We start from the raw sequence: 72,089 nt of genomic DNA on the forward strand, positions 1-72,089 counted from the left end.
CCTCTCGAAGACTCATCGTCGAACTCTTCTCTGCCCTCCACGAACATCTTGTGCCACCGAAAGATCATGTTTCTGGACATGGCTGACTCCCCGTAAGCCTGGTTAATCATACCGACAGTTTCGGTAGACGATTTCCCAAGCTTTACCGCAAATTTGATGGAATAACGCTGCTTCGGCATCGCGTCCCGTGACGTGGGTCGAGCGTGGAGGTTCGCGTTAACAGAGCTCCTCACTACACCACAGCTCAGAGCCGACTGCCTTTTTCAGCGTCGCTTGCCAACATACCCCCCTCCAATCGCAGCCCGTCAGAGCGGTGCTGGGCGCGCCTGGAGCGGCGCGCCCAGCCCAGGAGTCAGTACACTTATTTTCCGGACGAACCCTGTAAGCACGACGCCATCCTACCCCCATGAAACGTATAAGACTGAGATATAAAGCATGCCCAATATTTCGGCCCATCACCATCTTTCGCAGCACCAACAACAACACTCCGTACAGCATCCGGCACGCACCACACCCAACATGAGGTATCTTTGGCGGTGCGTAAATGCCCCGAGTTTTATGTAGGCCAACGTACAGCATCCCTATAATTAAGTATCAATGACCACCGATTCTTATTCAAGGACACCCACACCCTCTCCCACCTTCCCTTCCCCACCCACGCTCACGTGCCGAGTAAAAAATTCAATTACTCCTTCACCATGTCCATAATCTACTCCCCACTTGACCCGAGGAAATAATATTCCAGTTGACGCGGTTTTTTTTTCAAATTTCAATAAGCTTTCGACAAATTGTCTCAATCAAGTCTACCATCACTCATTCGAGCGCAATGCCCCGCAAGGTACCTCAAGAGCGGGCTTTTCCAGCGCATCAACCACTTACGCCACCAACTCTTCACAAAACCCAATGAATAAGCGAGTTTTGAATGCGTGCGTTCAACTCGCTGCACGCTAGGCATCTCAGGGAAAAAGTGTAGTTCCCTTCCTTGAGACGTCTGCAGTGTTCCAGGAAGTATCTGAAAACCCCCTCAGCTTGGAAAAAAAACCGGGACGCTCTGAAGCGTCGCCCGCATTTGAACCCAAGCTATCCGGTCAGTAGGCGAATATAACGAGGCCACCAGTTGCAGTCTAAAGACTATGGAAATCACTAGCAGTGTTAAAGCATTTGACATCGCATATAATCTAAAATAATACGCATCAATCACTAAAGCAATCGCCGCAATATGAGTTCTCCGAAAATTATGTTTCATTATTACTGACAAAATGACGGCCAGATATTTTAATTAAAGGATAATGAAACTAAACTTGAAAATAGTGTATTATACACAACGTAACATTGGTGTACACCAATACAATTCAAACGGTAGGTTCCATAATTTTGATCAAATCCATGTTTAAAAAATACTTTTTCATTAGGAACCCAGCCACCGCAACCAAGCAACGTTGATAGGGGAGATGTACAGGGTCGCACCCAAAAGTGGTAGGACTGATTTTTTTACAAGAATTTTATTGACGATATACTTACATCGACTTAATAATCTTCAAAGTATGCTCCTTGAGCTGCTACACACTTAGTATAACGTTGATCCCATTCCCCGTTCGCCCGCTGGAAATTTTCTTTGGGGATGCCGTTGATGACCCTCGTCGAAGCCTCTTGAACGGCCTTTATCGAGTCAAAACGTCGTCCCTTGAGCTGACTTTTCATCAGAAGGAAGAAGAATCCGGTGGTGCCAGATCGGGAGAATAAGGCTTGTGCGGCAACGTGGCAACGCCGTATTTGGCCAGGAGCTGTCTGACGACGAGCGCACCATGGCACCATCTTGGCGCACACCTTGCGCATGGCCAAATCCTGTGAAATAATGCGTTGGACGATGGATGCAGACAGACCCAACTGGTCTGCAATTTCTTCACTGGTTAAGCGTCGGTCTGTGTTCAGCAGTGTCCTCACTCTGTCCACATTCGTGTCGGTTCTTGCCGTCGACGGCCGTCCGGAGCGATGGTCGTCTTCAACGAGCTCCCTACCCTCTTTAAACAACTTGTGCCACTCAAATACTGTGGAACGGCTTAAGGCCTTGTCCCCATAAGCCTGCTTGATCATATCGAGGGTCTCAGTCGCCTTCTTCCCGAGTTTCGCACAAAACTTCACGGAAGAACGTTGCTCTAAATTCAGATTCATTTTGTTTTTCGACGCGGACAAAAAACTTGCTTCACTAAAAACGGTGTCCTCACTCAACGACAGCCCGCAGGTGACTGAGATTGGTGTCGGTCTGTTGCTAAGAGCCCCCTCCACCTTACCCTGCCAGCCAGACCCCCCTCCACCGCTCCGTTCGCGCCAGAGAAAATCAGTTCTACCACTTTTGGGTGCGACCCTGTATATTCAAACCTCAGGGTAAAATATCTTAATTGATAACGCGTCACCGGAAAATTTAGATTGGCTTACGCAGCGCAATTCAATAGCACATTTACCAGCAGACGCCTTTACCGCTATTCCTTGAACTGAAAGTGAAGAATCTCTCCGTATATTTCGTCTTTTAAGACTCTCACAAACTAAATTATCCCACAAAATTATTGAGAATATTATTGCAATGCCTTGCACTTTCTATATAATCACAATTAATTCATAAGCACACAAAATTGGGTCCGTAAGAGTAAACCGATCCGTAAGAAGGTTGAACAAGTTGCACAAGATGGATTTACAAACTGGGAACATGTGCAATTAATGAAAAAGTAGTAAGTTGGGTTCGTAATTTTCTTTTCTGTGAATCCAAAAAAATAATGAGAGATGGGTTTAGTTCCCGTCGAGTGAAAATTGCCTCTGACATGCTGCAAGGAAGCGCGATTGGTCCCCTCATTTGCATGAAAGGCATTCATTTTAAAGAATCAGCATAGTCTGTTCGTCGATGATAATTTATCCGCGTGGGTATAACTAATCGGGCTGTAAGGCATGAGCGATCTCACCGATATTTGTGCTTAGTTTCTAGAATAGGGTCTCCGATTAAATTTGAAAAAATGAGATGTGATGAATTTCTGGGAAAATATATCTCTAATAAAATACTAGTACACCCTTAAGATCAACAGACTTGGAGGTTAAGAGATAAGAATAGTAGAACAAGACAAACGTCTGGGATTATCTCTACCATTGAACAAGGGAAAGTTCGCAAGTTGAGGAAGAATATGTGGGGTTGCGCAAAGGAAATTAGAATCTATCGAACGAATGGTGGGGAAATATTCGAAAGGAAAAGCTAAAAACATGTCATTAAATGAAGAACACGATGTATTTTTCCACTGTTCTTTATTTTGGTACTACTATTTTCAATGCTGAGGTGTCATCATCAGGTACAAATTAGTCAAGTTGGAGTTCAAGTACAAAGTGCAATGTGTTCTTCATTTAATGACCATGAACTTCCAACAAGTTAAGCCAGATACCATCGAATACTAAAATTATGTGTAAGTCTGATTTATTTAGGCCACCGCTTGAAGGAACGTCGGGTGCTTGGGGCCCTTCGCAAAAGGACCTAATTACGTAATTAAAAAGAATACAAATGAAAGCTCTATTTGATAAAGCAGCATTGAAAGGACGAACAAATAGCATTGCATTGTAATTGAATAGCCTAGATTGGGGGCTACGTACTAAGAGGACGAAGATTTCATGCACGACTTAACTTTTAGAAAAATAAACTGAATGTACTAAACGCTGACACAGGAGGAATAATCCTAGCGCCCCATTACTAGGATTGGCTAGAAATAGGGAAAATTTATTGTCTGCCGGACCTATCGATCAATGAAAGGAATTATTTTTTCTCGCATACATCGAGGACATAACAATGGAAATCATACGAAAAAGTGAACATCCTGAATGCTATTAATCAACACTCACCTAACGCCCGATGCAAAACGACCTAGTGAAATAATAATATGGCTGATTGATATGCCGATTTTCATCAACTACATTGGTACGCCTCATTCAAAATTAATCGACTCTGTCGTCAAGGAAATGAACGTCTTAGCCGCAGATAGTGCACCCTTGTCGGACGCAGTTGGTTTCTAAAGGCGATCCGGCACCGAAGAAGACGAAGACGGTGAAACCAGGCGACAAGTTGATGATGGCCACGGTATTTTTGGATGCACGTAGAACCACCTGCATCGCGATCACTTGCAAAAGGACAAATGATAAATGGAGAGTGTTCATATTATGCGACGTTATTGCACTGTTTGGGCAAAGAAATCAAGAAAAAACATCCTCATTTGGCAAAGATATAATTCCCATGATCATGACAATACACGGGCGCACACCTTCGACGGCGAAAATTATGGAATTAATTCCAAAATCCACCTTATTTTCCCGGATTGTCCCCCAGGGACTTTTTTCATTTCAAAACTTCAAAAAAATATCTCGGCGGAAAACGATTCACGTCGAACGAGGAGGTCATCGCCAACAAAGATGCCTATTTTGAGAACCTTTCGAAATCCTGCTTTTTGAACGGCTTAAAAAAGTTGGAGAAACGGTGGGACAGAGTATCGACATACTGGGAGATTATATTGAAAATGTAAAACAAATTCTATCCAATATAAGTTTTTTTTTCTATTTATTCCTAGGGACTTCTTGAACGACCCACTTATATACCCTGCTCCAGTCTTTTAAAGTTGTATTGAATTTCATGCCGATTCATAGGCATCAAAACAAGATACGCAGAATAAATCGCGGAATATAATTACTAGTATGTTATTATTTCACAGTAATCTGAAATCACCTTGACAGATATAGTTACGATCCGCCACTCTCGGCCTCAGAAATAATTGTCAGCTCTCACCTTTCTCCCGATGCGCCATCACGACAAGCTTCCCTCCCCACTCTAAATCTCCCAGCGCTCCATTTGCACTTGGAATGTCATCACTGCAAAACAATCATAAATATGAACGCTTCCAATGAACACATTTGGTTTGATTCCTCAAAAATTTTACCCAAACATGTCAAACGAGTGAACTTCTTCTTGGAAGTGTTTGCTTCCTTGCTTTTACAGCCATTTGCAAATTTTTACGAACTTAAATCCCAGTACGTTATTCGCATAAGTTTACCCACCGATTACCGAAGGATTGAATCATCATTCTTACAAAGCATAGGCAATCTTCGAAGTTAAGCTTTGAGCGTAATTCACTTAAAATGAATGATCTTAAGAAATTAAGAATTTGAATCGCCTATACGAACGTAAATAGTGAATTTTACGTACATTTTCATTTCAATACCTACCTTTCGTTTCCTAGGAATAGTTGATAGTAGCATTGGTCGCGGGCATGAAATCTCTTCCGTTTACATATTTGGACTAACCTAGTTTCGTTTTGCTCCATTTAAAAAGAAAACATTTCCTGCCAAACTATATTCTATGACGCCTATGTCAAAAGCCCTCGGACACGATGCTTACTATTTCAGTTCCTGAAATCAGGATGTTCAACAATGGATGCAAACTCGGTCCTAAAGTCTCGGATGAATACTTTCACACGATCCAACTCCCCTTTTCACTTTTGATTTTGGCGCACGCGCAAACACTTTGGATTTCGTCGACGACAGCGCTAACGTTCGTTTGAATTAAAACAAGCAATAATCATCTTCATGCCAAACTCCATCCTTAATTTTGACAAGGAAGCAGATTTTGTAGCAGAACTAACGTTGATTGCCGAATTATTACAATTCGATGACCAAAGAGAGAAACTCAGACAAAGAATTTGATTGTTCTGTTGGATCAAAGGAAAAATGTATTCCTACAAGAATAATGTTGATTTCGACGTAAGAATCGGTTGTTTCTGGAAACCACCCTACTCATCTGTGATTGGTAGTTGGACGCGAGAGTATAAAATAAGTACCGTACGCATTTCTGTTTTCATAACTGTAAATAAAATTCAACTCATTTATCGAATGTAATTCCCAATTTAAAACTATACGATGCTAATTATCTCGATTACAGTGCTTAAATAAGCATTGCCTAAGAAAAAATGTATTCCTACAAGATTAATGTTGAATTCGACGTCCTCCTAGTATACAATGCCATACTTTCGTAAACGATGACTTCGAAGCATAACACAACGGACTCGAGGAAAGGAGGAGTATCAGACCCCATTCAGAAAGCTCCGAAATCGGCCCTGCATTCGAGGGACACACGCAAGTCGGTGGCAAATGATAATTGATTAAGAGAACGCACCTCCTCTTTGGAATGATACTACCGGTGCTCCTCGCGGGCTCTTCCGGGCATTCGGAGTCAGCAGCGCACGGCCTCGGCTGCGGGCGTTGCCGGGAAGGGGACAAGTGCCCGGCGAGGACCTCGAAGCGGCGGAGGCTGGATCCTTGGCTGGCCATCCCTGTCCTCGCGTGCCTGCGGCGGTCCGATTGTCACACCACCGAAACACCGCCGACACTCCTCTGCGAATGACAGGGCAACCGCCGCTGATGAGGCCGAGGAGGGTTGGAGAAGAGGCGATGCGAACACAAGGAGAGAAGAATGAATCAAGTCCGAAAGAATGGGGAGCTTTCCAATTCACGGGAATGCGTAAAACGCGAAGGGACGGGTGGAGGGAGCTGTTTGTTTGCAAAGTGCATACCGCCGACGACAATCCAACGGGTCAAAGGAAGAAGAAAAATGAATCCTTAAGTATTTGCCTTTTTTCCTCGTGGAGGTTTCTACAAATAAGCTCGTCCACGCCCTCCCCCCTCCAATCCCTAGGCTCTTTCCCTCTCCTCGCCGTGGGCGACGATTTCTTTCTAGAAAGTTTAAAAAAAAATGTTCGACCTCTCTCTCCCTCTAATCCTCGGCGGACACATTTTCGTGTGCATCGAAAAGATTTAACCGCCAATTAACGTCTCCGCGACAAAAAGAGGATCAAACACTCGGGGAACTCGAACGGTCACGAGGCCAAGGCGAAATGGCGTGTGCCTTGGTCTGCGGATGGGTTATCGCGCGTAAACACTGCGCAGACGCACTCCCACCCGCGGTGAGGCAACTAACGTGAATTGCGATGCGCGCACCGATCCTCGTCCCATTAAACTTCCGCGCCGCGGAAGAAAGGGTGACGAAGGTGGAGCGACAAGAAGTGTCCCGGTAAAATGCGTCCCGGGGCAATGTCAAGCCAATCCGCGATGTGCAACAGTCATTGAGATCGACATCGAAATGTTTTTAATGTCATATTCGCTGTGTCAACGACAAACGAGACGTGCTTCTTTCGAATGCATTGTAACGAAAGAAGAAAATGCAAATTTGATCAATGATCATTTTTTCACTTGAAAAGCGCGCTCTGTAATTACAAAACCTACGCCATACTATTATCTTGCACCGCGCCTGTCAATAACAACGGAGTACTGTTGTTTACATTACTGGCATACACAAACTGGCGAACGGTTTACGAAATACTGCTGGATTTCCTCAAAGGAAATATACATAAAAACCTTCAAATTCATGTGGCCTATAATTTTCATGGTTAATATGAAATTTCCGTTTTGAATGTAAAAAAATAACAGAAAAGAGAAAATTTAGCCTTTTACTCTGTATTTTTAAAACTATTGCAATGATTACACTGTCTCAATGCATTCATGAAGGTATTATTTTGTAAAATGTATGAATAAAGGTAAAATCACCACGTATACGTAATGTGATGTGAATATAGTCGTATTATGTCATGCACTTTCTGGTAAAGGAAAACCAATTAAACTTAGCTATGCCGCCTACGAGGAAAATATTTCAGATCCTCGTAATGGAAGGAACCTTGGAGGGAAAGATAAATAGGGAGACAAAGAGAATTAAGAGACAAAGCTGAATGGAAGGTGTTAATTTCCTTACACCCCAGACACGCCAAACCACGTGAATTCATGCGCCAGACGCCCACACCGGAGTCCGGTTCCGACCCCTCACACCCGAGATGGCAAGCGGCCGCTTCACCCACTGCGCACACGAGTCTGGCCGGTGAATTTTAAAGGAATCACCGGGAAATTAATGGTAATTCAGACGCAAAGCAATCCGAGAATGTGCGTGTTTCACGCTCTTGGGCATCATCGTTCTATGGATCCGGTTAACTTCATCAATGACATTTTGATGCCTTGGATTATTCTTCGAGTGTTAACCGCCGGCGTATGAGTATTGCTATCGAATATTTCTGTTTTTTCCTCCACGGAAGACATCGAGTCGAAAATATGAAAGGTTGAAGATACTATATTAGCGGAAAAAATAATGAGGTTTTGCCTAGAAAATTTCACAGGATTGATAGTATAGTGATAATATTGAAGGATTCCCATTCTGTTTTCTTTTGGTCGTTAACACAGCACCATGTGTACCTACTGGCTATGCTCGACAAGTTCAGCATATTTTCTCCTAATTTCATTTCTCTCTTCGCATATTTCCTTATACTTCATTGGATGAAATAAGCAAAATGCTTTAGCTTTGTATAAGTAGCCAAGGTTTCAAGTATACTTTCTCCCAAATAAGTTAACGCCTATTTCACATGATCTGAGGTGCTGACGTGTATTAAACCCGGCGCTACATGTTAATGCGCCAAGTTATGATTTTCTTTCGGATAAAATAATCTAATCAGGCGTTAATATTATTCTAGCTGCATTCGAGGTACCACTTGCCAATACTCAAGACTGCAAGGGAGAATCCCAGAGGTTGATTGATCGGTCAATTCCCTTAAAATTGTACGTTATCGACTCTCATTAGATAATACACGCTGGAAATACGCGGGAGTAAGTCTCTTTTAAATGAATTTGGATTTGGGAGGAAAATCGAAATAACGATAGAAATGAAGGCACTCCTAATTATAAAATTATGCTAGTTCTAGGGCATTAAGTAGGTAGTCCGAAATAATCACCGAATTACCGGTTACGTAAGCGCCATTTTTCCGCTGTTGCAATTTATTAACGGTAGCGTCGCTATCGCTACTCTTTTTATTTTCCCACTGTAAGGTGCTATGCCTATTGCTACCAATAAACAGCATCCCGCTACCGGCAGCAGCGCACCACATATAGCGCTCGCTGTCCCAACCACAGTTATCAGTAACGACCAATAAGAAAAAAAAAGTCAACGCACTTGGGGCCAACGTTAAGGCGCTAGAATTTGACCGTGTCCCTGATAGGAGCACGCGAATGAAGTGGGATCAGACCAGCATGAATGCCACCATGGCAACAGTCCGTATTATATCCCGGAGGTCGTGACGGGCGCAGCAGCAAATCTCCCGGACTACCTCGATCTCTCGGGTTCTCAGCATCTTCCTCCCACTTCTCTCTTAGTCATGAATTCAATCGCCCGATAAATGATCATAGGAAATGTTATTTTCCGACTTCTTAAAAATAGGGCGGACTCCCACTCGAGCGTTTGATGACGTTCACGTTAGCGTCCAGTATTGTCGAGAGTTTTCGCCGCATTGTTGAACGGTAACTTGAACATCTCGAACCTCTCGAGTCCAGTGCGGGGATGTGGGTGCTTTTTCTTGTTAGCGGTCAGGTTGAAAGGAGTGCGAAAAGCCATTCAGTAGATTTTAGACTCGTACAAACGTCCAAAAAAGATAAACCAACAACAGTTTCCTCCGAAACAAAACAAGTGCCATCCAGGACTAAAGACCGAGAGAATATGGAATTGTCATGGGTTTCCCTCCGACAGAGATGAATCTGGGAGTTTTTCGGGGGTCACTGCCAGTGGATGCGTCATATTAGGGCAATGCCTAAAGTTTTTCGACCACTTCTTTTTAAATGAAAAAAATGACCTTTTGGAAAGAGGGCAAAGGGGAGAGAGAGTAACGGATGAATCATCACGGGAGAAACCCGCATCGCGTGCCGCCATTCCACATGTCGCCACGCTGGGGAGAGTGGAGGAAGTCCTTTCCGGGCATGATGCGAGATGACGGGCGACCATCTCCCCAAGTCTAAAGGCAATGCCTCCCGTTTGCTCCACGAGGGAGTCTGCCGGAACCGGAGAATGAACCTGGTGTGCTCAAGCAATTCTTCTTTTCTCATTGCAGTACGTAGTCCTTAGAAACTAGGCGTTCATTCGAACGCCCATTCTTAATTAAATTAAAAGAGGTCGAGGGAAATTTAATCTGAAACAGTAGATATAAATGGGTCACACACTGGTGTGCATACTATTGCGAGAAATTCACTTTGAAAAAATCATTCGCTTAGACCGGGGTTTCGAACCCGGGTCACTCAATTTCCGGCCGAATACTTTGGCTATTAAGCCATGTAGGTGCTTCGTTTAAATAACTCTCTCGGCCAGGAATCAATGGATCCGCGTTCGAATCCCGGTCTAAGCAAATGTTTTTGCAATGCGAAGTTTACCAACTAAAAGTCGCGCGAACGTCTTAGGGAGAATGCTTTGTGAATCAATATGTAATCTTTGCAAGAGCTTTTCCATGGCATGACAAGAGCATAACACCCCACCACTAAAAAAATCTGGTCACAGAGCATGAACTGGGCGATTAAATTGCTATTATTTATGCTATTAATTTCTCATCAAGCAATATGTAATTATTTCACTCCTGGCCTCGATCTTTATCTTGGCATATTTCTTTGAATTTATTACTTTTTCTTTCCTGAAATAATCTTTATCATCGACTATCCTAGGTATATATTCAAGTAATTTCAGCAGGCACGGTAGATACAGGGACGCCACGAATGAAGAAGCTAAGTCAAACTACCGAAGCGAACAGATCTCACCTCATTGGTTCCGATTGGCGAGAGAAGTCACTAAGGATATTTGCGATTTCCGTCCAATACAATTTACGTACATATTTGGGGTGGGAGGTGAATTTCCTTTTCACAAAAAATTGGCACTCAAGAAATCGTCCCGCATAAATTTCAGATAGGGTGATCCAAATACATCCCATTCACCCAGGACCATCCAGTCAGTCACCCATCGCTCTACGCACTATGCCAACACGTTACCTAGGAGATTCGCAAACGTGATATTTATTTTTAATACATTACGGTTAAAATAATTTCCTAGAAATGTCACCAACATTTTCAAAAAAGTGATTTTTATTCTATACGCAGGATATTTGCACACCATAAATAATCAAACTTGTAGCAGTTTAAAGAACAAATTTTTCTTATCGTGACATTTCACTTCAATTTAACCGCAGAATAATACCTTTGGCACATTATTGCACTTTAAAAATTGGTCTACAACTCGGGGGTACATTTCTCTGAAGTATTACTCGTTAAATGAATATTAATTAAAGCAGTTATGTATAGTCTTAGCGATACCTTGACTAACCACCAAAGCGCTTGACCTCATTTAGCGACTCTTTTTGTGTTCGTGAGCCATTAGATTTCGGTTGTGAAATATATTTCTCACCAGAAATACGAAATTTCCAATCATTGAAATCGAATAGATTTCTGGAAAAATTAAAATTACGGGCGCCAAAGGCACTTCTGAGTAATCGCTCGCATGAATCAAAATTCATTCAGAATTCTCAATTCGTATTTGCTTAATTCTATCCCATCAACGCCACGTACTTAGTAGGATTTACCTCCTTAGCCCAAATAAATCCATCAACAACTTCTTGACATTACGGATGACCTTCACTGCAAAAGAATATGCCTCAGCTTTGGGTATAAACTTCGGGATACCGCTATGTGACTTCAGGAAACATTTCCGACCCACCTGAAATATTTTGAACTGCCAATGGCTAGCAACACTTTACTTTGGCCTTTATAAAAGCGAAGCAATATTCCATAGAATCGCCTCCACCATCCATCCGCTGGACCCGATGAAGTCGGCTGAGCCGGGACCCATCCGCCATTCTGGCCGGAGATTTCAATGCAGCAGACGCAGAAAAACGAGCTCGCTCGTCACCAATTCATTTAGTCAAGCCGCTCCGATACAAGTTTCAAGGTTGCTCGATTGAGGGCGCGAACGCAAAAATTGAAGTTGGCTCTTCCAATGTAACCGCAGCCTCCGGCGGCGCGAGCACTGTTACGCGGTCGGGCCAAGAGATCGGTCACCTAGGCGTGTTGTTTCTATGCCATGTGTTGCAATTGCCCTAGTGACCCCTAAAATTACCTTTCACGCAACTGAACTTTCACTTCAACTTGATTGACGCGGTTAATACTACCTTTAATTCTCAAACTATACATTCAAACTTGTGGTGAATGTAACCGGTGTTGCCCAAACTTTTATTACTGCTGATCAACACTTACATTGCTTTATTATACGTAATCTCGAAGGGTCGGATAAAATCTTAAGTAACTTTTCTTTTAAATTAATTCACCACTTTTGGTGAATCCACAAAACGGAGCTATTAATGCAGACATTGCCAAGACTTCCCTTCCGTGAGGCAGTGTAAGATTTCATCTCCTTAAGCTAGAATGCCACACGAGCTTCCGACATTACATCCTTTCCCTAAGAATGCTATTGAAGCTTCTGGCGCCGAGATCATGCCCGCTGGCCGGAGTTCGAGATCACTATTGCGTCATTTATGGTATTTTACTTCAGTAAAATGAAACATATTTGAACTCGCGTGAAGCATTCAATGTTTTAGATACTTGGAATATTTCAGTGCCAAGCACTTGATTGCAGTTCGAGATCACTATTGCGTCATTTATGGTATTTTACTTCAGTAAAATGAAACATATTTGAACTCGCGTGAAGCATTCAATGTTTTAGATACTTGGAATATTTCAGTGCCAAGCACTTGATTGCATTTTGAAGTTGTCCCAGCGAAAACGCCAAGCGTTTCCAGAATTGATCGGCATTATACAATTCTGAGCGACCACTGCACGCGAACAATGGGCATTCGATATTCGTAATTTAATTTATCGTCTCTAGAATTTTTTGGCAAAATTTTTATTATTTTGGTTTAGTAAAACAATTAATTAAGTACAGCTGCGAAAGCAGGAAAAATATTTCAGTTGAGGGCATTTTTTTAGAAAGATGACGCCATAAATTAGGGTGGAGGGGGTCCGATTTTAACACGTCTAGGTATTCGTGACGTCACTTTAACAATAAATCCCGGATTTAAAAAAAAACAGGATTTACAACCGATTACTCGCCGAAGTTTACATCTACGTAACTTATTTATAACATTTTGTCTGCTCAAAATTACATGTAGCCACATTGAAAAGAAAAATTGTTTCGTAAATATAAATGCATGCAATTTGAGAAAATACATGCGGAGTTTGAAGGTTTTCTGCAGTCATTAAAAAACTTTATCGGCTCAAATTTTCAAACCCTTGGCAGTTGATGGCACCGGCCTAACCCTTGGTACGTCTGATTCCCAACACTTAGAGTTCAAATTACGGGTCTCCCGAAAAGTCGTGAACGTGACGTGTAAAAGTCTCTCGTTTGTACCCCGTGAAAATCAGGCAAGTGATCAAGCAAGAGCAGGCAAGTGATAACTGCGGAGTCATATTTATTGCTCACGGAATATCTTCGTGGGTAACTCAATTGGCAATATTATATAAGCCCGCATCTTTGATAAACGGGGCCGCTAGCGGTCCTTCCTACATTATCCTTGTTTCTATAAGTCTTGGTATTCTTTTTATAGTGCTCCATAATTACGCAATGATAAAGCATTTCTTTTGATACAATTGTCCAGCAGCAACCAACTTCCGATTTGTCTCTTTGTTCAAAACACTTACTGAAGTTTCGCAGCAGTCGGAAACAACGAAATGAATGGATACTTTTATTTTTCCTAAATTTCCATTTCCTTGGAGGGACAAATTATACATATGCTGGGTGAGCGAAAATTTTTTGATTATGTCCCACAGCCATTACCGCTTATTTTCATTTCAGTAAGTGCGACATTTTTGGGAAGATATCGATGTCCACAGCCCTTCCAGGACTTCGCAAAATTGGAAAAAGAGTAACCAAAATGGCTCACAGGCGTTCCTTTATGCACAATTAAACCTACATCTCATCGCCAAACTATGAGGAAAGACATTCTGAATTTGGAGGGGAGGTTCTCTGAAAATTCTCTCATAAGGTGATTAATAGCAATCCTTTCCCCAAATACATAGCACGACTTTATATATAATTTCATCAGAGATAATCGATCTCGTATTTGTATACAAGAACATAAAGACCACCAAAGGAAACGATTTCAGGCCAGGTACAACGGCTTAAGATATTTTTTCAACTTCTTATTGATGAAGTTCCTCGCTCCTTGCTAGTAAATTGGTTGACTCTTCATTTAGACCACCATGATATTCAGAGGCCCGGTCCTGTAGTATCCGTCGCGAGTGGGGTTGTAATTCATTTGTTCTGCACACCCAGTCGTTCGTTGAAATACTGAGAATAACAGGAATCACTTGGACTTTCCATATGCAACTCATTGGCTACAACCAATGGCTTTCATCACGTCACATCGCTTATCAGATGCAGGGATGATGCCGCGATAAAACGGATCGACGAATGACTTGCATGTGGAAAGTCTAGTAGCTCCTTTAGTGGAATAATTCGACAGTGGCCCCTCTTTGACTGTTTGTCTCATTCGTTGAAATATCATCTCCAACATGAAAGACAATCTCTATCCAATCATTTCGAGAGGCACTTAATTATCTATAAAAAAATACCAAATTTCAATCTGATCCGGTTTCTATAGCTGAATCCCACTCAAAAACATGTATATATCTGTTATGAAAAGCCTTCCCGAATCAGTTTATTTTTAATAGAAAAGTTGATTCTCAAACCTCTCAAATGAAGACAACTTATCTTTTTCATAACAAACACAGATCTAAGTAGATAACCTACAATGCGATTATACCGAGCTAAGTTTGGATTAATAGAGAGCAATGGACCAATGGTATCGTAAACTACAAAATGAGCATTTCTACGTTCGGTTTATGATCAGCGGGTCTCAGGTTCGAATCCGGGTGTTGCCTGTTAACAAGCACAGCTTAACTAAAGCGGAGGGCTTTAGAGGAAACACATCTAACTGAAAAACTACAGGTGACACGTGGGGAGGATTTACCTCGCCCGAATGTGTGGATTTCTCACGTCGTGCAGGGAGAGTACCGCACAGTACACCTCCGAGGCGAGGTTTAGTCTCAACAATCAAATAAACCCTACCATTTCAGTCTGCAGTCGATGTTTAATCATTCATTGGATTTAAAACAATCATTCTACTGAAATAACCTCGCACCATTATAGTAAGTATTCCGAGAGAAATCAATTTATAAAAATAAAGTAGAATTGAAACTCGCGAAACCTTGCTCCAACCAGCCCAAGGAGCTTGGAGAACAGCCATTGGAAAAATATGAGTGTACGGCAAACTTAAAGGACGTTTACGAAACTCGCCTTCAACAAATGTAGAGGAGCCATTTACTGAATATAAAATTCGCAGGCCATTTTATCTAAATTTAAGTAAGTGCTTTAGCAGATCTTATTGCCGTCATAAGTATTATCTGAATGAGTAAAATGCTACGGGTGGTCGATAATTTCGCAGCCTTGATAAGCAGGACCGGGATTCGGTGAGGACAATGTGCACACAATAGCATGTGGCCGTTGGAAATGGGTCGAAAAAATTTCGGGGCTACTCACAGGAAACGGTGAGTTTCCTTTGACCAAAGGAGACTACCTCTTGGGACGAAGGCGGCGGCAGGCCGTGTTCGTAGAATGGCAGTTCTGGTGCAGAAGCAGAGACGGTAATGTTTCGGAGAAAATATGTATACCACGCGCACTAGAGCTGCGGGAGGAGACAAGGAAAGGGGCAACGAATGTGCGAGGAAAGGAGGTTTGGGGTAGGAGAGGCAACCAAGAAAAAGAAGAAAACGAGAGGAAAAAGAAGGGAATATTGAGGGCGTATAAACCGTAATCGGCGCAATACAGATGGAGAGTATCCCGAGTCATACCATACCATAGATAGGCCAATACACCTGTGGTGATGGTATTGGAAGTGAATGGACTGCGCCGATATTAGCGGAAATTAGAAATAATGTATTCGAGATGAAGAGGGGAAACTGGGAGAAGGGAAACATGGTTGGGCTGACAAGGAAAATAAATAGAAGGCTGTCTTGCGTGGATTCGTAGCAAATTACCTTATCCGTCGAATTCGAAAATGACTGAGAAGATGACCGGTGAACAAATCACTGGCCAATTGCGATGGAAAATAAGATATCTGAACTCGTTACCAAAGTATCATGAGGCACGAAAGGGATGTCCTAAGACTATTAGTATTGATGCGATGAAATATGTTTCATACCAAATATACTTATGAATTACAATCAAGTAGGTCTTCGTTGAAATCATGAAACATAGTCGTAAATTAAACCATTAAATTTATATTCAAACAGTTTTACATATGAGTGTCAAAATATCAACCATATTAAATCGTTTTTAGACCACTGGAAATGACTACTCTGTTAACCACAAACCCCTCGCACACATTCTTTGGAAAAAAAAGGAAACAAGGATAGAATAGTTTTGGGGCCACTTTAACAAAATAGTAATAGGTATATACGTGAGTCCTTTAATTTGTATTTAGAAAATATAGAAAACCATGTTATTTTTATTTTCAACATAACCTCCTTTTAGTTCGATACAATTTTCCAAGCGTTTCTGCATTTTTTTAAACGCCGTCCAAAAATCAGGCTTTCCGAAGGTCGTCAAAAAGGCGATATTGGGGTAGTATTGTCGATAACCTCTTCGTTCTCCGCGAATCGTTTTCCGCCGAGCTATATAGTATTATCAAGTTTGGATATAAAAAGTCACCGGAGGCCCAAATAAAAAATTTGCCCATGATAATAATCTTTTTCTATTTTGTCATAAGGGCTTACTTAACGACCCACTTATGCCTCAGTCAGTCATTCACGACCAATCTATTCCTATTTTGTTACAGTCACCCTAAAACTCCTTTTTTTCCTCTTTTTCAAATAATGCGGCCATCGCCAATTTCGAATGGCTTCCAAAAAGTTGAATTTTCAACAGGTACAATAATGACATAAGATCAGCAAGCTTAGACATAGAAAGATAATATGAAGTAGATGAGGTTAGCTTACGTCCAGACATACTTGATGGCAAGACAGAAAGGGCGTAAAGGTGATTGAAATCAAATAAGGCAGTGTGGTTACACATCATTCCAACAAAACTACTTAAAGGGGTAGGAGAGTGTGGGAGGAAGAGTTTTAACGATTAATTCCATGCAGTTATGAGAAATGAATCAGTCTTGGAAATTTCGTCAGATCAGAACAAGTTTGATCTTAGGATCACCAATAGGATGATGGAAAGCAGGGAAAATGATTACTTAGGAGAAGATAAGTTCAGGTTCAGAAAGGGGAGAGGCACAGACTATACCACTGCAGTACTGAGGTCACTAATAGAGAAGAGCATTGTATACAATCCGGAAGTATTTGCATTTTTTTCACATTTCAAGAAGATATACATGCATGATAAAGTTAATTGAATAGAATTAATGAATGTAATGCAGAAGTTTACAGCCGTAGAATTATTGCACGGGCAGCGTTAAAAAGAGGGGTACAACTGGTGCGTCCATAAACACCTGCGCTTTTCAATATGGAGGAAATGGTTAGATAGATAGTTAGATAGAGGTCTTTATTTGGGCAAAATTGAGACCTAATGGTCCCTTCTTCCATTTAACCCATTGCTAAGAAGGAATGGAAAGAACTGGAGATAGGAATGAAAGTCGGTGGGGAATTCATTTACTCAGTTAAGTTTGCGATTGACCAAGCTTTAGTTTCCCAGTCAGTAAAGGGGTTGCAAGCATTGCTGAGTGCATTAGAAAGTCAAGGCAAGATGAGAATTAAGCTATGTGGTTTTCAAGGAAGTGACAAGTAGTAGTATTGGGGTTTTTAGGGTGCATCGACAGCTATGGTCATTTTGCACCACTGTTAAAACGTTTAGAACCTCAGTTCAATTTTTATAAATATACAAATAAATACATAAATATTTCAAACCAAAAGCATTAAAAATGAAGAGAGTCCAACTAAAGTTGCCTCATTAGGTCAGTTTTCCTTAAAAATGTTAAAACTCTATTTAAAGAGTTGGGGTCATCCTCTAATATGTTACTCAAATCTACCCTTATTTTAAACCTTTCTCTGGCCCTTTGGTATTTGCTGCATTCAGTCAGGATATGTTTTACCATCAGGGGCCAGTCGCAATCATTGAAGTGAGCCTGTTCTTTTGCCACCATGAAGAGGTACGCGTTCATGAGGGTAGAGTGCCCTATCCTCAAGGGCGTGATCATGACCTCTTTCCTCCGAATTTCACAGATTGAAGAGGGCCATGCAGAAACGACTGATTTTATGGCCCTAAGTTGGTCTGAAACCAGTGGAAGGAAGCTTGGCGGTCCTTGCATAATAACAAACTTAGGAAGAGACAAGCTAAGTGAAATATTAAAATATAAGAGCAAAAACTACAACTCATTAACTTTAGCAAAAGAATATTCAAAACATAAGCAGAAGTCAAATAAGTAAAGAGGAGAGATATGGATCACAAAACAGATGGCAGGATCTGGCAAACAATAGGGAAACAATCCTGGTGAGATGCTGGAGAGAGAGTGGGCAATAGTCGGGGATTTCCCTCCCAAAGATGGGATTCACACACTTAGTGTGCAGTGTTCTTTACAGCAAAAAGGGGCAACTACAACTTGATGCAAAATCACCAGTGGCATGCTCACAAATGGAAAATCAATTATACTTACAAACTATCAAAGTCACCGTTTCCAAAAAGTAAAGACCAAATAATAAATGAGAAAACATATGTTCTGCAAACCATATGATAGATGATATATGCATAGATGTTCAGAAAACACTAGCGTAGATGAAGTGGAAGTCTGCCCTATGAAGCACATTAGAGTCAAGTTCAAAGGGAACCGAGAAAAATTTCTCAAATGGAGTAGGAATAAAAAAATCCCGGGGGTAACGAAACCTTAATAAACTTAAACTAGTAAAATCTGCTGTCCTGTATTTCAACTCAATGCATACAAAATTCCACCCACCATTATCTTCTTGCATCTATAAGTAATTAGCCCTTCGTAGCATGGTTCCACACCAATTCAGCCTCAACAATTCCCCCTGGTCTCTATCGCCTCGTGGCATAATGCCACCCTGCAATACAACATCCACTTGACTTTTTGTTCCCAGATATTGCCAGCTCATTGAAATTACAGTCAAAGCAACTTCAGCCACATCTGTATCTGATGGCATGCTAATAATCAACATTATATTATTCATTCATATCAGCTATGAGCAGAAAAACATGGGTGTACCGTAACATAATTCAGTTATAAAATGTGCTAAATTATGATTAAAACTTCATATTTTCCAGATAATATTTAAGTGGATGTGAATAATAATGAATTGGCAGTTTAATAAAATGAAAGCGAGGTAAAAGCATACACTGCAATTTATCTGCACTGAATAAGCTCATTTAAATAACACTCCAAGGCATATGGGGGGGTTGGGGAACCTACAATTCATGTTTAAATATGAACTAACACATAATTATATATTTGCATATATACATTTATACAATGATCTTTACGTATATGCATTCCTATCTATATCATAATTGCTGTCTTAAGAAATGTTTTTTGCAATATATATTGACCATTGTGTTGTAGAATTAATAAAAAGGCATTCTCTACACAAACTAACCAAAATAGAAATATACTTTAATCCTAATACATGTAGTTATATCAATGAAAAACTTAAAATTGGTAGTCAGGAGCTTAAATGAATTATTTAATAGTGCAAAAAATTGTAGTAACTAATATGATCCATGCAAAATAAATTTATAATTAAAAAAACAAAGAAACATCCAACAAATACCCCCAACTTCCTGCTCTTTACAGGTCAATTTTTTTAAACAAAGAGATAAACCCTATCCTTTATTGTAGATCAAAAGTGCTTATAATCTCCCAGTGACCACAAAGATGATGGAGATGGCCTTTTATGTCCAACTTGATTAGATATTGGGAAATAGATTAAATTAATTGGGAAAAGTTATACTGCATATGGCAGGTTTAATTTGGGTACCCTCTGATGGAGTGAACCCGGTCACTCACAAGGTTATGACTCAACAAAAGACCCTCTTATTGGCCTTCCAGCTTTTTAACTGACACATGTCACCAGGGTAACAATAGAATTGCCACATCAAAATTAATCCATTCCGTGGTAATAGCATTCATTTTCTCATTATTCAAATTGTTTAACAAAGAGACTTTCCTCTCACCTGTATCAATGAGAATAGTGTATAGTGCAGCCATACCCATTATACAGCAAAAGCCACTGATGCATTTTCTCTTGTTTGTTCACTATTCACTGCCAATTATATGCCTGTTTGCTCGTTGAAACAATTACCACCTTTCTTAGTTAATTTTTCAAATACAACACCATTTGGGATGGAGAAAGTGGCCATGGTTTATTTTTCTGCTCATTCAAATGAAGCATTTGTTTATTCAAGTAGGTTGATCTAGGAGGGTATCATTCACAAATAGATTTATGCTAAACACATAAGACAAAGCATAGGACTATTATTCATATCTTTGTTCAAACGATTTGATTGCATTCCCATTATAATTATTTCTATTACTTCCTTGATCCGGATATTAAATAGTGACAACCAGAAGCCACTCAACCTACAACCACACTGCACATTTTATGCTGATTTAATCATTTGTTTAAACAAATAGGTTTATTAGTTTCTATTCCAACATCTAGTTCACAGAGTAGCTCGTGTTTCTATTTTTCTGGCAACCAACACGAATGCACTTGCCTCAAATACAAATGATACATTCAGTCATTTTCATTCAAATGAAATATTTGCGTACTACTTTAATGGGCTAAATATTATTTTAAAATAAAATACAACAAATCTTCAATGCTGAATTACCAAAACAATCTTTGTGCAATTACAGTATCCATTTTCTACTAATTCAAGTGACTCATTTGTTTAAACAATCAGGTTTGTTTGTCATGGCTTCAATGGGTACAGGACGTATTTGACTCATGTTCTGGGGCATTCATTATTAATTAATTACCTCTGTTCTTCAGCAAACCCTCAATTTCCTTGCTTGATTCAAAATGCAACTTCTACACAATTGTTATTTATTCTCATCTCACATTCCTTAGGATTTCAAATCTAACCCCGCCTATGTTCTCCTCTTCCATAATCTAATGATAACCTCCCTTGAATGTTATCAAATAATTAGTTCAAACAATATGTTTCTTCACTTCTAAAACAGTATACAATGAACGTCACAGAGCAAATGTTCCATTAGATCAATCATGAACTCAACTGATGTCAATAAATTTGGGACAGTTACATAACTACCTACCTCTATTTCCTTTTCTTGTTTTAACAGTTTTTACTCTGAAATACTATTACTAACATTTGCTTAAATATTGCTGTAAACATAACTATGTGAATTTAAAACACGTTTCATTACTCGGTGGGTATATACTACGGTACTATCCTTGTTTTCTCCGAAAGGTGCCAGGCCAGAAAGATATGTAGCTGCAACATTGTGTAACGTTGCAGGGCAGACCAAAGTGGTTGGATCAGGATGCTACAGATGTGATAACTGTTATCATTTTGCAAATTATCCTTATTGCACATATCAAATGTACGCTGGTAAACTTGCTTGGCTCAAACACACCCTAATTAGATACATTTACCAAAGCATTTTCACTACTGAATTTCACTCTCACTAAACATCACACGGGGTCTATTTCAGGTCTAAGGGAAAAATTGATGTGCAGGCATTGAGAGGGGAGGCAAATCAACAGAGCCCATCCTGGTGGAACCAACTCTATCTACACACCACCGGACAACAGTTAACAGCAGAAGTTCTTCAAGCAGACCAGTTCCCCAAGACCTGTTCGGATGCAAGAAAAGTCAAAGCAAAAAATTTGCTATTTTGGTCCTTGGGGGAGAACGGAAGGGGAACAATAGATTTCACTGAATTCCAAATAAGCATTCAATAATTTCTACTGTAATAAAACATTTATTTTTCTGAAGGGCATTGGTGAGTTTTGCCTAATAATAGTAATGTGATCCATGAACTACATACTGACCCGATGACTAAAATTTAATCAGCACCCAGTACCATAGGAGTAAGATTAAGAGGTAAGATAGAGAGAGAGGTACAAACACACATTCTCAGTGTGTTTACTGCAAAGACAAGCTGCTCCTATCATATCAAATCAATGGCCAACAAAGTGATTGCCTTCTCACAAGAGCTCCTCTGCCACTGCTCCAGAAAATCCAATTCTATGGTGGTACATCGATGCAGCAGATCTTTCTAAGTTGGCTCTCACACATTTATTCTCAAGAGATTTCGATCATCATTTATTTAGAAGGCAACTTTTACTTGAACAACTTTTGAGCTCTTGACAATAGTTTGGCAGCACACCCTCCTCTATGTAGAAACAATAGTTAAGCGGTAAAGCCACCAGAAGGGTTAGTATTGAGGTGGCCATGCTTCCCAAATGTGTGCATTGCCTATCATTCAAGGAATTAGTCTCTGATTCCCATCGACTTATGTTGACTGATGAACCAAAGAAAATTCACAGTGAAAATTCATTAAACTTAATGGAATGAACTGATAGCCAACCTCAAATTTAAAGCCAGCCTTCCTGAAAAGTATATCCCTTTCATCCTCATCATTTTCCACTGATTCAAGGAAAAAAATCTGATGTGCCAGTGCAAGACTTTTTCCATATGATTTTCATTTCCCAGAGAAAGGGACAATGTTACTAATTGATGGCAACTGATTGCATGACTCAGATACTCTTAAATGTGTTGTTTTTAAAAAAGCCATTGTTTTCTTCCAGGGCAGAATGGATCCAGCAGTTGCCATTCTAAGAAGAATGAACTGGTGCCAATGAAAGGATTTTTATGGTGATCACCTTGATGGGGGCCGAGAAAACATTCAAAATCCAAATTGAAGTATTTCATCTGAGATTACGATATTGACCATAATAAGACAATCCAATTTTTTCCATATAATGATTCTTTTCACACCATTTATTATTTCTACACGATTTGTGCATATAATGAGAACAAAATAGCACTTGATGAATATTCTTATAATTAGTAGTAGTCATAATTATTAGGGGAGGAGAATGATGGCTGAGGTCATCAGTGCCATTAGGTATAGGGAGTAGAACGTCTATGTGATATTTACCATATTTAATAACTTTATGGATATGTATTACTATTACATTGCTATCTGTGTTTTGGTAGGCGATTTGGTTGGGGCAGGATTTTCAATGAATGGGCAAAGGAAGGATTTTCTCTCATTCTAATTGGTTGATTGCACAACTGGTAAAATTTGAAAAAAAGGGAATATCTACTCTGACAAAAGATAGAACAAATAAAATTTGGTAATAATCATGTTAATAGTTTTATAGTTATTGTTCTGACGAAAACCTATCACATTCATACAGACACATGAATACACTGACAAACATCATTCAAAGAATCATCAAAACATATTCATGGGATGTCAAACATTTATTTTCTTTGAAATCCTGAAGTTGGATTTTTTCATGAAAACAATACTTTGTCCTGTACTACAGAGACATAATGGAGAAAGTAAAAATGCTTCTTCCTACACTGATTTTGATGTTATAGTAACCCAAAACTACTCCTAACTTGAATGTGTTTACCGTTTGTTGCATTTTTCTTTGCTTTTCTCCTTACTTGTATGATTATCTAGGTGGTTACCCACTATGGGAATTCCTCTCAAAAACTAAATCCTTCACCGCCTTGAAAATTTCCAGGCCTGATCATAGTCTAAAAATGCTTAACAAGAGTGGAATAAACAATTTGGGTATTTACTGCAAGTTCCTTACAACTAATTTTCATCACTGGCATTCATTCAATGCTGGGCACATTCTCAATTTAGATTAGACACCATGGCAGGCTCAGATTTGAGAATATTCATAATAAATTACAAGAGATATACTATAATTTCAGCATTCTTTTCATTTCTAATGTACAATAAGTTTCAGAGTTCAAAACATTATCAAAATTTGTAGATCAAACATTATCATTTATTACAGTTTTTTCAGTAATAAACTGCCTTTGTCCGGTGCTTAAAATTTCAATTAAAATAATGGCAAAAATGGATTTTCAAATATAATGCTAGAATATTAGTAATAGGATTTATATTTAAAAAGTAAACTTTGCATTTCATTGACATTGTACCTCTCTAAAAGTCAATATGGAAGTAATACACTAGATTATGTCTCTCGATCAGAATTACACAAAAAACACAAATGGGTTACTCAAAAAGATACGGCTTTCAATTTTCCACTGCATATTGCATTAGTTTTTTAATTATTATACATATGTGAATTATAGAATCACAATGTGTTACCATCTAAAACTACGAGACTATTCCTTTAAAAACTACTGCTTCACAAATTATCATTTTCTACAATGGGAAATGTTAAATTTATTTTACAATTATTATGAAATGGTCCCTGAAGCGCCCTACATTCCACGAATCATCCGATTTTATCCAGTCAAGGCAATTCCCCTTAATTGAAACAGAATTACCAGTTGCTGGTCATTGGAAGAAGCACTCCAGCATAACAGAAGTGCTTATATGTCCCAAATCTCATATCACACGATACAACATTGAATACACTACAATAAGTAAACAAAATGATGGTATGGCCTTTCTTTTCTAATGATGCTAGGTAAGTTGCTTATGAAAAAATATATAACACATTAATGATTAATAAAGAGCAGAAATGATGAGTGGGTTTAGAGCAAATGTTTGTTAAATATGCTGATTTTACATATCTCAGTAATTTTTTGCACATAAAGTTCTTCACTAATCAGTGGACACCTCTGGCAATCAATAATATTTCGTACAACCCGCAATTTCTGCCAAAGACAGGTCTCACCAAATATCACAAATTACTTTATGCCATCATTATATTTTTTTTAAATGTTGATGGAAAAACCGCAACCATTAACAAATGTTATACCAGCAAAGAAAGTAGTCTAGCTTTATTGGTTTATGAGGCAAAACAAAGCTCCAAATATTTCACAGAGTGTTACACTTAAAACTTCTCACAAGTAACAAATCAGAGTTACCTTCTCAACTAAAAAAAAAAATACCACTATTTCTTGAATCTGTCATAAAATCTATATAATTAAAGAAGATCGCCCAAGAAAAAGAGCACATACCATTTTTACGCCAACTGAAATTCCAGATCATTTTAAATTATTTTTTGCAGAGAACACAGTCTCTGTAATTAAACTAATTTTAACTGCATACTTTTGGAACATCAACAAAGTATTAAAAATATTTACTGAATTGGTAAAATCAAAAAAAAAAACTACTAATCACATTTTGTGAATTAATGAAAAAGCTAATCAACTACTGATTAATGTACAAATATAAATTTCATAGTCTGGGAATTGATGTTGCCAACCCACTATTGGTGAAAACAATTTTTTTTTTAAATGTCAATTAACAATAACCAGGTAAATATTTTCTGGTAATACTATGCTGACAATATGTCGTCCAAAAGTTTACATATATAGGAGGAGTAAATTCTTAAAAAAAAAATAACAGCTCGCAATGGTGAATGATAGTACTCAGTTATATTCTACAACTTTTAACAGAAATTAGCTGGCTCAATGATTAATTAGAAACTACATATAGCAATTTTTCGAGTGGCAAAAACTTTCAGCTAAGACAAAGACATTGGCTATAGGTCTAAAGCTATACAAATGGCAAGAGCCATTCTTTCCTCATAAAAATACAGTGGGGGATCACACTTTAATATACCAAAAATATGGAAAAAGTTTCCCATAAACACATTTCAGGCAGTGCATGTCATAATTTCATGAATTAAGAGCATTTTGGCAGTGCCTAGTAATAGCAGCTACACAATATTCACTCCCAACATGAATTATCACTAACTTAAAGGCAGGTTCATACACATCACACCGTAGCATACATTTCTGGCAAGAAAAGTAGCATTTAAAGAAAAGATGCAATCAATTATAAACAAATTGCATATTTAATTGGCACAAGGGAATTAAAATGGAACATTTTACACTTTAATCCTGTATTATCACCCTTAAACCTTCTCAATTCGTTATTCACATTTTTTAAACAGTGTTCAGAGATTCAATGGAAGAAAGGAAAACTATACCCAATTATCTTAATGCAACATTAAGGTCTAAATTGGTAACTTCAATAATTATTCACTAATACATGATAAAATTTAATACTTCCCAGTTCATTCTTTCATCAATGAATTACATGAATGGCTTCAAAATATTACCTTGAATGAGTAAATAGTGTGCACAAATATCACTTGATAAATGCTCAATTAACACTAGTAATTTAACATTCCAGAAAGCATATTTTGATGAATGCAATGCAAGTCTGTCCCTCTTCCAGCACATACTTTAAATTTTTTCCATGCCAACTTAAAATTACATCCGATGTTAACTTCCTTTTCCGACTCCAAAAAATGATTTACAACATAAAAGCAACATGAAGCATTATTAGTCAAAGCATAAATATAATTGCAATAGTTGCTTTCAGTGGCTATCTGGAAGAGCATGATTCATTAGCACTAGAAATAATGACTTTCAGTAACTAAAACTGATAACCAAAACAAGCTATCAGCTCTTGCACTTTCTCCTGAGACTAGATGGCACCACAAAAAAACATGGTAAGAATTTAAGTTACTAGCAATGGATAACTGAAAAGTGACAAATAAAGCTATTAAGATATGAAACTGTGCCAATACGAAATGTAGAAAACATAAACAACACATTGGTATCATTTGCAAGCTATTTTGCTTGTATTAACTGTGGTAAATTTTGTACAATAGTTATAATACTCCACAATATATTCAATACTTTAATTTGTGATCTGATGCATGCACTCATTTGTAGCAAGGCTTCTCAATTATGTAAACATGCACCTATAAAATGCAGATGGGCAGATTTGGAGCAATATATATTCATTAAAATTGCTACTAATCATAGTCAAGGAAAGTAGACAGCTAAATAGTGCAGTAAAACCTAACTAGCAAAAAGCATACAAAAACATAAGCAATAAATTAACTTAAATACATTTACGACTGCCATGCAGGTGTGGTATCTAAAGCACATCACACCCTTCATATGTTCCAAAGTTTTATGGTACAATACATGAGTCAAATTATACCACAAATGTGTGAACTTAAAGTATGTAATGCATCAAAAATAAAAACATTTTTAACAATAATCCCCACATTTAACTGCTTGGTAGAGGTGTGTGAATGTGACAAATTTCAATTCAAATGGGATACATTTCTTATATAAGAAACATTTCAAATTAATTTAATTAATTAAGGTTAACAAAATTTCAACTTCAACAAAATTTTCGACAACAGCCATTTCTATCATTTTATGTTTAATTGACTTAAAATGGTTTGCATTTTCAGAGCAAAAAATAGGAAGTGAATGATGATAACACAAGATATGAGTCTTTGGTGCTCCTAGTAGTGATGCCACAATAAGATGAAAACTGCCATTTTCTGAAACCAAGTTTTGGACTTCACCGAAATAACTTTGTGTAAGTTTAGAAAATGCCATTAATTTAAGCAGATATCCACATAATATTTATACAGCAGGCATTTTATTGCTGGGTACACTTCAAACTAATAAAAATAATTAATTATTAGCCTGTTATCATACCTTACTTGACAATTTTTCCTTGCAATTTCTAAACTTGAAATTCTCATTTTAAAAGATAAGCATAAGGGACAAAGAAAAAGAGATTATTAGAACATTGCGAGAAACCATCAAACAAAGCTAAATTTAAAAGCTCCCACATTAATTTGCATTCCTAACTATTACAACTAGTTGATTTTGGAACCACCTTAAGAAACATCCTTCTACGTCTAGTGAATATGAAATTTAACAAAAAATGTGAGATAACCATTTAGAGTTACTGAGTAAACATGCATTATTTGATCAAATGAGACCAGATGAAACTACATTTCTAACATAGGAGAGTTGGTTCATGAAAAAAACAAACAGTCAACGATGAGTTATCTGAATTTGGCAAAATTTTTTCCTTAACTTCTTTGCAATGCAAACATATAGGTGACTTAGGAAATATTCTGGAGGTTGTCGATGAACTTGTAAAGCTATTTCCAGCTGAAAAAATCATTCCTCTGTCGATATTTTTCCCTTTACAAATGGTATCTTTGTTACAATTAAAAAAAATAACTATGTGATATTCATTTGTCAATAATATCTCCATTAATAGCAACAGATAGTCTAATTACATACTTCAATGAATATTACGGGGAGGGAGGACCTTTTTCTTGGTATTGGGCACTATCACTTAGGAAGTACTTCAGTAAATTAAGGGAATCACTAAATCACATGAAATCAATGTGGTTGAGCCTGAGATATAAAAAATGTACACATCAACATTCAGGTATTCATCGAGTTGATGAATATAGCCATTAGAATTAGAGTAATACATCAGTAAAATGAGTGTGCTCTTGCAAATACTTCTGAGAGTGGCAGAAAAGTCATGCTGGGTAGGAGTACTAACAAAAACGAGAATTGTTAAGCTTTTTCATACGAATTTTAAGTGTAAATAGAATAATCATTATTTGTATTTATCTTTTCAGATTATGATACTTATATTTGGAAGAAATTCAAGTTTTTGAAGACAGTAAATCTTGAAAAAACCATGGATGAGTCAGAAATGTACACAAAATTAAATCTGGCCAGCCCTCTCTCATGATGGAAAAACCAGGGTGCCGTGTACAAAATGTTATCATGCAGTATGGCCAAAATGAAGGAGTTATCCCAGAATCAGATACTAGTGAATGAGTTTCTTCTCCAGCAGGAAATGTAATCACAGAAATTCTATTTTTACATCCTTTGATAAATAACAGAAAATTTATTGACTACAATACTAAAGAGATTTTAAAATAAATGTCCTCTAGTCCTTATTTCATCGTTAATTTATGCACATTTACGTTTCTGGTTCTTGTTAGCTAACGTTTTCATTTTCTCGCCCATCAATACTCGTCATTCCAAGAAAGAAACATATATTTTTACTTGCCTATTTTTGGTTTGGACAAATGAAATGGTACTTTCTTATGTCTCCTTTAAAAATTGTACATTTTATATAATGAAGGATTTAATAAATGCAATATTGGAAAAACTAAGTCTAATACTAGCCGCCTTCAATTTTCTAGATACTGGCAAAACTTCGCTTGGATGTGAATAGTAAATAATTTGATTTCAAACCTCAATAATTTAAACAATAGGATTTGAGATTCAAATAATTTACTCAAACAGGTATGATTGTTCATTTGAAGTGAAAAGTCATGATTCACACACCAATACTATGAGTTAACACATTTAAATAAAGAATACATCGGCACTGAAACATTACACTGCATTGTCATCCATCTCATCGACCAGGTAGGTAAGGCTGTGGGTAAGATATTCTCCAGTTTTTTTACATAGGGTATTATTAAATCAAAATTATTCACATATGCTGTGCAATGGTATTAACTTAAAACAACAATACTGAAACAGTAACAATAACTGAAACAAAAGAAAAATTTCATCTTTAAACATGCTTAAGCTAATTATAATATAAAATAACAGAAGTAATAAAATAAAATGCAATATTGAGATTTGACTGGATCAGTGAAAAAATACTGATGGAATTAGGACTAATTGGCAAAGAAAATTCATTATCAATTTGTTAATCTAGACCCAAGAGAAATGGCGCTTGTACATTTAGGCCAATGAATAAAACTAAGGCATACATATTTCTTATGATTCACCAACTTTCTTGCATTACTACAATTTAGAATTACAGAAATATATGAATACGTAGAGGTATTAAAATGCTCTAATGTAAAAATTCATTTTATACACCACTAATTTCTACTCAAAGTAGCACTTTCTAAAATTCACCTCCTAGGTAAAGCATTTAATCTAATTACATGAATGATATATCATTAACTTATGGATTTTATACTTTACTAATGGTGTTATAAAAATGTCATGATCTATCGTGAATATGGATTATTTGAATAGGGTGTCATCTTATCTTATTATCTTATACCTTACTATATTATCTTCATGTATACAGAGATAACAAGTAGTCCTTCAATTTTTAACAAAAGAACAGCAAATGCAAAAGCATTTTAAACATTTAAATTACAATCAACTTTCCATGAAAGGCCCAGGAGAGTTTTTACTAAATTAAAACTGCCCACTTTTGGATAAAACATGTTGAATCAGGCATCCATCCATGAGAAATAGTTCTCAAACTATTTCAAAAAAAGATACTCATTTTTACACACAAATACACTCTTATTCTAAAATCATTCCATGTAACCATGGTTACGACATTAATTTCCATTAATAAATTAAGGGAATTTTATTTACACTGCAAATTCATTTCCATGTACTTAAACAGCATTCCGACATGAAAAACATTCACTCACAACTTCCAATGGTACCTTTACGATCAAGTGGGGAGATTGATTCCTCTGGCAAGCTGTTCTCCAAAATATTGTCCTGGTCAACGGCTACATTATCTCCCTTGACTAGATTTCCACAAGCAAATATGTTCATGGGGTCCACTCGCTGCTTCACTGCTTTCAGAACTTCCACACCCAAGGGAGACACTGCATCGGACACCCAGCGCCGCCTTATTTTCCCCACCCCATGATGATGCGACACACTTCCCCCAGAAGCCAAAATTTCATTGCGAGCAGATGCCTCTATTTCCTCATAAACCTCTACAGGGTCTTTCCCAGCAAGTTCTGAATAATTGAATGCAAAGTAAAAGTAGACACATGCTCCAGCATCATACGTTTGAGTGACTCTGCAAGTTATAAGGAAGTGTCGTACGCCATGAACTGTGAAAAAATAAAAAAAATCTAAGAAACCTGCATCATGATTATTAAAAATCAAATACCTGCATATTAGAATGTGCGTATCCATTTTATGGATCAATTTGATTTTCATCATCAACGAGAAATTAAATCTTTCCTGCTGAAAGCAAATGTGAGGAATAACAAATTAAATTTACTAAAAAAATATACTTAACAATCATGACATTCTACTGGAAAGAGTTACAGTTAAGTTAAGAAACATCGGGCTGGCAAAATTCACTCGCAAATATGAATATTCTACTTTTTGTGAAATACCAACATAATGTAAAAATTCTATCATTAGCAGAAGCTCTTGTTTACAGTGCTTCTTTCTTTAAAAAAAATATGCTCACTGAAACTAAATGACCAACAAACTTCATTTCAATGGAAATCATTTAGACCTTTTTCTCATAAGATGGGGCAATGTGGGCCTTGCCAATTTTGCTCGTGCAGAAATAATAAGAATCTAATGTGTACAATGCAAACTAGTAATGGTGAAAAACCTCCAAAACACAACAGAGGCTGGTTTCATGTTTGAATATATATTCCTTACACTTAAGGATCAAATGTTGTAAACCCTATGTTTGATGAAAACACTGACGTCAATAACATTTTATTTTTATTAGCATTTTGATGCTATAATCATTAAATGCTCATCACATCTTTGATAGTTGCCCTGGTTAAACAACGTCATTTAAACATGCTACTGATTTCAATATCCTTCAGGCAGAAAAGAAGCTCTTTTAAATGTTACCACTCCTGCATCACATGTTCGAATGTGCACCAGATTGCGTAGCCCTCTCCCCACTGTATTGCTAACACATCAGCAAAGGTCATTACAATCTCATGTTTTTCCTTCAGCTACAAAGCATGCTAGTCTGCACAGATTATTTGGAAAGTGCCCTATGTATTTCCAGATAACGCTGCAGATTCCAATTCAATCATGCTCGACATAACATGAGGTCCTTGCACCACTGTTTGATGGAACATTTTGCTAAGAGTTAAGACCTGTGGCATGTAGATTTTCTCCCTTTAAATCAAATATTATTAGAACATTTAATAATTTTCCGAAAATTCCTTTTTTTAATTATTTAATTATTTTATTCGCTACATTCAGATTATCTAATTCTAATTAGTTTTGTTTGATTTAAATAAACATAATTAAGAACTTCAATTCGGACAAAAGAAAGAATATTTCAAATCTAGCATATGTTATTGTCATACCAAAAATATTTATTTATCTGGCACAACAGAGCAGGCAAGGCACACAGTTTCTTGCCCTAAAATTCAAAGGAATGAGCAGGAAAAAATGTTTGAGAACAGAGAAATGGAATATTATTTTAATAAATTAAATATGTAGTAATTTGTTTGAACATTCATTAAACCACTAATCAGATTTTTAAGGCAGGGATACCTAGGTTATTTAATAATAAAAGAACTTTATGATAATTTATTCGATTAACCAATTATTAGTTTTAAATATGCCAGCACATTTAGAGCAGGGGTGTGCGAAGATTCATTAGCATTGATTTCACAATGAACCAGCTAAAATGTTAACCAATCCAATCATGCCAAAAAAGATTGGTTAACTGAAATTACAGAACTTCTTGCATGGATCCAAACAGTCTTCAATGATAAATTCACGCACCAGAAAAATGAACATTTTTGTGATTGTTTTCGTACACATGATTTCAAGCATGAAAAAGTGGACATTGAATTTCAACATTTTCAAGAAAATTAGCAAATACAAGTACAAAGAAGATAATAGTTCATAAAACTGCACTACTATTGATAGTGTGAACCTTCCTGTGATGGACCCCTATGATCACAAGTCTCCATCAATTTTAACTTTCAGACATTTTTAAAGAGGAACTCCATTGCAGCTGAGGACACTGAGATAAGATTGTGACCACTCCAACACAATTTTCACCACGAAAAGCACTACTTCTAAATTTTCAATGGTATGCAAGCATCAGAAGTATTTGAAACGACTAACAAAACCATTCAATATAACAAACCGACCCCGGTGGCGGCGGGGTAACGTCCTCGTCTGCCATTCCAAGGGTCGCGGGTTCGATTCCCGCCTGGGTGAGTTTTCCTCCACCTAGGGCTTGGGTGTTTGTAAATGTGATCATTGTTATCGTTGTTAATAGTTCGATGTAAAGGCCAGAATGTGCTGTTTTCGGACTTATACTGAATAAATAAAATAAATAAATAAATAAAAAACCCTTGGTATTAACAAAGAAGATTTGATAACAAGTTATTGGCATGAAAAACTTACTTCTTATGCAAACACGCCATCAATACCACCGCAAATTTCTTCGTAAATTGTGCAAATACCACACAGATAGACAAGAATTTCAAATATCTAACATACCTTTGCATTCTTGGGCCACTCGATATTTGACATTACGGCATAGGGCGATTGTACGATCCCAAGGTACTGATGTTTCAAATGACTCAGAAACAACATTGTACTCCAAACCCAAATCCTAGAAATAATAATGCAATGAGAGGCTCATTATACATGCACTGATATATACAAGGACGAATTTCTTTAATTTTTCTGGTTTCTCGGCCAGAGTAACAATTTTCACAGATGAAATTTTCGTGACAACTTATCAGAATATCAGTTTGACACTGAATTTCTCTAGTGATCCCACCACTGGCACCATTGAAGTTCAATCACAATAAGGGACTTTCAAAATGTGCATAAATATCCAATCAACTTCTTTTCTCAATTTGTTATTTCAATGAAATTTTTTACTCCCAAAATTGAAGAATTTCAAGGTACATATTTAATAGTTTCTACAGATTTCCAAATTTTCCAAGATATGTTCTAGAGTTTCAAAATTCTTCAGTCTTCTAGCAACCTCTAATATTACACTTTTCCTAATAACAAAACATATTACCCGAATATAAGCAATGACGAACGTGAGCATATAACCCCGTTCGCCATTAGTCTGGCCAGCAGGGACTCCTCCATATTCTTTTGCGATGGCATATATTTTCTTCTCCTGCAAGGCCACATCTTCAGGCTCACCTTCAAAAACTAGGGTGGCAACACACATCTTGTCAGGATGGAGGCCAAGCAAGTACTTTGCATAAGCATGCTTAACTCCTTCGAGGAATCGAGACAATGGCCCAGGAGCTGACCTCAACACTTGACCAAAGTGAAATTGCTCATTGTCCATCAATCGAATTGAAGCAGGCTGACAGCGCTGTAAATGAAATATTTGGCATTTCAGACCCATTTGAATCAAACAATTTAGATATTTGGCTGGTTGAGTTTAAAGAGCCATTAAAATAAAGATATGACATCAAATAATCAAAGGCAGTTCCCAGGTTCTAGATTCAATTTTGACACCAGCCCCCTCTTTATGACTGGGCATATGGGGCAGAGGGGTTTGACACAAAATCGTTATCTTATTCCTAAAAACCAGTATAAGAATGAACAAAAAATTCTTCTAATTTAAAATTTCTTCTAAAATGTCAAATACTCATAAAATCAATACACCATATAGGTACTCATCACTTAACCCTTTCAGTGGTGACTAAAATTTTTCCAAGTCAAACCCACTAGGGCATGTTCTTAAATTGGTTGGGTTTTGAAACCATGTAGACCACAGAATTCTTCCGAGATAGAACGTTCCAGGCAGCAGAGTAAGGTTTAGCACTTTTACAGGCATACCACTTTAAGGGCAAAGGGCAAAGGGCGAGTTTAAAGGGCAAATTAGGAAAGCATTGCCATATTTGTCAAGGAAATTGAAAGCATCATTTTGCACAAATTGGACATGGTGCACCAACCAAATTAGTTGTAAAAAAAACATTTATAATTGCAATTAGAATTTGAAAATACCTGTTTTATTATGTTGAGACAACAACATGAAGGAAAGACTTCTTCACAAAAATAATGGAATAAAAATGTTAGCAGCATTAAAATATAATAATAACAGTTTAAAAACATTTTGATTGTCATTTAGAAGAATTGCAATTTGTTGTTAGCACAGTCAGAATTGATCATCCACTTTCAAGAACCTCAAGTCACAAAAAATAACTTAGGTGCTTCTCCACCCTTACCAAGAAACAATTGAAATATTGAAGATACTTAATAATTTCAAAAGAGAGGGCAAATACATACATACCAGTAAGTATACTTTCAGAAAAGAAATCAACAAAAAAAATCACACTCCACCAAAGAGTACATTCTTTACAAAAGGGGAGAAAAATTAAGTACTGACATATCTGAGATTCAAAGACTTGCTAGAATTGAAAAAAACTGCTGTCCAATAGCATGGACCATCACAGGATGAAGTGGAATCTTCAGGAATCGTGGCCTTACCTTCATATACCAAATTTCTCACTCTAACTTTAAACAATTGTTTAACAATATTTGAACATCCATATGCTAAATCAGAAGGTGAAGTTTTCCAAATTTATTCAATTATGATTACTGTTGCTACCATGCACTGACAAAATATATGGAGTTAATTATGTTGCTTCTCCTTCCTCAGCATATTCCCGTGACATCCCATATATTTCAAATTAGACTACCCTCAAAATAAGAATCAAATTTCATGCAAACAAAAGTTGACATTCTTGTGTGATCCGATTTTTCAAAAAAAAAAAATCTGACTAAGGATCCATAAGTTTCCTTGTTGGATGAAAATACCACTAACAATGGAGAAAACTGCCAATGAACTCATTATTATTTTTTTACAATGATTACGCTGCAAATATGGTACGGCAAAACACCAGGAAACATCAAATTTCCCCCAATGTAATTTTATCAAAATGATTACCGATCACATGGCTTTTTTTGAAATGACTACCAAAGATACTCATGCTTACATGTGAAGAATGAAAGTGATTAGAAATTTCAATATGTAGGGAGTGGAAGTCTTTAGAATAAGATTCTAAATCCTGGGCTGTAACACAAATGTAGGGACAGGAGTATGGTGGAAATGGTGGTGGCATTTTCTTAATAATCCACCTCAAACACTACTAAGAGTAGAGGATTCAAGTAAACATACCTTTTTAGCAACCTCCCTCATACACTGCACACCATATTCAAAGTCTGGAAAAACAATCGATCCATATTTCTTGCATTTTGGTAATGGCCTAATTTTCAGCACAACTTCTGTGATGACTCCTAGAGTACCTGTGGACAAATTGTTTATCAATACAGGGTGAAATAAATCATTAAAAAAGTTGAACAGTGGTCTAGTACACAGTGGTCATTTATTCTCCAGATTCCCTTCCCCAACTTTCCTGACCAAGATTCCCAGTCCCAGTTTATCCCAGTTTTTCTACTGCTTCAAGTCAGGATTAGACTTTGCTTTGGATCATCACCTCATTGCTTTACATGCCATTGGTATCAATAAGGTTAGCTCAAAACTTTAAATTAGTTTCTGGCCAGGATCTCCATGCATAAATGAAAATTTTGGCCCATATCCTCATTTTCCACTAATTTTTAGAAGAAGCTTTTATATTTTTCCCAACCCTGTAATAAAACAAGCCTGGGTAATATTAAACACTTTTTGTACCACCTTATTTAATGTCGCACATACATTCAAACATACCAATCATGAGAAAATTTAACTTTAGATAAAATATTAATGAAAAATTATTGCTTTCAGAACCGGAAAAGAAAATACTTTGTTATTCCACACATATTTTATCATGCACGTCCCAGGTTTCAACTTACGAAGTCCTCATCAGTCATCACCTGATGATGACTTTGAAAGTCGAAACCTGGGTCATTCATAGTCTAATATATGTGGGAGAACAAAAGCATATTCTTTTCCAATATGAATTGCTTCCACAAAGTGACGCCTCAAACCATTCTATTCTTTCAGTCCCATTTAAAATTTTATAAGAGTTTGATAAATGAACAGCCAACTTTTGGTACTTTGTGCCATTGTGCTATAGTTTTATGCATTCTTACTTAACTACAGTAAAACATAACGTAAATGAGTGTGGTCAACCAATCAACTCCAAAAGCAAGTGCTAAGAAACTAATTCTACGAATTTCTCCTACTAAAAATCTACAATGTGACTACAAATACCTGTAACATTGTGAGTACAATTATTCATAATAACAATCATGTTCCTTTAAAGGTCTCAAAATTTCCGAGTGTAAGAGGACGACGCCTTGGTAGCTTAACTAGCTAAAGCACTCAACCGAGCATGAAGGGATCTCAGTTCGAATCTTGAATCTCTGATCAAGAAGTATTATTTTTACACTTTGAAATTGTTGCATTTTAAGATTAAAGATCTTTTTCACTGTCCAGGTCACCTGGCTTTTGCCTAATTTTAATGTTAATCAATAAAGAAATAATCACCCACAGAAGGGGAATACACAACAATAATTGTTCATGATGTCACGTGCCCATAATTCCTCTTGGAACCATTGTGAAACACTAAATAATAGGCTCCCAAGTATATTCAGACACCATTAGTGATGGGGTTTTCAATTATAGTTCCCCTCATTCTCTCTCCTGAAGGTGCAGAGGAAAACTAGAGCACTAGAATGACTTCTTTTCAAAGGTTAACATCTACCAATCTCAAATGTCTAGCAATAAATAATAAAATAAATGTCTCATCTCCAGGAAAAATACTGGGGAGAATACTGCTGTTTTGAGCATATACCAGGAAGCAAAATAAAAATGCATGGCATTAGAACATCCCACACTTGTAGTAATCGTGCTTTGGTTTTAAGGCACTTCAAGTCATTTCACAATGTAAACTCATTTATTAAAAATCCATTTCCCTGCATATAAACTTCCATATTTTTTATAGAATTCCAGTCAATTTACAAACTTAGCACAATTTCATGCACATATTAAAGTTGTGACCAAAGACGACATTAGAGACTAGCTTGCAGTGATGAATATATTGGCTTTTTAAAGGATGGGTTTCAAAAGTAATGCATTTATTTTTGTATGATCAACACAGACCCCCAAGGTTGGTGGGGAAGGTCGAAGGGTGAAGATCAAGAGTGGAAAAAAGTTTCCTTGACCAGGAGTTACACCAAAGACCTTTGACTTGCCAAGCCAAAGCTCTACCAATTAAGCTATCAGCCCATCAAGGCTAGCATTGGCCTGGAAAGTCAAAGGTCAGTGGTTCAAGTCCTGGTCAATGACAGAATTGGTCCAGCAAGGTGAAAATCTATAATTCAAGTCACGGTCAAGGAAATTATTTCCTGATTATCACCTTTGCCATTTCAACTTCCCCAAAAATCTTGTGTCTGCCTTTTTTTTATATTTATTTCTGTCCCTTTCCATTAGATCTAGCCACGCATGCTCCAATGCTCCATGTATTTGCAATTTGATGGGTTTTCAGATTTCAATTTTATTCAAATTCCAAACAGCTTCGAAAATTTGTCTTAAGGCAACGCTGTTCATTGGTTTTGAATGAATATCGACACAAGAATTTCCACTATTTTACTGGCAAAAAAAGGAAATCATATACAACTGGGTATATTTTTTCAAAGAGCAGTTATTCTGGAATCTAATAATTTTTCATGGGGTCATCTATGGTTAGTACTTTTAATAAATGGTTTTTATCATTTGAATACTTGTCAGCCAACCTCGGATATAAATTACGCATATATAATGGTTTCTGCTACTCTAAATATCAATTTACCATTAGAGGTTAAGTCAAGGTCAATTTTACAGTACTTTACACATAATAATTGCCCCTATAAAACTGACTCCAGACTAACCAGTATTTAAAGTATGAACTTATAATTCATCACACACTTAATGGCCCTTCTTAGACCAGACAGTTACAGCACTAAGAATATTACCTTCTGAACCCAGAACAACATGGTGAAGATCAGGTCCACACGACAGTCTAGGTGCGCGTCCCTGTTTTTCAAGAACACCAGTTGGTGTGACCATCTTCACATGTACAACAAGATCCTCAATGTTGCCATACACATTTTTTTTCATGCCAGAGGCACGAGTTGCTACCCAACCACCAAGACTGAAAGAATAAAGAGATTTCTTGATAATCAATTTTTTATTTTCAGGAACGTACCTGTACGTACAGGTACGTTCCTGAAGATGCTACAGTGTAGCGAAACTAGTTGAAAATAAACAGTTATTTTATGTGGAAACTGCAAAGTTATTTCGTGAAACTCCTGTTCGCAATGGATTTCCACAAAGTCTCGGCCTCAACCATCAATCACGGAAGTTTCCAAGTTGAGGGCATTGTGAATAATGGAGGAAATAAAAATCAACGGGAGGTAAAGCCAATGATGAAGATTGGCATATGGTGGGTGAGAGAGACAGCGCTGTTGGGGAGAAATTTGCAGAAGGCAGGCAAATGGATGAAAGAGATGCTGAGAGACAATGATAAGCCAAAAGCGACACTACGTAGAGAGCACAAAGCTGGTAAACTGAAATGGAGGAAGAAAAAGAAAAGGCATTTTGAATGGATTAAAGGAAGGCAGATAGTAGCTTTAAGGATTTTTTAAGCAAGGCTTACAAGTAAAGCAGCATGTAAGGTCAGCATACAACTTAAACCAACCCTAAGTTGGTACACCAACCGCTAATAAATCAAATCTAAATAATAGGGTGGCCATCATATGGTTTCTAATTCAAGTTTTTTCCAAGTTTCCTAGCACAGTAATTTGTTTACAAGGTGTTATGTCACCAATTTTACTACCTAATCTCCTCAGAGTTACTCAACCTGCGGAGCATCATTTATATTGCCAAATATTTCAGCATATTCCACAGTAGCAAAGACATTCATTGGTAGATATGATTTTCAAAAGTCATTTTTAAAATTTGACAGCTCCCCTCTATCAAAATCCTACTTATGGTAGAGAAAATACCTCCCTTGGGATTTCGGCGTTCTACATTTGATGCTTTAAAAACACATAGATGAACATTAACTGTGCCATGATACCTGTTTTGAATTTTATATGATTTAATAAAAATAGTGTTAAAATTAAATGGCTTACCTAAATCCCACTTCAGGTACAGAGATTACTTCATTTGAGTTTTCCAGGTTTTTGCATAATTTTTCAAGATTTTCCCATTCCTGGCTTTTTTACTCTCACTTTCAAGGATTCAAGGAATACTGGCCACACTCTGAATAAAGTTTTAAATCATGAAGTACCAGAGTGGAGCATTTATGCCATCGCTCGCAGGGGAAGTTGACATGATAGATATCTTAATGCAAGATAGTTGGAAATAATTTCATGGAATGTTATTATGTTCTCATGTACCAACTAACCTTCTTTCGGGCAAATTATAACCAAAAATCTCACATCTTCAGATACATTATGAGCAACCATCAATAGCAGTACAAAAGTGTACTAGCTTAGGATATCAACACGTGAACTCACTTCATTATATGGCTACTAATTTTAATTTTTCTGTCTTCACCTTTCAGGATTTCTTAATAAATGCTTTGTGAGAGGCTACTGATATTCCAGAACTTATTCTGTGTGAACAGGCATAAGTGCTTCAACAGAGAAATGAAGACTATAAAACAATGGGATCAACCTTTAATAATGACACAATTCAGAATGTAAAAATTATGTGCCTTGACCGGGATTCGAACCCAAATCCCTCAATATCCAGTCGAGTGCTTCAGCCAGTTAAGCTATCGAGGCGTCCTCTTAAACTCTCAAATTTTGATAGCTTAACTAGCTGAAGCACTTGGCTGGACATTGAGGGATCCGGGTTCGGTTCCCAGTCAAGGCGTATGATTTTTTACACACTGAAATTGTTGCATTGAAATGCATATTAGCAGAAGACTCCATTATATGTTACTGTTGCGGTATCTCCCACAGTTTCTTGGAACTTTTATAACGATTTAATTTTTAGATGCCTTGATGACAGAGATCATTTGCAAACAATAGAAATATGTTCCATTCATGATTGCCCAAGTTCTTTCAAAGTAGAGAAAGGATCAATGATTTCTTTTGCTGCATAATTCATAAAATGACTTTTTCAAAAAGCTAACAGGGCTTCGACATAAGTATCATATAAAAAATTAGCTCTTACAATAACTTATACACCAAAACCAAAAGCTTTCGTCATTTTGATTTAAATTTATGGATAGATGCAAATATTATATAAAATATATTCGAAGTTTTGAGGCTTAACTTAGCAGAAATCCATTATCACTGAAGTAAAAAAAACAATGCATCTTTCCACCAAATTTTTTTTAGCAAGATACATGTTTTTTAACTTCAATGATAATATATAACTTTCAGAACTTATTTAGCTATTCCTTACCTAGAAAACTCATATGAATCAGGCTCATGTCCAGTAGTAAATCCTTGAGATTTCAATTCACGCTCCAAATCTTGGCCTATGATACCAGATTCACAGCATGCAATTAGGTTATCTCTGTCAAGCCAGAGAATTCGGTTCTGCAAATATAAGTTGCATAGCCAAAAAGATTAATAAATTATTGCACAAGGTGTGTTATTGAAATTCTTTTTGCTCTTCAGAAATTCTTACATAGCAGTTTCAGGGTTAACTTTGTGGAATTCCTTCATGATGAGGTTAGAAAAAGAAACTTTGCACTTCCACATAAAAGATTTAATGCATAGTAATAATAAGATATGCAGTATGAAAACCATGGTCGTTTGAAGTATTAAATCTTAATGTGAAAGGGCAGTTTCTTTTTCTACCCTCATCAGAAATTTTTACATTAGGAACACAAAATGGCACTAATGTGTAATGAAATAGGATATCTTTCACAACCACATTGGTAACATTTTTTATCCTCTTATTACCAATTTTACAACATTTACTCAATTGTTGAATAATCCTGATACTAATCAAGAAAATTTTGAAAAAAGGCCCAAAATGACTATTTTGAGAGGCCTAATAGTCCCAGTGGATTTATTTTTAATAACTGAACCACAGTGGGTGAAATTCAACAGCAGTAATTTTAAGAAAAGTAAAGAAACTTCTGGAAATGCTGCAACAGCAACTTTGGCAGGGTCATCCACCATGTCTACTCATATGCAAGAGTTTCACAAGATAACAATCATTCGTCTAGACCAAGATTCAAACCCAGAATTCTTGAATTCCTGCAGAGTGCTCCAGTCAGTAAAGTTGATGAGAAGTTCACAGTGTCAGAGGACAACCCGGCCAGTTAACTGACTAACGCACTTCGCTACAAATAGAGTGATCTGGTCTAAAATGGAATCTAAGATGAATGACTTTTACACGTAAAAATTTCACATTTTCAATTGTAATTGAAGTACAGTCATTTATTAATATGCACACAAATTAGTGACTCACAGTAAACAATTATAAACCACAACAATTTTTTAAAGAGAAAGCAGATTTGTGAAAGTCTGCTTCAAAAAAAACAATGAAACACACTTAAAATCACTCATGGGACAAGTAATTTGAAAAAAATAAGTTAAAATTATGTATCATACGAAGAATTGAAAAATGCTACGGTCAAAAGCCTCTGGACAATATTTTCATCTCAAAACTAGAAATTAATACAAAGATGAATATTAAGTATTATTATATTAATAGAGCAAAGATATAACCAAAAACTGCAAACAACAACTTTGGGCACTAGCCCTTTCCCTGGAACGGGACTGATTCCATTCCTAAGGAAGAGCTAAAAAATGTGCCAGGTGATGCAAGATTTTTCAATCAAAAAATACAATCTGATTTTCATCCATTCAGATAATGTGATAGTAGGAATGTGATCCAACAGTGAACAAATCGCAATACGTCTGAAAAAATATCAACTTTTAAATGTGACCTACAATGATATTGAGGAATTAAAGCTCAATTTTTGCAAGATTAACTTCAAATTCAATCTGATAATACACACTATAAAATTAATATTAATAGGCATGATATCACTGAATATCTTAATAATAAAAAATGAAATAAGTTAGATTGCACTCTTTCCCTTTTTATCATTTACAGGGTTTCCACTTTTTAAATTTGCAATGCTTGCAATTTGCAGCACTTACAATTTGATAAACAAAATGGTCAACAATAAACAAAGTGCAGTGTTAACTCAAGCAAAAAGAGTTCAATTGAGAACACAAGTATGACTTGTGAAGGAAATTGCAAAAGTTTCTTTCATATTAATGCTCCAGGCTGACGAATTTAAGTCAAAGTAATAAAAGAAAGCATAGAAATGACATAGACATGCAATATTTGTCAGAGGTTAACCTATGATTTCTCCAAGAAGGCTCCCATAGATTGTAGCAAATGAAGATTTGAATCTTCGTCAAAGTATAACGATCGCCATGTTTTGAAGGATCAGGGTGAATCAGGGTCATTATACCGCTCTAACAAAATGACTTGCAAAGGAAATTACAGAGTGTATAAAGGAAAATAGAAGAGGAACTGGAATTCAGAAGATTCAAAAAAACAGCAAAATGAATAAGGGCTGTGTTTGCTATGAACTAACCCAAAATATGTTAACTTATGAAATGAAGATATCCTGAAAGCTGTAAGGGCAAGGGTGACAGAAAACAAGACCGATGGACTTGAACCAGAACATATGATTTCTGAACCAACAGAGAATACGGCAGGAAAGGAGGAAAAAGGCCTGTTAAATAAGGGTGATGAAAAGACACTAAGGGGTAAGAGATGAAACAATTTAAATCATACTGTGATAGGCACAAATACATTACTTAGAATATTTCTCATACTGAAAAGAGATAGGATTTCTCTGGTCAATGTCAAGGTAGACATGGCTAGCAAATATAGTCTCAATCCATTGAAATCCAGGAGTAATTGTTTTATTTCACGGATATATTGCCAGCCTATATTAATGAGAAATGCAGAATTAATGAAAAATGGCCACAAAAACATTGTTTATAATAATTTACTAAAAATTTTACATTTTACAATAAACATATCTTTAGTAAGCATTGTGCTCTGAAGGAAAATGAACAAAAAACTTACTGCGGCAAAATTGTTTCGCTGCACCGATGCAGAGAGACATTAACTTTAGTTGTGTTTATGAGCCCTCAAGTGGCCCATAGAGCAATTAGCATTTCCCTCGTAAAGAATGTTTACCCTCATTGACTCAAGATGGCTGACTCAAGAGGATATCTGGTCCATATCTCTTCAGATGATGGCATCAATTGTTTCAAAAATTCTCCGCGATCCCATCCCAGGAACACGGGGGGGGCCTTATATACAGCACTTCAAATTTAGGCAGTATCCAACATTTCAAGGGAAAAAACTCATTGTAAGATGATAATAGCTTCCCCTCCGTTATCCATAATTGGGTTCTATCTTCTCAGATGAGGGTGTCAAATGGAATGTCTCAAAGACGCACCATGATAGCTAAGGACCTACTCTTTTCTGCTTAGAAACTAGAAAAAATTCTTTTACTATACCAAGCATTTATGAAAATTTCCATTAGCAAAATTTTCCTCATCGTCCAAACTATGTAGTTTCGACAATTATTGACATGATAAATGGAATTAAAAGGCCCACTTAATGTGAAAGAAAAAATTATAGCAGATTTGATGGGGCAGTATGTAAATATTCATAAAAATTCAAAAATTGATCATTATGAGACAAAGTTAACAAAACTTCTATAATGACGTTCCAAAAAAGAGGATTAAGCAAAAACATGAGAATTATTCAATTTCTTTTTATATTTATAGCCATTGAGAAAAGTGTCACCCGGAGCATAGCTGGCATTTTTGGGAAAATTCGTCAACACCACTCACAGGGACTTTGGCACTTTAATGATTAATAGTCTCTCAACAAGATATAAAAACGAAAATTCTCTGCAAAAAATTAGAGACATTAAGAAAGAGAGAGCCTCTTCCAAAACTGAAATGAATAGCATGCTATGAAAAGAGTGAAACGATGGAAAGAACTGTCCTGATGGTGTTAACATATTAAAAGACTTTTCCTTTCGAAGATAAAATGGAAGGGAACAACACATGAATGCTCATAGTAAAACCTATGAAAATGGAGAAATAGTTGAAAAGTAAAATCCAATCCTGCTCCCTACTCTCCATTCCAAAAATTTCTCCAATAGTAATTTCGGAGCATTTATTGAAAAAATAGGTAAAACCTCAATGGGAAAATAATATAAACTTCCAGTATGCATGACAAATGTAAATGTCATACCTGCCAGTGAATTAGACGCACCCTGATTTTTCAATTCAGAATTTACAAAAAATATTTGTCAGGCATAAAAGTTCAAATTATTTTTATTCTTACCACACACTCAAAACTATGATATTATTGAAATCTCTAATAACAGAAACCATTTTCTATAGCTGCTGCGGGAAAAAATACATAACAGTAAGTATTTCCCCACTGAACTGACTGGCGCTTATACGTCAAAATTATACCCATCATGTCCTCCTACTGATGAGACAGGAGAAATATGAGCAAGAGGCAAGCCTATGATTGGTGGTGGTGGTAGATTTAGGGGAGGCAACTGACATCTGAGGTCATTTGCACCATTAGGGATGGGTGGGAAATGAGGAGGGGTGGAGAGGAACCCAGGAATGGCATTAGCATACACTCAACGATAGACACCAAGGGGTCCAGAGCTCAACATCCCATCTGATCAATGACGTCACTTAAAAGCACTCTCCATAATGCACCTCAAGTAGGGATCACGATACCACTGAAGAAAGATCTGTGGCCTCAGGATTCAAACCCAGACCCTCTGGGTGGGAAGCCAGTATGCTAGTCACTGCACCAACCCAATCCCCATCTATGATTGGTTCAAGTCCAACTTTTCAAATAGAAAACAGTCAGTGGAAGTAGCAGTTACCTTTGAAGACTCAAATATATGGACTCATTACAGCTCAAAACTAAAAGCCATGGATTTTGGGATTCCTTAATAAAATATACTGGCTCATAAATAATTTACCATTAGCTACTTGAAAATGAAGGAATTGACCTCTATATGGATGATACTAATGTACTTGCGAACAATAGGGATATTGATAAATTTCAACGTGAGGTAAATTGATATATTTTTAAAATGGCGAGTTCAAAGCAACCTAACTTTGAATGCCGGCAAATCGAATTATATGAAATTAAAAAAAAATGACAAGGCTCTTATAAATGCTGTGTTGGTGATGAACAAGAGAAACATGTAGACTAATTAAATCCCTTGTTCCCCATACTGATGACCGCCCCAAAACGAATGAACTTGTTACAAAACAAGGGGGAAACTGGCAAAGACTTCTTTTGTTTCATAGGCTCATTTAACTTGTGCCGTAATCTTCTGGGGATCATCATTCATTCATTTATTATTGTTACAGCAAAAGGTGATATGGCTCATGGCAAGAGTGCCAAGAAGGGAATCTTGTAAACCCCTTTGTAAATCACTTGAAATTTTAACTTTACCTTGCTTAGACAAGTTTCACCTTCGAAAGTTTATTAGAGAACATTATTATCCACCAATGATGAATTCACCACATGGCAGCTGGGTGTTCATTTATCATGCCATGCAACAAAATTGTAAGGTAGGTGACCCTTCCAGTGAGAGATCATATTTTATAATCATCCCTTCAAAAATTTAAAATATCCCATCTTTACGTTTAAATTATATTCACAGTATAGACCTTACTCCTTACGTCTTATTGCACTGTAGAAGAATTTTTAAACTACAACAATAAATCCTTAGAATTACCCATATTTATATGTGACATGCTTTCTGACTTGCTCTAGATTTTATAATTCATAAAACACAACACGACTATTAAAGATATTATTATTATAAAAATGCTATTTTAAAGGAACCATCATATATCTAACACATTTTATTTCCATTTTTATGCTTATTTTATTTATATTCCATCTTTTTACTAATTTTATTCTTCAAATAAATTTTGACACAGGATAAATAAATACTATTGTTTGCATTGCTTGAAAGTTGTAACCTCCAATGAAAAATACTGCACACCAAAAACAAAGGACAGTTTAATCAATGCACTGGAGCATTGGGAGATAAAAAACAAGAAAAACAACATAAACCTACTAAACTACATTAATATTGAATGGCATTCCATCACTCTTTCCTTCTTAATTTGAATCTACCTCCCAAACAGTCCAGCCTTAGACATCTAATGACCAAATCCCAAGTAGAGATAACCATACTCAGACTATCCGACCAACCTCCTTTTTTCCCACCAAATTCACTCTCCTTATCCTCCCAGCCTCCCTCCACCATTGCACATACAGTTTTATACATTACATCTTGTATATGATCCATTTGCTCAACCTTTATATTATATACACGATGATAAGGCTCAAGCAATGAAACATGTGGTCAAGTAATGAAAAATAAATGGACAGAATGAAATCCAATATGCTTCTTAATTTTAGCATGAATGACACTAGAAGTGGATCAATAATATTTCTACTTGATCCTGAGCTCATATAACATCACTTGAGTCAAAATACTATTCCATTCCACAATGTGTATTTCTTTAATGTTTTAACAATGTCTTTTCCATGTCCATAACCACAAAATCACCAAACTTTGCCCCACCACAGTAAACATTACTTCTGCTGAGGGGAACCTGAACATCAGAAAATATTCTTATAATAACCATGCCTTTAAGTCAATTTATGCACTTTAACACATAAAAGTATAGGCACCGTACCCCTCATTTACATCACCATCAAAAGAAGATGCACTAATATATGCCCTTCATGTTTTAACAAATCATCTTTTGATGGCTGTGAATAAATATCTTAACAATTTTCGTGGCATTAAATTCAAATAAAAATATTCTAAACCGTAATTTCATTTTTAAATAGATATCACCAAGTCAATTTCTTTCTTATACCACCATCTATATTTTCAGCCCATTCATAACTATAGCTCTAATGAATTTTTTTATCACGGTAAGGTCTTGTTTTTCTTGCAGGAACACAATTTTCTCAGCAAAAAAGATTCACATTACAATTTCTGTTAAATTTCATTTCAAAAAGCATTTTAGTGGCTGTATTGTGTGCTGAATTTTTATAAGCAATAATTTAGCATTGTATTTACTTTTAAATGTAATTATTAATATTATGATAACCTTCACATTAACTGCCTTCATTCTAACTCCTTCAGAAGACTTCTGTTGTTAAAACTAAGGCATAATAACCAAAGGGTATTGCTTGATTAATAATGTCAAATTTGATTTTCTACACTACCAACCATTTGGGTGGTGTCCAGAGAGACAATGGTGCGACTCTCATTCTCTGGGCATGACACAGCTCCCGTGACACTGGTGCCACCACCAAAAGGTATCACCACCACGTTGTAACGATTGGCCAGTTCAACCACCTTCACCACATCACTATGACAAGCTGTTAGTTTCAATAAAGAGAGAGAATTTTCACTATTTACAATGGAACATAAAATGGTAAGGGATGAAGAGCCGTGAAAGTAAGAACAGAGATGTCAGATTATACACATAATATGAGGTGTACAAACATTAGTAATTAACTACAACTTCATAAAAATAATTATATACATACATATATAATTGGGTCGCGGTAGTCCAGGGGGTGGAGTGTTGGACTGCTGACCGGAGGAAGCCGGGTTCAATTATTATTATATATTTTTATTATTAGGTAATCTACCGGTTAAGGTAGGTTTTTGGATGGACATAATTACTAATTAAATAATTTGTGACCCCTAGCAAAACACAACATCCTACTTTACATCAGGTCCCTCTTCAGCTCTGAGTACTTGAACAGCAACGGTGATAATAGGCAACCCTGCCTTGCACCTCTTCCTAACACTGCCCAACCGGACTCCCTGTTTCCCACTTGCACCTGAGCAGTCTGAGACATGTCTGAGTCATGACACGGCACAGGGAAAGGAACTGGCCCCCCTACCCTGATGTGTGAATTTTCACATGCCGTATAGTGCTTAGTACTGGGTGAACTCTACCATCACCTACTAAACAGACCTTCGGGTTGATTACTGTGTTTATGGTTTATGTATAAAATATCTTCGAAATGGAACGCTCTTAGGCGACGCACAAATATATAAAAACATAGATGTAGATTTTTAGACTAAAGAGACACACAGAAAGGACACTCACAATATGATATTTGAAGTTTCGACGGCTCAGCTGTCGTCTTCAGAATGGCATTCTCGGGGAAGAGCGGAGAGGATGTGCGGGGGAGAGGTGGGGGAAGGAGAGGTAAGGGATCAATAGGAAATGAACAAGGGGTGGGAGGGGATATGTAGGCAGCCATATGATGCATTCAGTGGGCTTGCTCAGCCCGGGCGGTTTAAATGACTGGGCCACCCAAATACGCGCCATCTGGCAGGTTCTCACCTCTATTATACTAGCAGATTTGGGAAGGATTTCAATCACCAAAACGGAGAAGCAGTCATCAAAAGATTGATTGTGGGAAGCAGTGTGAGTAGGGATGGGATAATTAAGGAAGGTGGGAGATTTGGTGGAATATTGGTGGTTATTCATGCGGAGGGAAAGTTCGGTCGTGAATTCGCCCAAGTAGAGGGCAGGGCAGAAGTTACAGGAGAGGCGATACATAATATTTTTTGAGGTACAGGTGGCGAGCGGTTGGGAGTTGGTACTGAGTGAGGGGGAGGGTCTTTGAAGTTGACAACATTTGCAGCGTGGGCGGTTGCATGTTGTGGATAGGGGCGGGGGAGAGATGGGGATGATCGCAGTCGGTTTTGTGTACTTGAAGATGTCTCGCAAGTTTGACGGGCGTTTAAATGAAAAAGAAGTAGAGTGTAGGAATAAAAGTGATGTGGACTGAGTGTCATTAATAATTGGGAAGAGGTCGCGGATTAGATTCTTAATTTTTTAATTTAATTTGTGTGTTCTGGGGAAGAAAGTGGTGATAAGATTAGGGCATTTTGGGTGGTTTGGTTTGGGGAGGGGAGTGTATTGGGTTGACGGTTTGAGGATTTTACTGTTCAGCAGTTTTTCAGGGTACCCACATTTTCTGGGTGAGTCATGTAGCAGGTCCAAGTATTTCTGTTGGGAGGGGGTGTTGTTGCAGAGATGGAAGCCACGGATTGAGAGTATAGATATGTATATATGTCCCCTCCCTGGACTACAACCTTGGTGTGGTAGAAGGGCTTTTGCATTCGGATTACCCCTAGAGCTGTGCTGGCAGGAGTAATAATAGTTGCTCCTGATAGGGTCACCCATGCCAGATAGGTCAAAGGTTACCAGTCAGACGAAAGGTAGTCCACACAGCGTCTGCTCCTCAGTGAGGCGGCTGCAATGGCGTCTGACCCCAGTGAGGCGGCCAGTAAGTGATGGTGTCCCTTAAAAACACTATTGAGGAAGGCAATGGGAAACCACCTCAATTATTAAATCCCAAGATTTAAATAATGGACAATACACAGTTTTTGAGTCCTGGCAACTACGGGGTTCGGCCCAATCGGCCGTGTGTCGTGCCCGGCAGCGGGGGAGGCAAGGCTTCCGCGGTTGTCATCCTGCGAAACCCTTGCAAGGGAAAACCAGCAGCAGCAGGACAGAAGACGCAGGAGAAGATGAACAAATTAGTTAGAATAGGAACGTGAAATAATAGGACAATGATGAGGACAGGGAAATTGAAGAGTTTTAAGCGTGAGATGGAAAGGGGAAAAATAGATATTTTAGGTCTATGCGAGGTGAGATGGAAGGATAGCGGGTATTACTGGAGCGATCAGTATAGAAAAATATACAGCGGCGGGGACTAGAGTCAACGAGGGGTTGCCATAGTATTAAATGAAGAGGTAGGAAGAAGAGTAGTCAGCATAGAGAAGGTAACGGATAGAATATTACCAGTAGAGATAAAAGCAGAACTGACGGACTTGGTTATTATTCAGGTATTCATGCCACCAAGTAACTATAAGGAAGAAGAGGTTGATAGAATTTGCGATTAGTTAGAGGACATAATCGCATTTTTTCCTGCAGGGAAACATTTGATAGTGATGGGGGATTGGAATGCGATGGTAGGAGATGGAAGAGATGGTGATGAGGTCCGGGACTACGGTTTAGGCATGAGGAATGACCGCGGGGAGAAAGCAGTTGAGTTCTGCAGGAGACAGGGGCTAGTCATCACCAACACTTGGTTTAGACACCACAAAAGACGCAGGTATACATGGAAAATGCCAGGTGACTCAGAAAGGTATCAGCTAGATTATATCCTGGTTAGACACAGGTTTAGGAACAGTGTGATAAATTCGCACAGCTTCTCGGGAGCGGATGCGGACTTTGACCACAATTTAGTTATTATGAAATGTAGCGTCCGTTTCAAAAAAATAAGAACAATAAATTGAGGGGGGCAACAAATAAAGCAAAAGAAGCATGGAGGTAGACGCAGTGCAAGGATATGGAAAGTCTGCAGAGGAAGGGTGAAATCGGTGCACTGTACAGAAAAGTTAAATCTTTATCAGGAAGTAAGAAAGGGAGATCTATGCTAACAGTTAGAGATAAGGCGGGTAAGGTAATAGCTGACACAGGAAAGATACAAGAGAGATGGAAGGAGTATATAGAAGAACTGTATAGTAAAGAACTTCGACCAACAAAGTTAGACATTGAAAAAGAATATGACGCAGAGGAAAATAGCTTAGGTCCAGGCATACTAGACTATGAGATAGAAAGGGCATTAAGGGAGATGAAGCCGTGGGGGTGGATAACATTCCCGCGGAACTATTGAAATGTTCAGGAAAATGTGGGAGGAAGAGGCTATATGGGCTGATTTGTAGTAGTTATGAGGAAGGAATCTGGCCGGAAGACTTTGTGAGATCAGTTTTAGTTCCTATTCCGAAAAAGGTAATGGCTAAATCATATGAGCACTACAGGACAATAGGTTTGATATCCCACGCAGCTAAAGTTGTTCTCAGGATCATAAACAAAAGGATAGAGAGTTGGGCAAATGTTTACTTAGGGGATGATCAGTTTGGGTTTAGGAAGGGGAGAGGTACACGTGATGTCATTACAGTAATGAGATTATTAATGGAGAGGAATATAGAACACAACCAGGAGGTATTTGCCTGTTTCATAGCTTTCAAAAAAAGCGTTTGATAGAGTGAATTGGGAAAAACTAATGAGTATATTGCAGAAAATAGGAATAGATTGGAGGGAAAGGAGGCTAATCCGCAACCTGTACATGTCTCAGACTGCTCAGGTGCGAGTGGGAAACGGGGAGTCCGGTTGGGCAGTGTTAGGAAGAGGTGCAAGGCAGGGTTGCCTATTATCACCGTTGCTGTTCAACCTGTATGCAGAGGAAATGAATAAAGAGGCATAGGAAGAACTGGAGGTTGGAATAAAAGTGGGCCAGGAATTCCTCAAATCAGTTAGGTTTGCTCATGACCAAGCTTTAGTTTGTCAGTCAGCCAAGGGGCTGCAAGCATTGCTTCGTGAATTGGAAATTCAGTGCGACTGGTATGGGATGAGAATCAATATTAATAAAACAAAGGTTATGCGATTTTCTAGAAAGAAAAAGGCTAATCTAAATAGGAGGGCAAAAACTAGAGCAGGTAGAACAGTTTATGTATCTGGGTAGTGTTTTGGACCAACACGGTCAAAGTAGTAGGGAGGTAAGGTGAAGAATTGCGCTAGGCAGAGAGGCTTTCACAAGGAGGAGGGAGTTGATGACAGGGACGTTGAGTAAGGATATTTAGAGAGGACTCGTAAAAACTTTGATATGGAGCGTAGCTATGTACAGTGCGGAAACGTGGTCATTGAAGCGGGAGGATAGACGTAGACTGGAGGCTTTTGAAATGTGGGTGTGGAGAAGAATGGAGAAGGTGAAATGGACAGAGAAGAAAACAAATGAGGAAGTGCTTGGTATGGTGGGCGAAGAGAGGGGTTTGTTGGGAGCAATCCTATGGAGGCAGGAAAAGTGGCTGAAGGGGGTACTGACCGGCAGCGGGACGTTGAAGACTGTAATTGAGGGGAGAATGTTAGGCAAACGAGGAAAGGGAAGGAACAGGATAGGGATGTTGGACGGGATGACGGAGGAAGAAAGTACTCAGAGCTGAAGAGGGACCTGATGTAAAGTAGGAAATTGTGTTTTGCTAGGGGTCACAAATTATTTAATTAGTAATTATGTCCATCCAAAAACCTACCTTAACCTGTAGATTACCTAATAATAATAATATACATGGGGCTCGTGAAATTCACACATTAGGGTTGGGGGCTAGTTCTTTTCCCTGTGCCGGTTATGGTTTCCTAGTAAGATCTAGTACCCAAAAAATCACAAAGTTTGGGTGGAACTGGGGATATTACATTGTACTTCCATTTGATGCTTGCTATGTTGCCTACTTTCCAATATTCTGAGTTCATATGTCCTGCACATATTTAAGAGAGTTAGTGACTGGCGCATTCTCTCTCCATACCCCATGTAAAGCTGATCTATTCTCTACCCACTAGGACTTGACGTGTATCAATTTTGTATCAGCCCCGTCTCTCAAATTAACCCATTTTTCTTTTTATTGAGCAATCAATGAATGCCACTTGAGACAGCCATTGGCTCTCTCTAGATACACTAAACAAACTTTTGCAACATTTGAAGACCTGATACTTTCTTTGGAATTATTTATCGACTGGAAATATTTTTTAAAATAAATTCCAGTACAGAAATAAAAAATACAGTGCGTTTCCACAGAGAATTTTTGCATGAAGACCTGGGTTTCCTTACAGCGCAGCATCTTCAGGAACCTAAAGATCTTACGCTGTAAGAAAACCTAGGTTGTAATAAAAATAAATTCTTTGTGGAAACGCAAAGTGTCTTCTTTCATCAACTGTTTATATTAGCATCTTAGTGTTTTATCAATGAGTGGAATAGCTTATGCATTATGATGGAGGTGGCTTCTCCTTAATTTTTTTTAATACATCAAATTTTATTCCTACATGGAAAATTTGAAAAACTTAAGGAGGGCAAGGTGCTTAATAAGGTTGATGCTTGAAGGAACGCACGTTCGATGGATGTTTCTGGTGGTGCTTGATGGTGCTCATACTCGTATGTTGGTCATTTTCTGTCTTTCGTATGAAAAGGCTTAAAAGGTCTAGTTCTTTAAGGGGCTGTCCAAAACTTTCCATTTGGGAAGTATTCCAATGCTATAGAAATGCTCCATCATCTAAATCAACAACATGATTATTCCAATGTAATTGTTCAATACCAGATCAATTATTTAATACAACTGACTTTAGGTTGCAATATTTTGGTTTGTACTCGAATCATTTTCATTTGCTTGCTTAAAGTCAATCCTACAGAATAATTTCAGGCCACATATTTTACAATCATGAACACCCAACCCAAAGGTGACAGAAAAACCACCTTGATGGGAAATAAATGTACCCTGTGAAGGGCATTACCACAACCACCGAAACCAACCCATGCCATCCAGCCAACTTTTATTCCTTGACTACACAACCTTATATTCAAATTCTGGTTAAGTACTGTGGCAGCAGGTAAAGTAATAAGAGCAGGAGTTGTGTCAGTAAATCTCTGGTTCAATCATTGGATTGAAATGATTATGAATTCTGAATAGACAAAAATAACATACACAATATGAATTAAACAAGAAGGAGCTCTTTGTTTGATGAGAAGCTAAGCCAATGCCAGGGCATCTAAGGCTTTGAAGACCTCGTGGGATTGCTAAATATTTTTTTAAATTATTCAACCCTGTATAAATCATTTGTTTTTAAGCAGGTATTTGAGAGACAAATGCACCCAACATTTTCAACGGTCATTTTGGATTATTACTTTTGCCCTGTGTTTTCCAGTCAAGGATGTTTTTCTGAAAATATAATGACTAATCGTTTCCATTGAGTTAAAACAATACTACCCTGGCCTCAAGGAAAGTTGTACCTTGAATCTGGATATTTGTACGTCTTTTAGGAATATATGTCAGTAAATTGTCCCAGTTCCACTAACTTATGTATTCAAAATATTTCTTACCATTTTAATATTTAAATGTCAATTTTAATTTTCATTTAAATCAACCACCACCTGAGAGTCAAGAAACTTCATGCATGAATTTGAAAAGGATGTGAAATTCGGTGATGCTTGACGTTTCCGGTCTAGGAGCCGGTCTCTTCGTCAGCAATGAAGAATAAACACAGGCACATTTATTATAAGTGAATTTCTCTTAAGTGGTATAATTAAACCTAATGAGACACAAACCTGGCCACACCACAATGTCAACAATCCGGGCAAAATGACCCTTCCGAAGGACAAAAATGTCATGTAGTGTGTGCCCATGAGACCTCACAAGCCTATCAATGCCTTCCATGGAAAATGATATCCCGATCTCACTAAGACCATCCAAAAAGTCTGCGAAAAGAAAACCATTTCTTTAAATAATAAATAGCTCATGGAATTGAAGTAATAGTTGAAAACTACTCTTTATTCGTCGCTTGAAGGCTTCCGAATGTATCTTTACCTTTGTTGATAAGAGGATGGGGAAAATCTTCGGACTTCGGCAACGGTTGAGGCAAGTTTCTCTTACCGAGATCAGCATTGAAAATGTCTTTCACCCACTGGGTAAAATACGGCAACGTCAATTTCCCAATCGGATACCTATGAATACGGATATACAATCTTTCAAAGTAAATTAAACTCTACAATTTTCAGAAAAACCTAAGATTGTAAGGTTTCATTAAAACTAGTTTAATACTCTCACCTATTGCCGGTAAACTCAATAACACCGTCTTTCACAACAAACTGTGAATCTCGGTAGCCCCAACCATTCCATTTCAATACTTCTTGCCTAAGAATATGGACCAACGCTAATCAAACTATATAGTTTAATTTCAATAATTCACCAAATGAGCAAACAATATGAAATCAATTACACGGTGCCGGCTACGGAAATTCGGCCTAAAGATAGTATGCACAATGTGAGTCACTACAGCTAAGGCACTATCACACTTACCTACTCTTCGGTATAACACTATTTACAGGTTTACTTTTTGCGGGTTGAAAATAACATTCTCCGTTTTCAACCCGATTAGTTTCCTCGGATAATTTTGATTGATTAGAATCGGAACGGGTTTTATAACTATTAAAACATAATTGTTTGCCAACTAAAATATGCTGTGGGCTGGCTGAAATACCTGAAAGCTGCTTACTGTTTGCACTCGCGGAAATATGTCGAGCTATTACTCGTAGTCTGTCCTCCGCTGCCATTTCGAAATTATTATTCAATGCTGCCCAAAACAACACGCCCCGCACAAATTACTAAATCACTCCCACAAATTTGGCGTTGCCAACCTGTGGGATTTACAAGTTATCGAAACAACGCTCCACGGAAAACTGAAAAGGTTCAATGAGAAGGCAAAATACATAAAATTGCCCGCTACCCTAGAAATGCTGCACTTGACATCATTATGGTTATGATATCATCGGTACAGCACTCTGACGCAATAATTGATTAACATTTTGATTGAGTAAAATTATTGCGGGGATTAATGGAATTTTATGTCCAAACATGGAGCTGCAAGAACCAGACCCGAAGCGAATTGCGAAATCCACTGTATTGAAAATTAATAATGATATCTCGAAGATTACGAACGAGTTTCAGATAGTCACGCGACGGGAGAATGAGACTCATATCCGGTGATAGGATAGAGTTTGATCTAGGTCTCACCCTCGGGAGGAATTCCGCGGGATTGTGAGCGACGAGTATTAGCCCCCTTAGGTTTGGGCTACCCCCTTACGATTGGACCTCATGAAAATACTCATTGCAAAAACGAATTGAATTAAAGATATGTGAGGTCGCCCATACTTTGCTCTTGAATAGAAGGGTAAATCGAATTTTCCGAGCAGATTTTGAATTAGATGGACCAGTTAAACATATTATTTTAGCTGGGTTGAAAGAAGCAGCACTGAAGTAACTCCGACTCGGTGCCTCACTAATATCAAAATATTAGCTAATAACTAGATAACAACTTCCATCAATTCAAGCTATTTTTAAGAAGTCTTGGATATGTTAAAACAACAAAGCAAAGGGGATCGTATAAAGAATTGTTATAACCAGTCAGTATCCATATCATTAGAAAGAGGCGTTGGCTTGCCTTCATAGGATTTCTAAATATACCTTTTTCAGATATCAATGTAATGCCTGGAAAATTGTTGTTGGAATGCAAAGGTTATATAACTGAACCCCTAACACATTTACGGCAGAGGAATTTTTTCTGACAGATTGAAAATTAGTAAGATTATACCAGGATACAAATGTAAAGGTGTAAAAACAGTTACAAATACCTATGACCAATATCTCTTTTATCTCAATGTACCAAACTATTTGCATTAATTTTTTTATTATAAATTGGTAAGGTTTCTCGAAAAATTCCGTATAATTTCCTACTCACCATAGATTATCAGAAAGGGAGATCTATGGAGTGGGTATTAATGAATGCTTCAATTTCTATACCTTGGATAACCAGAATTTAGTCCAAAAGAAACTGCGGGAGATGGCTCTTACTTTGTCCCTGTGTTTAACTTGTCCCTTTGACCTTGTTGACTATTCCCTCCTATCGTGCAAAGCTGATACAAGGGTGTCAGAGGATTAGCCTTCTAATGGTTTAAATCTTATTTGGAAGATCAGATTTAGTGGAAATAACATTGAAATATGTAATACATCAGATTCCTAACCTGTGAGCATGGTAGTTTGAATGCCGAACTCAATATTGGAACATATTTCATTTTTGTTATTTATTAATGACCTACCATTAATATATAAAAATGACCCAAGCACCAATTACATAATCAATTTGCTTAGGGATAATATTAAGGAAGGAAGGGTTTACGCATACTTAGCTCATATTGTGAACAGTGAAAATGGACTTCCTGTACTACATTGTCAAATCATAGTTAAGAAATGTTTTAACTCACTCAAATTTTGAAAAACATAATTTACCCAAATTTGGAGTTAAATGCAGACTCCACAGAGAACTGGAGTGTGAACACACTCCCATTTAAACTTAAAAGAGGATTTCCCTGGTGTGGACAAAATATTCCCTTACACACCAGATACTATTAAAAATTTTGTAATTCAAGCGTACATTTATCTATTTCTCTGGGGTGCTAATACTAAGGTAAATTTTCAATAAATATGAACATATCTTATTTAAAATAATTAATTTACTTTCAATTTGGCAAAAGTGAAAAAATAAATTTCATAAACTACATACTTAATTCAAGCTTTCATGGTCAATGAGCTAAGATTGTACATATCTGGATCAAAATTTGCAAACTATTGGCTAGCAAACTTAATGCTGGGCATATATACATCTATTAATTCCAAGAAACTCCAGGAGATACTGCAACATCAACTATTAATGACGTCATCCACTAATTGTGCAATAAAATTCAATAACGCCATAGGGTAAAAATCATTTGGTCAAGGCGAATGATTTTTATCATGAAATTGTTGTATATACATGAATTTTCAAACCGCAAATTTGGTAACGTCCATAAACTCTCACAAATATGCACCTCATTCTATAATCTAGATATGCAATATTTTGAACCAAACTGGGCTGTAAAAGTGGTCCCTGCTCAGTGTTAACCCACCAGTATTGACTTCTCTCACTGGAAATGCTTGGGGATTCCCGACCAAAAAGAAAAACTAAAAATCATTAAAAAATGGGCAATTTTCAGGAAAAATTATTTCCAAGTGGAGGATTAAAAAAATAAATCAATGAACCTTGACTCGCATGAGATCTGTAGTTCAGTCAGAGATTTACTAGAAGTTCCTAAGATTTTTTTAAATACATTCCTATCATGATTGGCATTGATCAGGCAGGCATAACTGAAATGAGATATACATATGGTACATTAAAATGAAAAACCCTTAATAAAAAATATAATAGCTTAGTAACAAACAAAAATGCTGTAAAACTAGAAATTTAGTACTACTTCCTTGGAAGAATTTTTCCCAAGACTAACAATAAAGTCAACAGATCATGGCTGCCAAACAACATTAAGAGAAACAGAATGATCATAGTAAAACCAAGGTAGATAGGGGAGAAATTTAATGATTGGTTTGATAGAAGATGATACAGCTTGCCTAGTACTAAGGCTAACGGCATAAAAATTCAGTTGTGACGGTTAATGGGTCACTTCTTTCCCTGTGCCTAAGACTTGCAAGGAAGAGTTGATACCCAAAAAATCACAAAGCTTGGGTGAAACTGATGGATCCCAAAGGCATCCTAATAAATTGAAGCCAGTGCCAGTCACACGCCAAATTTTCTATCAACTTATTACAATGGAATGATATGTCAAGGGAAATATGACATATGTATAAATAAATATATAAAACAATTAAGATCCATAATTTTAAATCACTTAATTAATTCATGGTGATACTTCTCTATGCAAAGGAATGCATCACCATTACCAGCTAAATGCCCAGCACTCACAATTTTGGAGCTTAGTTTAACAACCATTAGTAAATTTAGAAATTACATTAGATGGGATTCACAGAGTACAAAATTTGAAGTGTGGTGGTATTATTTCCTTTACCCATCATGTTAATAATTATTTCATGGGTCGGCTATGAAAATGTAATTGTGTCCATAATCTAAAAATTAATTTTTCCATAATGTATATTCATCATGCTGGGCTATGGTCATTCCAAGGGCCAACATAAATCACCCTTATTTATCCCTCTAATGCAAACTCTTCAAACTTCAATTATTTCTGACATCCACAAGAAAAAGGAAATATTTCATCAGTAAAATCATTCTTTCACCAATTCAAATAAATAGAAGTTCATACAGTAGTAACCGTGGACCTTAGCTTCCACCGAGGAACAATTATAGGAACATACAACTGATGTTTTATCACAGCCTTGAGACAAGTCCTCCAATTGTTTATTATTCTATTGCCCAATTGTATTTGCTTGAGTATTCTAGTATAGTCAAATCAGCAAAATTTAGAATGGACCTGATCATTTTGGTCATTTTAAGGCTTTTCAAAAATTAAACTTTGAATATAGGTATATTTTTTTAAGTAATATCAAATGAATATAGACATTATTTTCTAAAATACACAACACAAATCAATATCACCCAACCCCTTAAAATGAGATTACTTAATACCTTCCACCGTTTTACATTTTATACCGCAGTTTAGAAAAATATATTCAGAAGTGAGCCCAAAAGAGTCATCCTTATAGCAAACCTTACCTCAATTTGTTAAGCAATGCTTCCGAACTCCTCCTACCTTCCTTCAGCCATTGAGTAAATATGAAGAATTTACTTTAATTAATCTGCCACCTAAAAATGGTTAACTTTATTTAAAGTTACCAATTTATTCACACGCATTTTAAAATTGTTTTTGTAGGTTAACGCCTACAAAAATATACACTTCCACATAGATATATACACCTATATGGTAGTGTATCAAATCATTACAGACTTTGACAATTGTTGGACTCATATCTTTCATAAATAAAACTGTAATCATCATCATTATACATAATTCAGAATTTTCATAGAAGAATTCAAAGCTTAGAGAAAATCCAAAATCATTGCAATGTTTGTATTCTCAATATATGGCAAGGCAACATGAATGTTGCATGTGAGCCACCTAGTAACTGCTTTCATGATTCCTTAGAGCACACTTCATTTGGGATGATGTATCACAAATATTGTCAATAACATGTAAAACTTATCCTTCAGAAAAAATATTTCAAAAATTTATTGAAATGCATTTTTGTAGCCAAAACCAACAATTTCAAGTTATTAAAAATCTAAAATGTTTAAATTACTACACTAAAACTTTCATATAATTTATTTTGCACAAAATTCTCAGAATTTGCTCATTCAACATGATGCTTACATGAAATGACTGTTGGAAACCCCAGAATATTTGGTAACTAGTCATCAATACAATAGATCCTGGTTTAAAAGTAGAAAAGCCATTTATATTTCTTGTAAAATCATTTACATGATAATATTATAATTATTAGTTTCACAGCAAAAAATACTGTGAGATAAAAATATTTTCACACCCTCTTAAATAAACCAATACTGCTTAAGGCTCCTAGAATTAAAGGCATTACGCACACACATGCATACAAACACACTCACTAACTAGTATTAGAGCAGAAAATGGCAGTCAGCTTTATCACCGTTTTACATTGTCATCAGACACCCTAGAGTAAAAATTTTGTAAGCCACATGAGGTGCAATGGTACTTACATGATTAACAACACCCATGTAAAATTATAGGGCAAGTCCATCACAATTTTTAGGCAGGATAGAGGACAGAGGTACAAGGATAAAGCTATTATTATTAGCTTCTGATAGAAGCATACATGGGGCCCAAGAAGTTAATGGTAGCAAAAAGGCATTTCACCAACAATTTCTGAAAATGCTTCCAATAAATTCTTTTTGCTACCTATGTTCTTTATTGATTAACAAGAATCAAAATTTAAGAATAAATAATAATTTTAGATAAATAAATTAAAGAGAGTTTGTTACACTGTCAGTGTAAATAGTTAAAAAAAATGACATATAAGGCAAGCTTGTTCACACAATATAGCAACATATCTTTATGTTGAAATAGAAATTGCATTTTCTCATGCAATTGCAAAATTGGTACCACCAATGATTCCCTAAATTTGCTTCCCTTGAACCCCTGAATTTCCATAGGTATTTGTGAATTCACAGAAAATTCACTTCTCATACCCACCAAATGAAGCCCAACAAGCATACAGATTTAGTTAAGTGCACTCAGTGTATGTATATATTACTACAAAATGTTCTTTAAAAAATCATAAATAATCTCAGTTCTTTCAAGAATCTATTCTCTCAAAAAATATCTCAATTGGGCACATATATAAAAGTTACGCTAATTCACCCACCAACCATATATCTGGTCCAGTGCATTAAGAATTTAAAAAATAATTTAGTTAATTATCAACTAGAATAATCTAGCCAGCAATTGTAACAAAACAAAGAGAGAGTACATATAGTGACCTCCATTTCACAGAAGTGAAGTTAACGAAAATTATTCATAAATACAAACAGGACAGTCAAAATATCATATGACCAAAAATATGAGACCATTATTACTCTTAACTTCAAAGAATGAGAGATTTTCATGGCCAAAAATGGCTTTGAGTATTAAAATTACTATGAATATTAAAATGAGTAACACAGGCAAAATGAAAATCACTCAATAACTAAAAATTAAAAAAATAAAATACTGTACACTCCAAATCCCAATGGCAAGAGCCTACACTGGTTGTACTCTAATGACCCCAACAACAATAAACTCGAGCATTTCATTTCCCACCAAATCACTTCTCATGTCGGGAAATTGCTAAAAATCTATCAATTTCTCATTCATCAATATAAATTCACTTTTCACTGTGACCCTGAGGCCAAGTTCAAAGGAGCTTCCACACTCTCACTGGCTTCTTCTTCTTTGATGTCACTTTCATCCAAGGTGCCATCTTGATTTGGTGTCACAGGATCTACAATATCATCTTCTTCCACCTCCACCTTGATAGCTGCAGCAGCCTTGGGCTCTAAAGAAGCCAAAGTCGAACTAGAGGAAGACTTGGGACAAGAAGATGGTGAAGCAGGCGATGGTGACACACGTGAAAGACTATAATCTACCACAGGCTTGTGGTTTAAGCAATTAACAAGCTTTGGTACTGCTTCTTGGAATTTTCCAAATTTATCTGATGAGGCACTAGGTTGAGAAGTATGGGTTGTTACCACAACTGACCTTGCATTCGCACTTTCAGTTAGTATTCCTGAAAAGAAAGTTTTTCATTATAATAAGCATTACACTCTGTACAAGTCTGCAGTTAAATAAGGTTATGGAATGTCATAATTACAATTGGAAAGTAACACCATCTACAAGAGCGATTGAGACTAGGGATGGACGATTATACTTGTTTTTTAAATTGAGCATATAACCACATTATACTGTACCTTTCCATAAAAAAACATGAAATCACTCAATGCCAACTTTCATGCATTAACTGGAAATTAGATTGATTTCACCAGTATTCAGGAAAATAAAAATATCAAGATTCAGTGAAATCCCATGATTTTCCTAGTAGTTTGCCTAAAAACATCTAATTAGACATACCATAGCCATCCATGTATGTGTTAAACATTGTAGGAGAAGAGATGAGGTTAAGTGAAATTTGAAGAAGGCATAAAAAGAGTCCAGAAATACATATTGAGGGGCATATAGGATTTTCGGCAGAAGATAAAATGAACTATGCACAAGAGGAAATACATATTTTAGGGCAAAAATGAGTCTATGTAATACATAGTATAAAATACCTGTTGTTATAGACTGCCTACAACCTATCTTTAATAGGAAGTGAAAATAAAAACTTAAGATATCTTACTACCAACTATGATTTGATTCCACCTCAAGTACTTTTGCTTAGGGATTCATATTGGTATCCTAATGATACTTCTATTTTTTTGTAGCTTATGCTGAGGCTCAAAGGTATTGAAGTACAAGTTATATACTGTTAAAATAAGCCCCTTTACCCTGAATACACAGAATATGTAGACAATCCACCTTTTCAGTTTGATGTAATTTTAAATTTATACCTTGCGTTTTACTCTATGGTCTACCACCAATCCAATTATAGGATTCATTGTCCATTTTAAAGTATTTTGGAAAATCACAACATACAGATGATCACTTTGAAATAAGCTGCACTATAGAGCCTAAGAAGTGGATCTAAAAAAAACCTTAATCCAGCAATACTCGTGCAGAAATGTATTCTGTTACAAATTTCACTGGGGGTCCGTGACACCCCACCTTATTTTGGGGTGTCACAGATTTATTTGGGGTGTCACAGGGTTGATTTTTGATTATGTTACATCAAGTTAAATAATATTCAGTGTACATTCTTAAAAATGTCCCAAAAGAAAGAGCTGCATGAAGGCAACCACAAGATAATAAAAATAACATAAGAAATGAAAAGTAAAATATTTGAAAAGTGAGAACAAGGTCCGAACAAGGCTGATCCAGCATGCCCATCATCAATCAGTCTACATCGGCGATTTGCACTCTCCTCAAAACAAGTAAAAAATTATAGAGATAGATATTTAAAAGCAAGTGACAAGAATACCAATGCCATTATTACATATTTTCCACAATGTTGGAAGAAAGTTTCTTTTATGGATTATGGAAAAGCGATTGCAAGACAATGCTATTTACAAGATCATCATTTGTGAGAAGGAAAAAGTGATTTTTGCAGTCTTCGTTACGAAGACACCAGATAGAGGAAGAAGTATTAAAGTTAGGTGGAGAGTGGTTCAAGGATTTTAACAGAAGATCCAACATCCACAGCATTGTAAGGCGTGGTGAAGCAGCAAGCTTGGACTCAGAAGGCAGCAGAAAAGTGCATGACTTAATGAATAACTACTAATAACTAATTATTCAGATTCTTTTATGTTCTCCACAAAGCCAATTTACATTCAAGGTTGGTAAATATACGATGTAAGTAAAGGTGAAGGTGATTCATTTTCTCTTATATTATAAATTGGAAGCATTACCCCAATAATGCAAGGACCATACACGCTACAAATTTATACAATGAAAATGCTGTGTTGACACAGCTCTATAGGTTCTGGACAGCTTTCTCATAAAAATGAATTATGATGCATCATGAATAATAAAATAATTATGTCAACTGTTTTTTGCTTTTTAAGAATCAACTTTGCATTCCAGGGTGGTTCATTGCACTACAGATGATGAAGGTCATCCACGATCCTAGACAATGAATGCAGTAAACTCTCGATTATCCATGTGCGGATCACCCCTGCTGCTCTCTCCCAAGCAACTCTAAATTTAAAAAAAATTACAATTGCGAAGATAATTTAATCTTTAAAACTTAAATATACCTTCCAAAGAAATAAAAGTTTGAAATACCACGCCTTTTTTAAAAGTTTTTAATTTAACAAAACTAAAAGTTGCCAATAGCATTAAAATTTTGAATTGAACATTTCTATACTATTCATCATACTTTCCAATGACTGTTTTCCCGGCATTCATAAGCCATGAAAATTCCATGTTTTCCTTCACGTTGAGCAAATACATAGTGTAACTATTCAACATATAAGTCGTTGACAATCCACACCACATTATTTCAACTGGTATAATATGACAAATATGAATTCACATCAATGATTCTTTGTTAATATTTGTTGTCCACCAGTTATTTGTTTTTCCTGGCTATGTTTTTGGTTTAGTTTTATGATGATATCTGGAGCAGGAGTTCTGCTATTCACTCACTGATAGTTCTGTGTTCTAGTAAATTTATAATTTCACCCTAATAAAAATGGAAAAAATGTACTTTCCATTGCCAAATTACTCAAATTAATCACACAGAATGAAAAAGGAGTTTCCATGTATATTCATTTATATCATGACAATATTTTCTCTACTTTTTGCTCATTGGTGTTTTTCTTGCATCTGGGCTTCATGGGATTCACTAGCACGGATGACCGAGAATGCACTTGTACATTGATTTTTAACGTTACTTTTATGGGAAAAATCATTTCACTAAATGAGTTTCTTGCTTCCCGAGAATGACCATGGAATGCATTATAATCATAGCATGAAGTTCTCCTGTTTTAAGCAAGTATTTTCTCTTTTTTAAAATGAATGAAAAGTGAAATTGAATGTATAACAGATATTTTATGCTTTACGCAGTTATTATCCCCTTTTGATAGGTAAGTGTCCATATCAGATATGTATATGTTTCAATCATACACCTCTCACTTGATTCGGAGTACAATTTACTTTTAATGTCTTCATATTATGGGCAAATGACTGATCTCCCATCGATAGTTCAACATATTTTGCCTATTGCTAACCAGAAAGCCTCACTACAGAGCTCTTCTTTCTTTTAACTATAATGAGATTTTAGTCAGTCAATTGTTCCCGGCTCAACTTTGTGGTAGTTCATGTTTATTAAATGAAGAATACAATGTATCTCTCCACTGTCCTTTATTTACCCACAACTAGTTTCAACATTCAAGCGTCATCATCAGGTACCTAATGATGATGCTTGAGTATTGAAACTAATTGTACGTGAATAAAGGACAGTGGTGAGATTTTAGCCATTGGGGATCACCTTTTCATATATAGTAGCATTAACGACCGACCTTGCTATTTCCTTTCATCCACCACAGATTCTGGATTCATGTCCCGGTGAAAAATAAACGTGTTTATCCCTGATGTGGTAAGCAAATGAAAGATTATGGATCCAGTCCATATTTTTCTGTTCCTCCTGGAATTACGGCTGATATATATTTCTGATAAAGTTTTGACTCCTCCTTTCATAAAAATTATGAAATTTCACAATTTTGGGATATCTTTTGTCATACATGTATTTGTTCAAAAATTTTTAATAGCGCACACTTCACCAAGAAAACATTTTTCCTACTTGGAAATATATCATAAGAGAGTCATATTCTCTCTGAAACGGGGCATTCTATATTTTTCTCCCTACCTTTGCATTTACTATCTGCAGCAGCTATTATTTTATCCAAATGATTACCACTGCCATTCAATTATTTCCTAAACACATCCTTGCAGGAGATACATGATTAAAGCTTACGAGACATACTTGGAAACACCAGAGTACGTTGGACACACCAAAAGTAATGACTTTCAGCTAAGAACTTCAAATGTGCTAAACTCAGAAATTCCTTCACAGCACTCTACTGTACCACAATTCACTGCAAACGCATGAAAACAGAACGGAAGATTTACAGGGCACCAAGTTTCTACTGGAAAATACTATAGACACCTCTTGTTTCAGCGGTCAGAATATGATTTCCATCACTGTAATTTGCTACCGTTAATGAAATAATAAGAGTATAAGCACTTATTTTAAAATGCACATCACAAGCATGAAGATGCCTGAAGATTTAAAATCGCAGCTTGCATGAAGGAGAGGGTATTGAAAGGAGTCAAGCCAGAATCAAAACCAGGCCCTCAGGCCAGTAGCCTAGGGGCATGCAGCTATTCTGCTTGACTTGTACTGCGAGAGGGGCATTAATAAACCCAAGTGTTTCCAGAGATGAAGGAATAATTATTTCGAAGCTAACTGTTACACAAATAGGCACACCACATTCAAGTACTTATAGTTTAGCAGGGCTCACAAAAATTATTGTATATGCTGAGGATGCATAGGTTGTGTTGAAGACCACATGAACCATAGTTCTCAAAAAGATCTTCAATCTCATGAACCGCACCTGAATGGAAAATAATTAAGAGGCAAATCATCTGAAAGTTTGAAAACTCGGCTACCGAAAGAGGTAGTAGAATCATTTGTGGAAAAATTAAAGAAAAAATGGCTGTTGCCACAACAGAAAATTTCTATGATTTCTAGCATGAAATTCTAATAGATAAATGAATTGAACAGCGGGAATAAAATTAACAAAACATTTAAATGTTTTCAGGATAATATTTCCCTTGTTAAGTTCCGTGGATTCTCTTGATGAGAAGAAAATCGGTACTTCAGCTTTAGAAAAGCTCAACTTACACATTCATGATGTGTGTGGTTCACAAGTCACAGTCCTGGAACCAATATCTTTCCATGTGCCAACTATGGTTTTCCAAAAAGATCTGGTCTAGCTTGGGTGAAGAAGAGGGTGTCTGGATTCTCCTGGATTTGAACCCAGGCCTTCCAACCACTAGCTGGCAACATTAACTACTATGCTACCACAATCGTAAACACCCCAAAGTCAGGCATAAAAGATCATGAGCGTGAAGAATTCTGAATAGGCCTATTTAACCTCTCAAAACTTGAGATATAACAGAACAGAGTAAAAGATTCTATGAGAGGACATAAACGTTTCACTCTCTTCATTGCAGCACTTCATTGTTAACAAGGAAATTTTTATGCTTATCATATTTCATCGGTATATGAAATATAAATAGCATTAAAATTAGAACAAAACCATAAACATGTTTCATTGCAATGCTATACCTAACGATTCTTAGGGATGATCAGATTTTATATATTAGAACCTTCACAATGTGAGCAACTTAAAAGCCACTCACCTTTTGGGGCTTTAAAATCATAGACTGATGGATCTTCAAATCTTTGGTTTTCCTCGATCATGTGCTACGCTAAACTTTTTCTTGGTTGTTCACTTTTTGGATCAACCCCAAGGTACACACTGAAGAGGTTATCGTCATGACAATCCAAACAACAGACCTCTCGATAATCATCTCAGTGATGAAAAAATCTACTATTACAAAAACACTAAGCTCAATTACCTCAAAAATGAAATCTTGGTTGACTCAACAACATCTTACCGACCATAACAAGAAGCCTCATGCAAGCACAATAGTGTAAGCATCAATAATTACACATTTACTTATTAATTATAACCTCCTTTATTCTGTGAAAGATGTTTCATGTAAATCCCATTGGTCCTTGGTCACAAAACTATGCAGAAATTCTCACGATTTCTGTACACACCATATTTCATTAAACGATTTCATCTGAGAATTAAATAAATGCCATGCTTTAAATACGGTAGCTCACAACCCAAAAGCCTCACTCCCAAAAACTCAAAGAGACTCAATTTGTGAAAATTTAAGAAAATGCAGATTTGCAGAAAAATAGGATGAAAGTTTTGCACAGAAGAATGTGGTTAATCGATCGTGCATTCATGAAACATCAATTTGACATCGTAATATGTAAGGGTATAATGCAATGACCTTGTTTGCAGCAGATTCTAACATCTTTTTCTAACTAAGGAAATTCTAGCTTTGAATGCTCTAGAATTAACAACTTTGCTTTTACCTATTTCACTTGGTTGCAATTAAATACTGCAGCAGAATAAACAGGGACAACAAAAGTATAATAAATCACATAAAGGCCACCATGGGGCATCTGGAGAATAGCCTAAGCATGAAAAATTCTCATGGATTGGTAGCCCTGACTACCAGGCAGACTTATTAGTTAAAACATAAAAGAGAATCTGGTGGAGGGGGGGGGGGGGAAGACATTGGGCAGGAGCAGCAAACGTGAGCAGGGGATGATGGCCAACAAAAAGTCACAATAATTTAAACCTGATACCTGCAGTCACGACAAAAAACAAGATTCTTCTTAAGGGTGATGAGTGGTAGAAAAAATGACAAATTGCAAAACTAATGACATTTAATCGACATGAATTGAAAAATTGCATCACTAAAAATTTTTTTGAGCCCTGGGTATTCCCACAAGACAACGAAGATTTTACGACTTCAAAATATCAAACAGCTGGATAGACCAATTCTAAGTTAATATAATGTGATGAAGGAAGCTGTTTGTATTGTGAATCCAACATAGAGGGCCCTGGGTTGAGGGACTGCTGACAGAAAGTAGACATGTGAATGGCTATAAACTTAAATAGATTTACGGGTGGACATGACATTTAGTTCCATTCAATTACAGAGCACTAAATTTCAACAGGGAACCTTTCCATGAGGGTTAACAAGGCATAGGTAGTCTTTTGTATTGGGCAATGAGGTTTATTGCTCCCAATTTCCCACAATGTATACATTCTCTCAATCCACATTTTCCCATGATTTACTCTTTCTACCACTGTGCCCACATGTTTAAAAGAAGGGAACTTCTATAACACAAACATATACTCGTGATATTTGCAGCCTTCCTATGTTATTATGTGCCATGCACACATATACACAAACACCTAAGTTAAATACATATTTATGGCAAAAAGAAATTATTATACTTCGATGAATTTACTACTTACTTTCCATCGGCGAAGATATTACACCGGGAGATGAGGGCACTGTTTCTTGTGGGAGCAACCTATAATCAGACGAAGCCAAATTTTGAAGATCTTTCATCCTGTCATCTTCCGACAGATTGTTGGAATTCGTTCTATCTACTTTGGCAGATTTAGACTCAACATTTATGGCTCGATGAGGTCGCTTTTTTTTGGGAGGTGGTCCATCTCCTTCTTCAGATGTATGACTACCTCCAACACTTCCATCTCCAGGTTTAGGCCTTCTACGCCTTGTATGAATGGTATCACGCCGCATGGTAACTGGACGGTTTACACCATGTAGCTTAAAATACAAGCCACATGCATTACAAACAGTTTCTCCTCCATTATTGCGTCTCCATATCGTGGTAGTCCTGGTACCACAGTTACTACAGCAAGAATCCATTCTCTTTGAGGCATAGTTCTGAAAAATAAATGTTACGGATTAGAAAGACCAATGGTTTAACAACGTATTTAACCAACTCTCAACAAGTCAACCTTTAAATTGCCTTTGAATTAAGAGTTAATATATTTTCTACAGGCACTACGATGCCAAAGATCAAAGGCAAAAACAACTGATGAATCAGTATCATTTTGTATTTCGAGGTATTTACAAGAATACTGAGAATAAATGAGATAAATGAAAAATAATAAGGCAGAGATTTATGAAGTTGCCCATCACAACTTTTTCAACGCATGCTTCCAAGTATGGTCAGGGAAGTCCAGATGCTGGAGCTCAGAGAGTTCGAGGAGAGGTTGTTTGTTCTTTGTTATCCTCTTCCAATCAGTCAAAAGAGTACAACCAACACACGAGCTATGCAGCTTGTGCACTTGAAGCAAATGTAAAATCAATGCTGTTGCTCTCCACTTCTTCCCTTCCCAAGTTGTGGTAAGTAAATTCCAATTTGGTTACATGGTGAAGAAAACACTAGCATTATATTCATCATATTAAAACTCTAGACCTCAACACCAAGGCAAAGTACTTAGGTTTCAAGTTCTGTCTGGTCTCTGCCTTCCAGATATTAGGGTTTAGTGTACAACCAAAATGCATTTAAATAAGTGGGGCATCACCCTACCTTGACCCTCTTGTAAGAATGCCGTATCATTATTTACCATAACACTTTCAGTGTCAAAATCGAATAAGATAAACATAAAATTAATATGGGACTATATTTTTATTTCTACTTTGATTGAATAATTCGATTTTAAGTTAAAATATTTGTTTGTTGACTTTGAATATCCTTTGCATCCATTAGCATAATTACTAACTTTTACTTACTACTTGCATGTGTTTGATTATGACTTGTGATAATAAGAAATTGGGCGGCATCTAGGGATGATATTTAGAAGATCCAATAGTGCAATCCCAATCACTGTTAAGTAGCTAGTGTAACAACATGTATATTTTAAGGAAGGAACTGAGTAATAAAAAACCTATCCCTCTCACAACCATATCAGTGAGAGGGCCATTGAACAGATAATTTATTCGATAATGAGGTATCTCAATCGCCAGGATTTATTGATGAAATGCTCACTCTGTTTCTGAAAGGGTACATCCTGCAAGACACAACTTGTGCCTTTTGTTCATGATATTTTGGGTTCTTGAAAATATAATGCTCCACTTAGCTTTGTTTTCTAGACTTCAAAAAAGCTATCTTCAAAGTGTCTCATGGCAGGGTATTCACAGAGCAAGAAGTCTATGACAAACAAATGCATATATCCTATCCTGGATGGCTGACTTCTTGAATGTTATTGTACAAAGGGTTTTTAAAGCCAAAGGTGATGCTGGCTCAAAGTCTCATCAGGTGTTCCCCAAGGAAGTGTCATCAGACCTCTTTTATTCCTACTTTACGTTAACAAAAACAACACCTTGGTTAATAGTAAAATAAACCTGTTTTTCAAGAGTGCAACGGCTTAGAGAGATATCCGGAGTCCTGAGAATAAAGTAGCATTAATAGAAGACCTTAATGCAGTACAGCACTGCATGTGCAACACATTAATTATAACTGAACTACAGGAAGTGTGTAGTGATGAAAATCTGGTATAGACGTAATACTCTCCTGAGCACTGAATTAAGATAAGGAAATAGCCATTGCAGACTCAATTATGAGATGTCATATGTGATATCACAAGATGTCATTTTGCACAATAAGTACAGTTTTCTTCGATTGCAGGGGCGTGGTGCATTATCAGTTCTAGCCGCAGGGTAGAACAGTAAAAAAGGAATACTACCTGCAAGTTATGCGCAATTTGCACAAAGCAATCCGCCACAAATTCCCGGATTTGTGGAAGACCAATAATTAGCTTTTGCACCACTGACAACACCCCTGCTCACACATCGTTACTTGTGTGCTAAAAACAACACACTAATGATGCCACAGCCACCGTATTCCCCAGATCTGGCCCCCAGTGACTTTTTCTTGTTCCCGAAACTGTAGAGGCCCATCTAAGGACGATGCTACGCTATGATTGACGAGATGAAGACTGCATCGAAGGA

The 72,089-nt window shown here is 36.9% G+C and overlaps 2 protein-coding genes across 2 annotated transcripts in view; both read right to left on the reverse strand.

Moving 5' to 3' along the window:
* Positions 1 to 24,024: 24,024 nt before the first annotated feature.
* Positions 24,025 to 56,183, reverse strand: Agps (alkyldihydroxyacetonephosphate synthase). The gene is made up of 11 exons (XM_071586216.1): positions 55,738 to 56,183; positions 55,486 to 55,572; positions 55,246 to 55,382; positions 54,987 to 55,136; positions 48,031 to 48,182; positions 41,133 to 41,269; positions 38,687 to 38,865; positions 35,910 to 36,037; positions 33,789 to 34,097; positions 33,254 to 33,368; positions 24,025 to 30,861 (listed from the first exon to the last, which is right to left on the reverse strand). The coding sequence occupies exons 1-11, from the start codon at positions 55,989 to 55,991 to the stop codon at positions 30,437 to 30,439; spliced, it is 2,073 nt and encodes a 690-aa protein (XP_071442317.1). The 5' UTR covers positions 55,992 to 56,183; the 3' UTR covers positions 24,025 to 30,436.
* A 4,353-nt stretch (positions 56,184 to 60,536) lies between these two features.
* LOC139688650 (uncharacterized) overlaps positions 60,537 to 72,089 on the reverse strand; it is a 15,996-nt gene continuing 4,443 nt past the window's right edge. Inside the window, exons 5-6 of the mRNA XM_071586215.1 lie at positions 69,578 to 70,016; positions 60,537 to 62,577 (exon numbers count right to left, since the gene is read on the reverse strand). Of these exons, the coding sequence (XP_071442316.1) occupies positions 62,183 to 62,577; positions 69,578 to 70,016 (834 nt within the window). The 3' untranslated portion in view covers positions 60,537 to 62,182. The remainder of the gene's footprint in view (positions 62,578 to 69,577; positions 70,017 to 72,089) is intronic.

The sequence above is a fragment of the Hetaerina americana genome, unplaced genomic scaffold (assembly GCF_022747635.1).
Source record: "Hetaerina americana unplaced genomic scaffold, ioHetAmer1.1.p SCAF_21, whole genome shotgun sequence".
NCBI classification, from domain to species: Eukaryota; Metazoa; Arthropoda; class Insecta; order Odonata; family Calopterygidae; genus Hetaerina; species Hetaerina americana.

Excerpts from the sequence above, each read along its gene's own strand:
- Agps (XM_071586216.1), bottom strand. The coding sequence starts at position 55,991 with ATGGCAGCGGAGGACAGACTACGAGTAATAGCTCGACATATTTCCGCG. Across the intron at positions 55,573-55,737 it reads AGTGTTATACCGAAGAGTAG|GCAAGAAGTATTGAAATGGA; the intron begins GTAAGTGTGATA and ends CCATATTCTTAG. Across the intron at positions 36,038-38,686 it reads TGTTGTTCTGGGTTCAGAAG|GTACTCTAGGAGTCATCACA; the intron begins GTAATATTCTTA and ends ATTTGTCCACAG.